Source organism: Rattus norvegicus, chromosome 8, assembly GCF_036323735.1.
Source record: "Rattus norvegicus strain BN/NHsdMcwi chromosome 8, GRCr8, whole genome shotgun sequence".
Taxonomy (NCBI): Eukaryota; Metazoa; Chordata; class Mammalia; order Rodentia; family Muridae; genus Rattus; species Rattus norvegicus.
The window spans coordinates 53,290,257-53,358,085 of record NC_086026.1 but is presented as its reverse complement, the minus strand read 5'-3'; the positions used below and the strand labels follow the sequence as shown (position 1 = coordinate 53,358,085).

The 67,829-nt window shown below is 50.4% G+C and overlaps 5 protein-coding genes across 17 annotated transcripts in view; 1 reads left to right on the top strand and 4 right to left on the bottom strand.

Moving 5' to 3' along the window:
* Positions 1 to 4,499: 4,499 nt before the first annotated feature.
* Rnf26 (ring finger protein 26) lies at positions 4,500 to 6,698 on the top strand. The gene has a single exon (NM_001113748.1). It carries the CDS (start codon positions 4,500 to 4,502, stop codon positions 5,772 to 5,774), a length of 1,275 nt encoding a protein of 424 aa, NP_001107220.1. The 3' UTR covers positions 5,775 to 6,698.
* Positions 6,699 to 8,173: 1,475 nt separating this feature from the next.
* On the bottom strand, positions 8,174 to 10,332 carry C1qtnf5 (C1q and TNF related 5). 3 transcript variants are annotated; one of them, NM_001012123.1, is made up of 3 exons: positions 9,866 to 10,044; positions 9,355 to 9,620; positions 8,174 to 9,063 (listed from the first exon to the last, which is right to left on the bottom strand). In NM_001012123.1, the coding sequence occupies exons 2-3, from the start codon at positions 9,566 to 9,568 to the stop codon at positions 8,546 to 8,548; spliced, it is 732 nt and encodes a 243-aa protein (NP_001012123.1). In that variant the 5' UTR covers positions 9,569 to 9,620; positions 9,866 to 10,044; the 3' UTR covers positions 8,174 to 8,545. The 3 variants fall into 3 exon arrangements, with proteins under 3 accessions (NP_001012123.1, XP_038937349.1, XP_017451111.1); XM_039081421.2 differs by having other exon boundaries at positions 8,175 to 9,063; positions 9,950 to 10,332; XM_017595622.3 differs by having other exon boundaries at positions 8,175 to 9,063; positions 9,844 to 10,241.
* Positions 10,333 to 10,389: 57 nt separating this feature from the next.
* Positions 10,390 to 15,603, bottom strand: Mfrp (membrane frizzled-related protein). Of its 3 annotated transcripts, none has more exons than NM_001108137.2 (13): positions 15,349 to 15,552; positions 15,161 to 15,263; positions 14,937 to 15,050; positions 14,661 to 14,834; positions 14,318 to 14,531; positions 13,973 to 14,103; positions 13,738 to 13,863; positions 13,535 to 13,611; positions 12,525 to 12,673; positions 11,936 to 12,084; positions 11,720 to 11,848; positions 11,072 to 11,199; positions 10,390 to 10,987 (listed from the first exon to the last, which is right to left on the bottom strand). In NM_001108137.2, the coding sequence occupies exons 1-13, from the start codon at positions 15,400 to 15,402 to the stop codon at positions 10,763 to 10,765; spliced, it is 1,773 nt and encodes a 590-aa protein (NP_001101607.1). In that variant the 5' UTR covers positions 15,403 to 15,552; the 3' UTR covers positions 10,390 to 10,762. The 3 variants fall into 3 exon arrangements, with proteins under 3 accessions (NP_001101607.1, XP_006242995.1, XP_038937347.1); XM_006242933.5 differs by having other exon boundaries at positions 10,392 to 10,987; positions 11,954 to 12,084; positions 15,349 to 15,603; XM_039081419.2 differs by having other exon boundaries at positions 10,392 to 10,987; positions 12,008 to 12,084; positions 15,349 to 15,603.
* A 5,682-nt stretch (positions 15,604 to 21,285) lies between these two features.
* Positions 21,286 to 49,822, bottom strand: Usp2 (ubiquitin specific peptidase 2). Of its 8 annotated transcripts, none has more exons than XM_039080702.2 (13): positions 49,581 to 49,821; positions 40,568 to 41,421; positions 27,768 to 27,818; positions 26,825 to 26,948; positions 25,839 to 25,950; positions 25,630 to 25,740; positions 24,993 to 25,057; positions 24,713 to 24,816; positions 24,550 to 24,630; positions 24,366 to 24,444; positions 24,065 to 24,172; positions 23,607 to 23,727; positions 21,286 to 23,101 (listed from the first exon to the last, which is right to left on the bottom strand). In XM_039080702.2, exons 2-13 carry the CDS (start codon positions 41,378 to 41,380, stop codon positions 23,014 to 23,016), a joined length of 1,857 nt encoding a protein of 618 aa, XP_038936630.1. In that variant the 5' UTR covers positions 41,381 to 41,421; positions 49,581 to 49,821; the 3' UTR covers positions 21,286 to 23,013. The 8 variants fall into 8 exon arrangements, with proteins under 8 accessions (XP_038936630.1, XP_038936631.1, XP_038936632.1 ...); XM_039080703.2 differs by lacking the exon at positions 49,581 to 49,821 and adding an exon at positions 48,587 to 49,208; XM_039080704.2 differs by lacking the exon at positions 49,581 to 49,821 and adding an exon at positions 44,098 to 47,698.
* Positions 49,823 to 66,544: 16,722 nt separating this feature from the next.
* Thy1 (Thy-1 cell surface antigen) overlaps positions 66,545 to 67,829 on the bottom strand; it is a 5,146-nt gene continuing 3,861 nt past the window's right edge. Inside the window, exon 4 of one of the 2 annotated variants that reach the window (XM_017595476.2) lies at positions 66,545 to 67,736. In XM_017595476.2, coding sequence (XP_017450965.1) covers positions 67,624 to 67,736 — 113 coding nt within the window. In that variant the 3' untranslated portion in view covers positions 66,545 to 67,623. The remainder of the gene's footprint in view (positions 67,737 to 67,829) is intronic. The other variant, NM_012673.2, reaches the window with a different exon arrangement.

The following is a 67,829-nucleotide window of genomic DNA, read 5'->3' as shown; positions in this document are numbered from 1 at the left end:
GTGCGTCCGCTTCTTTGGCTCAGGAGGGTGGCCCTTGCTCACGGCAGCTCCTCAGTGGGCTGAGAGCAGCTGTGAAGAAGCAGGTGGCCTTGCTCGATCTCCTCCATAGATTCTTTTACAGAGATATCCTAGTGTGTGTGACCTCTAAAGCATGCGTGCCCGGGGAGAGGACAGGAATGAAGAGCAAGCCTTCAGTTAACCGCTTTCTCTAATGTGAGACACCAGGCTAGCCTCAAATCCATGCTTGTCTTTCTGCCTCAGCTTCCTGAACATGCTTGCTTATGAGCCAACATGCTTGCTTAGAATCTACCTTTGCATACAGTTTCCCCGACCCAGATTGAATTCAGGGCCTTTTACACATCAGGCAAGTACTTGACCACTGAGCTACCCTAGCCCAATTCTAAAATAATTTTGGCTTTTACCCTGTAAGTAATTTCCTTGTATATACACTCATATACACTTTTTTTTTCTATTCTTTTTTTTTTCTTCTTTTTTTTTTTTTTTCCGGAGCTGGGGACCGAACCCAGGGCCTTGCGCTTGCTAGGCAAGCGCTCTACCACTGAGCCAAATCCCCAACCCCCACTCTTTTTTTTAAAAGCATTTTTTTAAAGATTTATTCATTTATTATATATAAGTACACTGTAGCTGTCTTCAGACACACCAGAAGAGGGCATTGGATCTCTTTACAGACGGTTGTGAGCCACCATGTGGTTGCTGGGAATTGAACTCAGGACCTCTGGAAGAGCAGTCAGAGCTCTTAACCTCTGAGCCATCTCTCCAGCCCCTCTTCTGACTGGAAAACTGGCTGCTTTGTTTTGTCATTGTTTTCTATTTTTTTTTAAAGATTTATTCATTTATTATATATAAGTACACTGTAGCTGTCTTCAGACACACCAGAAGAGGGCATCGAATCTCTTTACAGATGGTTGTGAGCCACCATGTGGTTGCTGGGAATTGAACTCAGGACCTCTGGAAGAGCAGTCAGGTGCTCTTAACCGCTGAGCCATCTCTCCAGCCCCATTGTTTTCTAAATTACATTTATTTATCTATTTGGGGTGGTGGTGCTGTGTGTGTGTTTGCACACGCGCATGCATGTGTATGCAGTCACAGAAGACAGACTGCAACTTTTGGGAGAGCCAGGACCCATACTCCCACAGAAAGCTTTGTGGCTCCCAGGGATTGAAGTCACTAGGTTAGGCAGCAGGCCCCTTTTACAGGTGAGCCAAGTTGTTGATCCTAGCTGGCTCTTTAATTGCAACCAATGTAGGTGTGGCAGGTGTGATTTTGGGTATAGGGAACGGAGTCCTGGCTGTGGGTAATTCGGCCAATCCTAGAGAAAGTTTAAATTGCTCCAGGATCCACACCTGACTAATTGCAGGCTGAAGACACAGGTTCAAAAACAAAACAAGGGGCTGGGGATTTAGCTCAGTGGTAGAGCACTTGCCTAGCAAGCGCAAGGCCCTGGGTTCGGTCCCCAGCTCCGGAAAAAAAATAAAAAATAAAACGAGCGAGTCCTTCAGGGATGGTTCAGGCACTTCCTGTGTGTGCAGTAAGAATACCGGAGTTTGAGTCTCCAGCAACAGGAACTGACTGGCCAGAGAACATAGTCAGAATAAGGTGGGAAGTGATGAAAACACCTGACATCCTCCTCTGGTCTCTAACATGTGCGCACTCAGGTCAGCATGTATCTGGGGAAGCCCGTCTCTCTTCTGCTGGGAATTGGGTGCAGGTCACCAGGCTCTCACACAGCAAGTGCTTTTACCTGTATAAGCAACGGCACAGAAAAACTACTGACCTAGATTGCTCCGTGGGCGGAAAGAAAGATTTTATTTGAAACCAGACTGTGAAGCCCACCTCTAGATGTGTTTGGGGGATGGGGAGACAGGCAGGGACAGGAGTAAAATGACTGAAAAGCAAGCAGACTTTACGTGACAGTGAGGTGGATATGGGGGTCTGGGCTGTCATGATTGAACTGGAACTAGCTGCCCTTGGCAGAGGTAGTTGACCTTTGGGAAGGTTAAGAGAACTTCCGGGTGAGCAGAAACTGCTTTGAGAAATCTGCGTTTCTAATAAACAGTAACCTTTAGGGTTGTTTACCGGGTATCAACCCTTCTGCTTACCTAGCCCTGTATCTGTCAACAGCTCTGCTACTCTGGACCGGACAACCTGCTCAGCCATCTCGCTGGTTCTTTTCTTTTCTTGAGACAGAGTCTCTATGGAGCGTTGGTCCTGGAACTTGATACATGGTCCTGGAACTTGATACATAGACCAGGAACTTGATACATGATTCAGACTAACCTCCAATTCACAGATCTGCCTGCCTCTGCCTCCTAGGTGCTGTCCTTAAAGGTATAGCTGTTATTTACTTACTTATATTTTGAAAGACAGGGTTTACAGTAAGCAAAACTGTCTTTTCTTTCTTTTTTTTTTCTTTCTTTTTTTTTTTGGAGTTGGGGACCGAACCCAGGGCCTTGCGCTTGCTAGGCAAGCGCTCTACCACTGAGCTAAATCCCCAACCCCCAAAACTGTCTTTTCTTAAACGGACTAAATATCTAGGAAGCTGACCCTTCTGTCTGTACCTCCCAAGTGCCCCACAAAGCCTCATTTATGTACTGCTGAGGACTGTACTTCAGGTGATGCGGGGCAAGCGGCACGTCCTTCGTGGAGGAAACACAGGGCTTATGCACATTATGAGTTGGCAACAGAGATTTTGAATTCCAAACAAGCAGGAAATTGAAAAAACAAACAGCGCTGACCAGGGGAAGGATAAGTGTCCTGTTTACTTTCTGTTGCTGTGATAAAACACTTTGACCAAAAGCAACTTGGGGAGGAAAAGGTTTGTTTACATTACTGTCAGGCTAGCTAGCGGGTACAATTATTGGTTCACTCTCTGCAAGCTTTCTTCTTACACAGTCCAGGACCCCTCCCTTCGCCTAGGGAATGTTGCTTCCCATGGTTGGCTGGGTCCGCCTATATCAATTAACAAAAGAATCCCTCACAGACAAGTTTACGGTCCAAACCCACCTGAGCAATTCTGTAAACTGAAGTTTCTCTCATGATTCTAGGCTGTGCCAATTTGACAATTAAGGCTAACAGAGACGATAGTCACGAGAGAGATGGGTAAGTAGAAAATACCAGTCTCTTGATGTATGGGGCACAGATGGCCTACAAGCTGATGGGGTCAAGGTAGAAATCAGAGCGCCTTCATTCTGTGGCTCCTTTTCTCAGTGACAAGGGATCCCCCCTAACAATCTTTTTCTCTTTGTGAATAGCTTGAGACAGATGATAATCTTAAAAAGGGTTGTATTTCCAAAGCATGGTACATGCTTAATAAGTGTTAAAAATAAATGATGAGGGCTGGAGAGATGGCTCAGCGGTTAAGAGCACCCGACTGCTCTTCCAGAGGTCCTGAGTTCAATTCCCAGCAACCACATGGTGGCTCACAACCATCTGTAAAGAGATTCGATGCCCTCTTCTGGTGTGTCTGAAGACAGCTACAGTGTACTTATATATAATAAATGAATAAATAAATCTTTAAAAAAAATGATGAATGAGATGAGGCAGCAGGTCCCAGGGGGACGTGGAGAAGGTACTAAACCAGAGTCCAGCCCAGACCTCGAAGAACGCATACTCCAAGACCGGGAGCAGGGTGGAGTTGGGGCTTCGGGGCGATACCACTTAAAGACAGTCTCATTAAATTGTGGCTCTGGCTCTTTAAGGGGCGGGGCGGGGCGGGGCGGGGTGAGGAAATTATACCGACACGCTAACGGACCTATCACCACCTCAAAGAGGAGGAGCTTTATAAATATATTTCTATTCCTCTCATTGGAAATTATGTCTTTGGGCGCTGTTCAAAAACACCAATGGTTTGTCGACTTTTCTGCCATTGCCCCTCACTGATTGGCCATGGGCTATAGTCCCGCCCCCTGCTTGCCCCGTCCCTTAGCACACAAGATGGCGGCGCCCAGTGGAGTCGAGACCGCGCTTGGGGTTTGCTGAGGCTGACTTTCTGTCCTGCTTTCCCTTTGGGTGCCAGTCGCCACGAGCAGGAGGACAGGGGCCGGGCGGGGACAGGGGCACTTGCGTGGCTGGACCGCGAGCCCGCGCCCAGCCTGCGTCGCCCCCACCCGGCCCCGGCCCGGCCCTTCCCGATCCCGTCCTATCCTTCCCGGTCTTCTCCCGGTCAGACCCGTTGCCCGGCCTTGAATACCGCTCCAGGCTTCTAAAGCTGAGGTACTTCCTCCAGTCCGGGCTCCCTATCATTTTAGAGATGTTTTGCTTCTTCGCTCCCGAACAGCCCGCCTTCCAAACCGGGATTCCTTTCCCTCTTGTAAAAGTCTTCTCTCCAACCCACTTCTGTAGACCTTGGTTCTCCCTTGGTTAGACGTTCACATCCCTTCCAAATTAACTCCGAACTCTCCGCAGTATTGGCAACCTTGACACCATCTTCTCTGAGGAGCCAGCCTTTCTTTTTTTGTCCTGAACTCCACAGCCCTATCATGGAGGCTGTCTACCTGGTGGTGAATGGGGTGGGCCTGATGCTGGACTTGCTGACCTTGGTGTTGGATCTCAACTTCTTGCTCGTGTCCTCCCTCCTGGCTACCTTGGCCTGGCTTTTGGCCTTCATCTACAATCTGCCACATACAGTACTGACGAGTCTTCTGCACTTGGGTCGAGGATTCCTGCTCTATTTGGTGGCCTTAGTTGAAGCAGTGGTCCGATTTACCTTCGGGGGATTGCAGGCCTTGTGTACTCTTCTCTGCAGCTGCTACTCGGGCTTGGAGAGCTTAAAGCTGCTGGGGCACCTGGCTTCTCATGGAGCTCTGAAGAGCCGGGAATTACTGAACAGGGGTATCCTGAACATGATCTCTAACGGTCATGGTTTGCTACGCCAGGCCTGTGACATCTGTGCCATTGCCATGAGCTTGGTGGCCTATGTGGTCAATAGTCTGGTCAATATTTGCCTCATTGGCACTCAGAACTTCTTCTCCCTGGTGCTGGCCCTGTGGGATGCCGTGACAGGGCCTCTTTGGAGGATGACAGACGTGGTGGCTGGTTTCCTTGCTCACATTTCCAGCAGCGCTGTGGCCATGGCCATTCTCCTGTGGACCCCTTGCCAACTAGTCCTGGAGCTGTTGGCCTCGGCCGTCCGCGTCCTGGCCAGCTGTGTGCTTTTCCACCTCACCGGTTTGGTGTTGCTGGCTTGTGTGCTGGTGGTGATTCTGATTGCGTTGCACCCAGAACAAACCCTGAGGTTGGCCACCCGAGCTCTCAATCAGCTTCACGCCCGCCCATCCTACCACCGGCTTCGAGAGGATGTTGTACGGCTGTCTCGCCTTCCACTAGGTCTAGAGGCTTGGCGCAGAGTCTGGAGCCGAAGCCTACAGCTGGCCAGCTGGCCAAATCGGGGAGGAGCACCGGGAGCCCCCCAAGGTGGCCCCAGGAGGGTGTTCTCAGCCAGGATCCAGCCCCAGGATCCTCTACCTGAAGCAGATGAGGAGGTCATCAGAACAGCAGCTGCTAGAGGCCGGGAGAGACTCAATGAGGAGGAACCTACAGCTGGTCAAGACCCATGGAAGTTGCTGAAGGAGCAAGAAGAGCGGAAGAAGTGTGTCATTTGCCAGGACCAAAGCAAGACGGTGCTGCTTCTGCCCTGCCGGCACCTGTGCCTGTGCCAGGCTTGCACCGAGATCCTCATGCGCCACCCCGTTTACCACCGCAACTGCCCGCTCTGCCGCCGCAGCATCCTGCAGACCCTCAATGTCTACCTCTGAAGACTCCCTCCCTGCCTGCCCGTCCTTTGTGCTCCACACACCAGGACAGCATCAACATTTTGCCTCCGGGTTCTGGCCTGAGTCCTCTTTGCCCTGAAGGTGTCTCTGCCAAGCCTCAAGCCATATATCCAGGACCTGTAGCTGGAATACTCCGGAAGACTCCAGTCTGGGTGGGACAGAGTAACACTTTCTCTAAATGCTGTGTGGGGCCCTGAGATGCTGAGGGTGGTGAGTATGTCACTATGCAAGGGCCCTGAGACTCTGTGGTGGGCTCTTCTGCACCTGCCCACCCAGATGCCTGCCTCTAGGGCTGTCTTTCTCTGCTTCTGGCTTTTTTTTGTTGGGAGTTTTTGGTCCTATTCCCCCAAGGCCACGCCACATCAGTGTCATTTGAGGATTTTGGCAACTCATGGACCTTGGAGTGATCTTGATTTTCTCTCTCTCTCTCTCTCTCTCTCTCTCTCTCTCTCTCTCTCTCTTTCTTTCTTTTGTTTATTCTTGGTTTGGAATGATCTTGGGCCTTTATGTTCAGCCAGAACCTCTGCCCTGGTGGGTGTGGTACTAGAAACCCGCAGGTGTCCTTAGAGCCACTTCTGCCTGTCATTGTCTTTTAAAGACTCCCAACTTGACTAGAACCTGGGGTCAAGAGTTTATCCCTGGGTACAGGGGTGCAGCTACACCTGGCTTTGGGACCATTTACCCTCAGGCACCCCAGCTCTATGGGGAGCCTCAGAAAGAACAACCAGATGTCTACTCATTCCCTACTTGGCATAGAACATAGCATTCCTCCAGGGCTCTCTCCAACAGTGGAGAGGGCATTCTGCACTTTTCACTAGGGTCCGAACAAGGGGCTAGGCCTCAGGGGTCATAGCTCCAGTAAGTCGGAACGCCCAGTTTCTATGAATAAAGTTCTGTTGACAGCTCTAAGTGTGGTCCTTGCAAGTGCCGGCAGGTGGTCAGCTGGTCTTTGACACTGGCTGGAGTAAGAAGTGAGCATCTGGATTTTGAGCTCTAGGGGTGGGGATGAGGGGAGAGTGTGACAGGCGAGAGCAAAGCAAGCATGGCTGCTTAATGCTTACCCTTCTGATGTGCCCTGCACTCCGTGGTTCTGAATCACCTTCTCTGTACCGTACGTACCACATTAAGTCCCTTTGAGCAGAATGTGAACTTGTCCTGTTCTTCCTTTGTTCCTACTGTGCTGATCTTTCCAGGGGACATAGTGGAGTCTGCTGCCTGGAGGCCAGTCTGTGTCCTCCAGTTCCTGGAGGGGCTGGTACTTGTCTGGTTTTTGTTTGTTTTTTTGAGACAGGGTTTGTCTGTGTAGCCCTGGCTGTCCTATAACTCACCAAGCTGGCCTTGAACTCAGAGATCACCAGCTTCTGCCACCCAAGTGCTGGGAGTAAAGGCATGTGCCACCATGCATCTTGGTACAGGGCCTGGTACTGTGATGGGCTGGAGTATAGGTGTGAGTTAGAGCCTAGAGCCTATGGGCCTATCTGGAAGACACGGGAAGCCTAGAACCCTCTGATACAGTTGCCCTCCCACTGCCAGCAGGAAATTAGGGCATCATCCCCATAATTTAATGTCACCTCTAGAAGCGCTGTGTCTGAGACCGTTTTCTGGATGAGGGAGAAGATGCTGGTCCTGAAGGAAGTCTCTCCACTCTGCATTGAGAAGTTGAGCAATTAGGATTGGCAAACCTGGGTGTGTTATCAGTCCCAGCCTGTTAAACTGAGTGTCACCAGAGCTGCGCCCTCAGGGGGCCTGTGGTCAGCCTCAGACTTAATGGCTTGGCCCACCCAGGCTGTGCCTAGCACAGCAGAGACCAGTTCTCCACCTCAGAACTGGAGGCCCTTGGCAGGGCTTGCCTTCCCCAAGGAGTTGAGTAGGGCGAAGCCTGGCTCCTTCCAGTCTCTGTTTAATGTGGAGGATAAACATTTTATTAGGGAAGATAAACTTCCTGAGCCGGGGCCAAGGACCTCCTTTTCTTTTACTCCCATCTGGAATTCTTTCTGCAGACCTTTAATATCCTTTCCCCTGACCACCTTGGAAGCCCAGACCTTGAACCATTGTTGCAGTCCAGAGCTTGGGCACCCCCTTGTGGCCATCTCAGGAACTACAGACCTCTAGATGGGGTGACAGCGATGGCTTTCTAGGTATCCAAGAAAGCAGGTGTCTCTCACTATCTGGCATGCAGCCATGATTGACAGTCCCTGGCTCTTTGTTACACAACAGTGGCTGTGAGTGGCCATAGCCCTAAATCAGAAGTTACCCCCTAGTCAGGCTGGGGTTCACCATCTACACATGTAGGTGGAGCCAATTACTCTACATCTGCTTGCTTGTCTCTCTGTATCATGGCCCCATCCCACCCAGGAACCCTCAGAAGAAAGAAACCAGTGGGAGGATTGTAGGTTTATTAAGTGACCTCTGAGAAAAAGGCCTGCCTTGGGAGCAGGAGAGATGGAGTCAAAGACCTAGAGGGGCACAGGACTAGGAAGGGAGCATCCCATCTTGGAGTCCTGAGCCAGGATTCCACAGCTGCCAGCCTGCTGCATTCTAAAGTCCTGGGCAGAAACCCAGCAACTGCTCCACGCTGTCTGTCCTGACCTCAGACAGCCTCTGACTATTCATTGCCAGGAGGGGGACCAGAGGTGGCTCCCTCTCTTCTTAGTCATTCACAATAGTCCAGGGGGCCAGCCCTCCTGGTATGCGCGCTGGTCAGTGTCACACCCTCCACTAGGAGCAAGTGCCAGCTCCGGGTTCACTGTATTTTAAGCGAAGACTGGGGAGCTGTGCCAGTCAGAATAGACGAGAAATCCAGAGAAGGTACTGTCTGTTTTGATGCTGGCATAGATGCCAATGTAATCACCCACACCCACCTGAACCCATACCTGGTCCTCAGGTTCTAGCCTCACCATCGCACCCCCTGAGAGCGAGGCTGGCTTTGGCCACCCCCCAAAAAACTGGAAGAAAGAAGCTATGGATTGGCCATTTTTGACAAGATCAAACTGTAGGCTGGCCCGGTAGACAGTGGCATGGACAGCAAAGTAGTAGACACCAGGCACTTGGCAGGTGAACTTGCCGGTAGTGGCATCGTAATGTCCCTGCTCATTGAGCAGCACACGGTCGAAGGGTAGGGGTGTGTCGGCTGGCGGAGGTACCCGGCTCTCTGATCGCTTGGCACTGAAGGCTGATCGTGGGGGCACCGAGCACTCCCCCGCAGGCCCGATAGCCCCCACAGGTCCTGCCTCTCCACGCGGCCCGGGCTCCCCACGTGGCCCAGGTAGTCCTGCAGGGGATGGAGAGGGGAAGGGGAGAAGTCAGAAGCCTCCCAGCCTCCCAGGCTGTTACCTCCTGCGGGGAGCAGATCTGAAGTGCTGAGTAGAGGGATCAGGGTTTCTGATTCCCTGGGGCTGACTCACCCCCTCCACCCGCAGCCCACCTCGCCCCGCTCCTGCTGACTGGAATGGAGGGAGAGTAGCGCCCCCTGGCGGGACCCTTGACCCCCAAAGGATCCATCAGAGCAGGGGCTGTGTTCACCAGGATGCACCCATGCACTGCAACGAAAATGAGTTCTTACCCGGTCTCCCGCCCTCGCCTTTCTCTCCCGGAGCTCCGGGTGCACCGTCGCGGCCATCACGGCCGTCACGGCCAGGCAGGCCTTGGCTGCCGTGGTGGCCTGGTGTGCCTGGGAGGCCGGGCTGCCCGGGACACAGGCTGGGGATCTTGTTGTCGTCCAGAGGAGGAGAGCCTGATGCCAGACCCAGAAGCAGCAGGGCAAGAAGTGGCCTCATGGTGATGACCCAGGAGGCCCAGACGCCAGGATCCTCTCTTGTAGTCTGTAGGCTGGGCAGGACCAGAGTTGGAACCCAGAATCTTAGGACCAACCTCGCGCCCCACCCAGGTGGAACCCAGTAGTTCCCCGCCCTACAAGCATGCCTTTGGGGTTGAGCACTGCGATGGGATGAAGATGAAGGTGCCCCAAACCAAGAACTGGGAAAGGAGAGACAAGCCCTCCTCCGTCCCCTAGCTGAAGCCCAGGCTTTCTACAGTCCCCTCCCCCACTTACCCTCTTCCTCTGCCAAACTCACCCCTTCCCGGCTCCCCAGCTCTCCCAGCTGCTCGCTTTGAATGGCTTCCTCAGACCCTCCTGCTGGCCCTGCTCCCACTCCTACCCCAACCAGGCAGCCCCTGCCCTCGCTGACAGACTCCTAGCTTCGGGTTGCTTCTTGCTCCACAGCACTCCTCCCAGACTCCTAGAGGAAACCAGTTGTTCAGAGGCCAAGAACTCCGGAGCTGGGAAATAGCAGGGAAATAACTCGTGGTGTCGCCCGGCGGCCGGCCAAAGTTGTGGGGATGTAGGGGGTGTGGAGAAAGGAGGAGGAGAGAGTTGAGCCAGCATTACAGAGAGGCTGAACTGTAAGTCAGACACTTGGGGCTCCAGTTCCCAGGGGCCTGAGGGGGAGGGAGGAATGGGATAATGATGGAGTCCAAGGTCAAAACTCTTGTGTGGGGGTAGGGCAGGGGTGGAGAACTGGATTAGTAGTGGGCCCAGGGTAAAGGATTCCAAAAACAGCCAGTTGGACCCCCAGGCCTAAGGTCCCAGCACACCAGCCATCACTCAAAACAGTTTTATTGACTACATGAAAAAGCTTGAAGGTCAGCTGATGGTGAACTTAAATGAAAAGGGGGGAGGCAGAAGACAGGGAATCAGGGTCAGAGACTTGGATAGGAAGTCTGCTAGGCCGTCCAATGGTACCAGGGCTGTCTTGGCAAATAAGAGCTCGAGGACGGTAGGGGAAAGATGATGGGACAGTCCCGTTAGTCCTGGGCAGGATCAGAGTAATAACTGTTCTTTTTCCTCTTTGAGAAGCTCCAGAGAGGATGGGCAGAGTCCCATGTCCAGGCCACCCTTGTTTTCTGCCTGCCTTGCCCACCCATCTTGGGAGAGGAGGATGGGCAGACAGAGGGTGGGGGCTGGCTTGGGGTCAGGGCTGGGAGCAAGCTTCCAGGCTAGCCGGCACAGGCAGCCTGTTGCAGTTGAAAGGCCAGGGGATGCCCAGTAATGCCAGGCTAGACTGGCACTGTTGTTCTGCCTCCTGGCAGACAGAACGACAAGGGGGTAGGATAGTGCCCAGTGAGGTGCATCGAGGTTCAAGCAGCCCACAGAGGAACCTCCGGAAAGTCTGGTAGCAGGGTAGACTTGTCAGGCTCTGTTGGAGGAAAGACGGCCATCAGGTGTCCCGTTCTCCATGCGCCCACCCTTCCTAAGGTCTCCCTCCTCTCTGTCCCAGCACCTTGTAGCCTCTGAGGATATCTGTCACCTCCATCTGTGTGGCCAGGCCCACCCAGATGTTAGGGAAGGCTGTGGTATTGTAGCTTAGTCCAAGGCACATCTCCACCTGGACAGGTTCACAGGTCAGGTCTGTAGGGGAGAGGGCTGAGTCACTGTGCTGGATATGACACTGCCTGGCCATTGTTTCCACACTCATAATAAGCACTTCTGAGTCTCTCAAGAGGCAACCACACAATGGTTTCACACACTCCAAGGAGCTGCTTTCCAGAGGCTGTTTGCCAGCCTGTGCATCATGTAGGCCCCTCTGATCTTAGGGAATGTGGAGCACCCAACTGGGGACCACTTGGGACCACTCCTGTCATGTAGTCTGTGAAGTAGGCTGTGGAGAGGGACTCTGAGTGCCACAGGATACATCTCAAAGCTCCTACCATTGACTCCTACATTCCTGCGTCCCTCTCAGATGACACCAGTGTACAATGCTACCACCAGCTGAGAGTCCTATCAAGACTCCTTGAAGTGGTCACAGGATGAAGAGAGAGGGGCCCAGCTATGAACTATCAAGGAGGAAGGAAGGGGAGTTGAAGAAAGTGTGGTAGGGAACCCTGCCTGTTCTGACTGGCGGGACTTGCTCAGAAGTAAGGCTCCTTACCCAGTTGTGGGGACAAGTGGCTGTTGCAGTTGTCATTGCTGTCATTTGCACAGTCTTTCCATAAGTCACAAATCCGTTGCAGTTCTCTACGTACTCTGCTCTGGCAGAACTCTCTGGGTCCACAAAGGTCTGTGGGCACAGGGGCATGACTATACCTACCGCCCTCCAGGGTACCCTTTAATGTTCCTCGGAGGACCCTCTGTTGCTCACACCCACCTGCCCAGGGGCACCCACTCTCTGTCGTATTGATGGCCTGGTAGGTTGCTAAAAAGCCCCCACTGCTGATACCAAGATCAGTCTTGAAGATTACAGTCAGCTGGTGCTGCGAGGAGACGAGGTGGGATGGTGGCTCTGCTCCACAGAACCTGCCCAGAGCAGAAAAAAAAAAAATCCTGGGCACAGGCCACTGGCCAGCCCTTGGGGCTCTGGGCTGGGCTCTTGGCTATGCCAGGGGCCATAGGGCCCAAGATGGCTGAGTCATGGAGCTTAGGGCCTGGGGACTCATGCTATATGTTACAAGAAGTATGAGACGACATCTTAAACTTAAGCCACTTTGAGAAGGGGAGAGTCGGGGAAGATACGGAAGGCAAAGGCCCTTCAAGTGGGAAGAGTGGACTAGGTGACTGCAGAAGTGAATGGGCTTGCGTTGAGGAAGTGTATGCTGTCTCAGGATGCCAGGAAAGAGATCTCTTGTCTATAGAGCGACTGAAGGCAGTGAAGCTGGGGACTCCCTTGAGCCTCGCACATGGAGCCCGGCCTGCCAGGTTGGCGATGGGTTGCCCACCACTCTTGCCCTGGTTAGTACCTGCCCAGGGAGCTGAATGTTCCTGAGTTGCTGGCCTCATACACCTCCACGTAGTCAAACTTGCATTCAGTTTGTTCTTCCAGGCTGAAGTTGTGGAACTCTAGTCTTATCCTGTATCCCACGGGCACTTTGATATACCAGGTACAAAGCTGGAGGACATACGTGACATAAGTCATGGGAACAGTCCCCTGCCGCAGCCTGGACATGTAGGGGCTGCTTTGCCCAGAGCAGACTAGGCAAGGTGTAAGTGGCTGTTGCCTACCTCACTCCCATCACTGGTGCCTCTTAAAATAGGAAATGCCCATGAGGCATGGTGCCGTACACCTGTATCCCAGAGCTGGAAGGCGAGTTCAAGGCCAGCCCAAGCTATGTGTCAAGTCCCGCAGCAGCCTCCTGAGCTACATATAGAGACTGTCTTAAGAAGCCAAGGACCAGCCAGGGGTATAGCTCAGTGGTAAAGAATTTCTGTGACCCTGGCATTGATTCTCACCGTGGAAACAAAACAAAACAAAACAAAAAAACAAACAAAAAAACCCAACCCAGCAGATGTGGGGTAGGGGTGCCGGCCCAGGGTCCCGCCGCACACCTTTTAGTTCCAGGCAGAAGCGGGTGGATCTCTGTGAGTTCCAGGCTAGCCATGGCTACACAGTGAGATCCTGTCTCAAGACAAACAAAAACCCAGGCCTGGCATAGTGGCTCATACTTAAGAATCCAAGTACCCAGGAGGCTGGGGCAGGATTCTCACCAGTGACAAGAACAGCAAGGGCTGTAGGGTATGACATTGTCTATCCGTAAATAAATGCCTTTTCAAATCGTCTGGTCTCAGAAATAGATGTGCTTACCCCACCTGGAAATGCCTGGTATACAGTCGGTACTTAACAATGTCTCCTTCTGGCCTGCATCAACTTGTTTTATCAAGTGCATTTCCAGGCCCACTGTTCCCAGGCACACTGACCTAGCCACTCTGGTGTCTCATGAGTACTACACCATCCTGAGGGCACCGTACTTACCTGTTGGTGAGGGTAGTGCTGTGGGTAGTTTGGGGTAGAGAACACCCCAGAGAGCTCAGTCAGGTTCCCTCCACACCCTGTAGAGAAGTCAAGTGGCTCATGAGTGGCGGGGAAGAAAGCTCTGGGCCAGTGCAGGGATCCCAACCTGAACCTGGGACAGAAGCCTGAAGATGTGCCTGCCCTGTCCCTCGCTGAGCCCGTACCCAACGTCTTGGCACTGCAGTTGGCCTCATCACTGCCATCGATGCAGTCCTTAATGCCGTCACACACAGAGTCTTGCTTCAGGCAGAGGAGCAGGTCACAGTGGAACTCGTAGTGGGTACAGCTCCCTGGAGACAGGCAAGAACCATCTGCAGTCAGAATTCCCAGAGTTCCCATCCCTTTTGCTGGGAGGAGCTGCAGGAGAGGTGGCTAGGGATATGGAGGGAAGCCACTTACAATGTCCAGGGGCCACTGCTTGGTACCAGGCCTGGAAACCAGACCCTTCTACATCGTTATCAGAGACGAAGGACACACGGAGGTGACTGGTGTTGGTGTTAACTGTGGCAGGAGGTGTTTTACCACACATTCTGTAAGAAAGCCAGGTAGGAATGATGCAGGCTCCGAACTCAGGTAAGAAACAGATCAGAGAAAGGGAAGTGAGTTTCCAGAGGCCACACAGCAAGGTGCTGGCAGGGGAAGAGTCCGTTCTGTTAATTTTTCTTCTAGTCCAGATTTTTGTTTCATTTCCCAGCTTCTGTACCCTTCAGACATGTGGGATTCCCTGGAAGCAGAGGGACCCACCTGAGCAGAGGGCCTGTAGGCGCTGGGCTAATTTCCAAGCGATCAAAAAGACAGGCGAGCATGCTTTCTGTGCTGAGCACTTGAATCTTGAGCTGTATTGTCTGGCCTGTGGCTACCTGGATATGCCAGACGCAGTGGCTGTGGGGTGGGTAAAGGTCTGGGTAGTTGGGACTGCTGAAGAAACCACTGGGACCAGGAAGGAGGCCTCCACAGGCTGCAGGGGATGGAATGAGAGTTCAGAGGTCAATAGGGGAGAGGCCTTCCCCTACCTGCAAGGTTCCCCTTCTAGGCTTTCCTCCCCAATACCATCTCGGGGCTTCTCTAGAGTTCTCTTGGGACTTACTGGTTTGGTGTGTAGGGCTCATGGCTGCCTCTTGCCGCCCTGTGATTGCTGGGGTGGTGGTGGTGGTGGTGGTGGTGTTAGGGGTGGTGCTGGGAATGACACCCGTGGGGGTGAGGCCTCCTCGGGTGGGCAGTGGGTTCTTGGTAGTCCTGGGGAGAGATGTAGCCTGCAACTCTGGAGGCAGGCATAGAGGAGTGTCATTTAGAGGAGTGGGTTCCTGGGGGGCTGGCAGAATAACTCATGGGCTCTCCATGGAAAGCCCGTCCATTTACTTACGAGCCAGGATGACAGCCACCAGCAGCCCCAGCAGTAGTAGCAGCAGGCCGCTGAGCAGCAGGATACAGAGCCCGGAGAAGTGGCAGTCTGGTTGTAGCCCCCGGAGACGCTGGACTGCAAAGAGGACACAGTGGGCTTTTGAGAGGCACCACTGTGTGGGGTATCCCTCACTCCACCTTAGTTCCTGGGTTCCCTCTTATGTTCAAGCAACCCCTGATGGTTACCATGCCAGGGACCTTGGAGGCTGCTGCTGACATTTTTCTGTAATGCTGGTGGAGGGCAAGAAGGCCCGGCTTCCAGGTCGAAAGCAGGATTGCAGAACTCTGTCTGGAATGGAGGGCAGAACCTTAGGGGCTGGGACGTGTGGGTTCACTTAGGGACATCTGGGAGGTGGGTTCCATGTAGACCTTACCTTGCTCAGCTCAGCTGCCTCTGGACAGAGGGTGACATCGGCATATTCCTTCATGGCTCAAGGCTCTGCATGGCTTTCTGGAGTTCCAGTGATAGCCTAAGACCCCCGAGGGTCCACTCCCCGGTCACAAGCCACCAATCAAAGAAGCGAACTTTGCTCTTGAGGGACCAGGCTGTCAGGAGACACTGGTTCTCTGGCTGCCTTTGGCAGAATGGCCAGGGCCCCAGGCTACTATGGTCCCATGTGGGGGAGGGAGCTGATGCGAGAAGGAATTCACAAAAGGCACGGAATGGTCCTTAATCCAACTCAGCTGAGGATGCTGAGGTCAAGACCCTGGCACTGACTACCAATCCTTAAAGGCACAGGCGGTGGCTGCAAACACCAGCAGAGAAAACCGGGTGTTCTGTGGAATGTGGCTAAGGGGGTGATCACCATGGCCTCCTTTTCACTCAAAGTATGGAGGGAGTTCCTGGGGGAGCTGAGCTTGGTGAATATGACTGAGGTGCAGGCATTGGAGCCTCAGGTAAACAGACAGAGGGAGCAAGTACTGGGGTAGAGGCAGGCTGCTTTCTAAGGGTCACAAAGTGAGCAGCCCACTACTCCCCATCCGAGTGGCAAAGTTATTAGCTTTTTCTTTTCTTTCTTTATTCTCCTCCTCTTCTTTTTTTGGTGAGATGGTTTCATATTGTCCAGGTTAGCTTCAAACTCTTTATGTAGGCAAGATGACCTTGAACACTTTTTTGTTTGTCATTATATATACATACATATGTATACCATATACACACACACATATATACATATATATATACACACACATATATATACATATATATACACATATATGATTATATATCAAGACAAAGTCTATCACTTGAACTCAGAGCTTGCTTGATTTTGCTTGTCTAGTCAACTGGCCTACTCCAGGTATCACAGATGGAGCTGCTGTCTGACTGGCAAACACAGTGTTTCTGTGATTGCCGGACATCTGAATAGCAAGTGCTTTTTACCCGCTAAGCCATTTTCTCGATAGGTTCTGGAGCTTCTGAGCCTCCTGTCTGTAGTCCCCAGTGCTGTGTGAGCACCATGGAGGGGGGAGGGATGGGAGGGGGGATTGGACCCTTCCGTGTGGTGTGTGTGCGTGCTAGGTTAGCACAGCTACTGATGGATCTACAGCCCCAAGTCTATCTTTTGCTGTTTTTGTTGGCTAGCCTCAACCTTGGAGCCATCCTCTCACCTCAGCCTCCCTGGGAGTCGGGAGTGAGTCTTCACATGTGGTTGAGAAAGGCCTCTGCTACAGTCATCATCTCTGTTGGAACTGGCATGGGATCGAGGGCTTGGTTCCCACGTCTGGATCCCCAAGCCTGCAGGAGGGAGGACAGGTGGGAGAGGACTCCCTGTCATTGTGGCCAGGTCAGGTATGGCTCCCTCCATGCTGCATGTCCCAGGCTGGCACGGCTGTTCCAGGAATAAAGGCAAGGAACCACCAACCTGTCTTGTTTATCACAGTGCTGGGCAGGGCTGAGAGTCTGCAAACAACTTCCTATTCCCAGCTACTACCTGTAGAATGTCTATAATGCGTTAGGCCCTGGGCAAGAGGTCTTACACATTGTTTACTCTCCTTTCACACAAAAATCAATGAAGTAGCCATTTTACAAAAGGAGGTATTAAAGCTCTGAGATGTTAAGTAACTTCCCCAAAGTCACACAGCCGAAAAACAAAGAGAAGAATTAAACAGCACGTTTCTGCCCTCAGGAAAGAGCCTTTCCCCAAGTTCTCCATCTGCCCTCTCAGAGGCCTGGCTGCTTCTTCCTGGACTCTAAACACCAACCCAGCAGCCCTGGTCTTTAGAGAAGGCCAGCTTTGGTAGCTGCAGGGGCAAGTGTCTTAAAGAGGCTGTGGTCCCTTGGACCATTTAAACCCACAGGAAGAGTTTGCAATAGCTAAACACTGTGGTGCACAACTTTAATCCCAGCACTTGAGAGGCAGAGGAGGGAGATCTCTGTGAGTTTGAGGCAAGCCTGGTCTACAGAGTGAGTTCTAGGATAGCCAGGGCTACATAGAGAAGTCCTGTCTCAAAAATGAGGAAAGAAAAAAGAGGAGAGAGAGAGAGAGAGAGAGAGAGAGAGAGAGAGAGAGAGAGAGAGAGAAGAGGAGAAGAAGAAAGAAGAGGAGAAGAAGAGAAGAGAGGAGAGAAGAGGGAAGAGAGAGGGGAGAGGAGGGCGGGAGAGAGAGACTGAATTAGAACCTGTGGACTGCCCTGCACTGGTCTGTGGTGATTTGGGGAGTGGCTGAGCCCCTTGGTGTGATTATTTGCTGGAGTCTGCAGGTATCAGGCCTGGCTGGGTGATGAAGTATGCTGATGGAGCTAGTCACCCTCATCTTGGCATAGGACTTAGCAAGAGTAGTTTCAAAGTGGGGCTCAGAGGCTCCTTAGCCTCCCCCCACCCCCAACTCGGATTGGATAGAGTTTACTACAGTTATGACTTGGTGGGGAATGGGACAGAACAGTGGAAGCCCTCTGTGCACAGGACCCGTCATTCGTCTAGAGGACTGTGACCGACCCCAGAGCCATCAGGGATGAGCTACGTCTCAAGTTACCATGTCTTCGAATTCACCAGTGTTAGGCTCAATCAAGTCCCACTTCAGTAAGATAAGAGTCTTCTGGCAGCCAGGGGACTTGAACTTGGCTGCACGGATGGGCTCAGTGACTTTGTTTCTTATCCTACTGGAGTAGGTTTCTTGTTCTATTGGTGTAGATGGGCTAGATGACCTGGCCACAGTCTGGGACTTCTATAAAACTTCCATGGACCTGTCTGGAGCTGAGGTGGGAGGCCATGAAGACCACTAGAAAACCATCTCTGAGGTCCTGCGGGCAAGCTGTGCAGTCTTCCAAGAGCGGTGCCATCTCTGTAGCCTTTGCCTCCTCTTTCTTCGCAACTTTTTTTTTTTTTGAGACATGATCTTGGGGCTGGGGATTTAGCTCAGTGGTAGAGCGCTTACCTAGGAAGCGCAAGGCCCTGGGTTCGGTCCCCAGCTCCGAAAAAAAAAAAAAAGAGAGACATGATCTTTTCTTTTTTCTTCTTTTTAAAAAGATTTATTTCATGTATGTGAGTACACTGTCGCTGTCTTCAGACACACCAGAAGAGGGCATCAGATCCCATTACAGACAGTTGTGAGCCGCTATGTGGTTGCTGGGAATTGAACTCAGGACCTCTGGAAGAGCAGTCAGTGCTCTTAACTGCTGAGCCATCTCCCCAGCCCCAAAACACGATCTTTTATTTATCTATATGTGTGCATGACCTGTATCATGTGTGTGTCCATGCCTATGGAGGCCGGAGGGAGCCTCTCCTTCAGTCTCGTGGGTTCCAGGGATTGAATTTAAGTTGCTAGGCTTGGTGGTAAGGGCCTTGACTTCCTAAGCTATCTTGCCAACCCAGTTCCAATAAAAGATTGCATTATTCTCTAAGAATGCATAATTAGGTAGTAACATTATCTAATAAAAGATGTTATGTGTCTCTGTGTATGAGTGGACATGCAGGTGTTAGTGTGGAAGTCACAGGTCAACTTCTGGGAACCAGATCTTTCTGCTGTGAGGACTGACCTCAAGTCCACTTGTACAGTGTGCGCTTTTAGGTGTCCATTGTGGACCTAGCCATAAGTTCTTCCTTGTCAGGTATTTGGTCACTGTGGGCCACACTTTTTTCTAAACAGCCTCATGATGAGTTGGAATCACTGTTAGCTCAGAGATGATGCTGGGCTCAGAGAGGTCTGGGGCTACGGTTGCTGGCCACTTCCCCCTGCCCTCTGCAGCTGACAGAGTTGTATCCACGAGTGTTGAAGGGTGGGGACTCTTGGAAACATCCAGCTCAAACAGACCTATCAGGGCTCAGCTATCGAGTGCTGGCTTTGCTGCTGGTTATGTGTATATGTTACATGGCTGCTCAGTTTGCTTCCTTTTTTTTTTTTTTTTCCCTTCGGAGCTGGGAACCAAACCCAGGGCCGGGCCTTGCGCTTCCTAGGCAAGCGCTCTACCACTGAGCTAAATCCCCAACCCCTCAGTTTGCTTCCTAATGGAGTAGGAGAATTCTGCCAGAGTCCTGCCAAATGCTGTCACCAATTCAACCAACATCACTTCCGATGGAGCCAGAACTAGGTGAGATCCCCTGCTTTGGCCACAGCCAGGTGGTGCAGCCTTTGACAGGTCTTGAACTCTCACTGTCAAAACAACAGTAGTAGGGATGAGGCAGCCTCTAAAAACCCAAGTATAAACATTCAAGACATATGGATTGGGCTGAGCATTGATCAGTTAAAAGTTAATTCTGGGGATGGAGAGATGGCTAGTACTGTACCAAATCCCCAACCCAAGGTCTGTCCCTGCATTAAAAAAAAAATTATATGCATTGGTGTTCTGCCTGCCTGTCTCTCGTGTGAGGGTGTCAGATCTTGGAGTTAAGAGCTGTGAACTGCCATGTGGGTGCTGGGAATTGAACTCATGACCTCCGGAAGAGCAGTCAGTGCTCTTAACCGCTAAGCCATCTCTCCAGCCACTACATCTCTTTGTTACGGCTTTGGAAGGGAATTTGCTACAAAACACGTGACTTGAATTTCATCCTTGAAAATGGTGGGAGAAGAATTGACTTTCAAAAGTTCCCTACACGTCATGGTGTCCACATGCTGTCCTTCTAGAAAAATGTAAAAAAAAAAAAAAAAAAAAAACAAACAAACCCCAACAAAACAAACTATAAACCGGGTGAAGGAACCATGGGTGTGTAAGTCCCAATTCAAATCAAATGTGTGTTTGGAGGACATGAACAGGGACAGCACTTCGGTTCTACCAGGCCTTGGTGGAAGGTTCTTGTTCAAGGTCAACTGCAAAGGCAGCACCTTCTCTCAGTGAGGGCCTGCAGGAACACCAGCTAAGAACAGGCGAAATAATCCAAGTTGCTAGGAGGCGAGTCAGATCTCAAAGAAGTGCCTGCGACAGACCTGCTTGTGTTTGGGGTTTGGTGCACTGCTAGGGGCTGTTGCCATGGGGATGAGATGGAGCCACAGGCTCAGGAGGGAAAGGAAAGCCGCTAGCCAGGGCAAGGGCTTGACTTGCGTCTGTTCTCTGGAGAACAGAGTGCACAGGGCGGCACCTACCACCACTGAAAAGACAAGGCATCTCCAGCTTGGAAGTGAGCCAGTTCTACTTAGGAGAGAACATTGTTTATGCTGTCGCTGGCTGCCAGAAGCCACAAGCTTTGAGATATCTCATCCTTGGTCCTGCCATTCCTAGGGTGGGGAGGGAGAGTCCAAGTCCCTCGGAGAGAAGTCACAAGGTTTGTTTAAATCTTTCTTCTTATGTACAAGTGTGATTTGCTCCAGCCTAGCATACCAGAGGCCCTGGGTTCAATCCCAAGTACCAACTAAAACGGAATGGAGGCACATGGGCCTAAACTGGAATCCCAGCCTCTGCATAAGCTGGAGACTCGACTCACTTAGCCAGCTGGAGGGCCACCTGAACTATGTGAGATCTCGTCTAGAATAAAGGTTACCTTACTCCCCCACTCTCATGAAATTTCCAGCTTAGAAAGCTGTCTTCATGAGGTGGGCCACCCAGGCCCCAAGCGACAGCAGGTATCTGTGCCACAACAAGGATGGCTAGACAAGACTTTGCTGTTTCAGTGTCCACAGCACTGGAGCCAGCTACGCAGAAAAACCCTGCCGGTCTGAGCTACCACCAGACCTGTTTCCCCAGGTGTTGACTGTGCTCTTGGCAGGTTAATGTCTGTGGAAGACGCTGCTGAGGTCTTCGAAAGTGTGATGTGTGAACAAGTGGGTAATAAGCTTCTAGGACTCAGAATTTAGGGCAGAACTGTGAACTGTGTGGCCCTCACTTTGCTGGGAGCACTTCCTGAATTCAAGGCCCTCCCAAATCAAGACCATCACACCAGCTTCCTTCTCAAAGCTACTATTTATTCTGTACAAGGCTCCACTGTAACTAGACATTCTACTCTTGCTTACATAGTAAACAAGTGTACACCAGCCCTTGGGCTCACGTCACAGGTCTTCCCTAGAGAAGGGGATCAGGCCAGGCAAACTCGGGGTGTCTTTTCTAGGGTGCCTTGACCTGGGACACTCAAGCACTCCAGGTTCTGAGGGCATAAGCCAGGCCCACCAGTGGGTGTGCAAAATGCACTGTGCAAAATGCCGTAGTGCTGAGTAGCCTGACTCTTGGGACAGCATGGAGTTTTTTTTTTTTTTTTTTTGTCTAATGTCAGGGCGAAATCAAGCCCACGGCAAAGAATTATGAGACATCCCCAGGCACCAGGCTCACACTCCCAGGGCAGGACCAAAGACTGATGCCTAGAGCGGGTAAGGGGTGTCGTGGGTGTCCCTGAGAAGCTCAGTCCAGAGGGCCTTTGTCTAAGAGACTCTGAGAAAGGGATGGGTGGCAGGAAGCTTGGGGAATAAGGGTATTAAGAAGAGAATAAATTAAAGGGGGGGCTTGAGGGACAAGGGGCCTGTGCTGTCCTTCAAACAGCTGGGAGCAGACCAGGGGTGGGAAAGAGGGTGGCGGGAAGAGCTTGATACACTATCTTAAGAAACACCGTTTACCCACTTCCCTCTTAACCACTGCAGTGCACAACGAGCCAGGGCACAGGGCAGGAGCCCACATGCCCCAGTGGCTTTCAACATGGCATGGGTATAAAGGGAAGCAGCTGAGGGATATCTCAGGAAGGGGAAGTTATCCCCTGGTCCCCAAATGCTATAAGGCACAATTCTTGGAGGCAACTAGATTCCATCCAAAATATTAAAGGAAAAAAAAAAACAACTTCAAAACAGAAAACTTTAGATCCCAGGTCTACTGTGACTTCGCTTGGGCCTGGTCAACACTCACCTAGCACCACAGGGGGCTAGCATTAGGAAAGTTGTATTTGGAGAAGAAACAAACAAAAACAGAAAACCTAACAAAAACAGAAACAGGGAGCCAGCCCCACGTCCCAGCTGTGACGAGAGGTGCGAAGGACCACATCTCCAGTCGGAACACGTTCCGTTAGTTAATTAAAAAAAAAAAAAAGACTTGGGTTTTTGAAAACCCAAACCAGCTTTCTTCAAAGATGTCACCCTCATTTGTACCCCTGGGCTTAGCAGCGTTAAGAGGGCTCTTGGCTCATGGATGTTCCTCTCTGGACTGACTGGTGAGCAGGTCCAGGCAGGGCGGCCTCCGGGCAGGCTCCTCCCTAGCTCCATCCAGCAGCGACGCTCCCAGCAGGCTCCAGATGGCGCTGTCCTCCCAGAAGGAGTGGCACTGGGGGCAGCAGGTGAACTGAGGATCCTCGCCCCACAGACCGCGGCCGTTTTTTATTACACACAGGTAAAACCACAAGCTTAAAAATGCAAACAAGAGGAGCCGACCAGGGAGCTGAGGGACGCGGCTGACTCCATCCATCTCTGCACCAGTCGTCGTCCCCGACAGGCTCCTCACTCCAGACCCTGCCCAGGCCGCATCCACGTCTGCTCCGCAGCTTTATTTTACTTTATTTCTCTCACGTGTCAGGATTTTGTTGTGTTTTTGTTTTTTTTTTTTTTTTTGTGGTGTTTTTTTTTCTGAATTTTTAAAAAAAAACTTAGGACGTGGGGCCACCACAGGGAAGAGGGAAGGGTTGTAGCTCCTCAATGCTACATACGGGAGGGTGGACTGGCCAGTTCATAGAAGAGCAAATAGGCGTCGCTGGTGCGCACTTGGCTGGAGGACATGGGTGTGACACTGTGGAAAGATCAGGGAAAAGTCAGAGCCTGTCAGGGAAGGCAGGGGACACAGTAGAGTACTCAGTTTGAAGAGATGTCCCTAACGTCTCTAGGCCAAGTTAACCTCTGCCTCTGTCCTCTGAGGAAGGGTTTTATTATTTTTAACATGTGTCTGTGCTGTGTGTGTCTGGTGGCCAATGGCAGTGAACCCCTGTTCTCTGCAACAGCAGTGGGAGCTCGTAACTGCTGAGCCATCTGCTCAGTGCCAAACCCTTTTTGGAAACGGGGTCTCCCATAATCAACGCTGACTTCCAACTTTCTAAGTAGCTGAGGATGACCTTGAAATCCTGACCTCCTCAGTATCTGGTTACAGTCATGTGCCATCATACCTATTTCTGACAGTCTGGGAAAGGGCAGCACACACACGTGTATGGTGGAGCTCTTGGCCCCGGCTTTTCCGTCCATTCAAGATGGAAGCCCTGTGAGGTGGGCTGTCCAGGAGCCCTGCCAGAATCCCATCTCACCTGGAGTCATTGAAAGTGTGCCATTCGCCCGTAACCGGACTTCGGCAGTAGGCTGTATAGTGACCTCCCATGGTGGTTCCGGAGTGATTGGACACAGCATACAGGTTGTAAACAGCATGGTCTGAGGCGGTAACACAGGTGTTAGGCATTCCTGCCCCAACATCCCTTCCCTTCCGCCCTTTTATTTCCCAATCTTTCCCCTGCCTTAAAACCATAGCTTCTACTAAGAGAGAAAAAAATTGGTTTATTTCCTCAGAGCGTATGTGTGTGTGTAGTGTGTAGGTCACAGGGACACCTTGACAGAGTCAATTCTCTCTCTGTGTGGGTTTTGGATCCATCTCAGGCCATCAGTACTTTACCTGCTCACATCCTCAATCTCTTGACCTTTTCCTAACTCTCTTGCTTCCTGCCCCTTTTCCTCCCGCCTTCCTTCTTCCGTCCTGCCCAAGTATACTCACTGGTGTTTTCTGAAGCAAATTCTCTCAAGTCCAGGTCTCTTAGTGGGAAATTCACAAATGTTGTGAGCTTGCTGGTTCGTATCCTGGATTCTGAGAACCGCTTCAGGTCTGTGATTGCTCTGAGTCAAGGACAGGAAGCATGAAGAGACTCCTTGGAGAAGCAGCTCTTCTCAGGAAGCAGGATCGCAAACAAAGAAGTCTATCGAGTTTTTTTTTTCCTTATGCTGCTTCCCTCCCCTTTTGGTCCCTTGTCATCAGTCACCCCAAAAAGTCAGCTCCCCACCCTGGGGGTTAAGGATACGGAGCACCAAGATCTTTGGGAACCTCTGGACAGAGAACTTCTTTATACATCGTTTTCTGGCCCGGCAGCGGCAGCATGTCTGAAAGACAAGACAAACAAGGATAGAAAGAGCTTAAAGCCTGAGGCGGTGAGACTTGTGGCCCTTCCCCACAAGGGGTACTTCTGTCACTGTGGAGTGACTTACTGGTTTCTCATCCCCATCCAACACATCCTCTTTGGTGAAGAGCCTCATACAATCCATTAACGTCACTTCAGGATAGCCTCTCTGCAAGGAAAAGATCCAGGTTAGTGGTCACAGCCTCACTCAGCCTGGAGAGAGGCTGGCGCAGGGCTACAGCTGAGCGTACCTTTGCAATGGGCAACGAGAGGTCCCAGAAGGGATCGAACACTGTAGAGCAGTAGCCGCAGTCGGTGCACGTCAGGGAGCTCTTTAGCTGCCCAACGAAGAGATCTGGGGAGAGGAAGCCAGGGCATGCTGAACATGTGAATGCCTGTCTTTCCCCACCCACTCTGGCCTTAGGTTTGAGAGCCACTGGCAGAAGCAGGGTCCCCTGGGATAAATGATCCCCACAGCTTCTCAAGCAAAAGCGGGTGAAGAAGCAGATGTTTTCTGTTCAGTATACTTACCCCCAATCCGACTGTCTTCCCTTTCTAGATACTTCCTCCACATCTGTCGCCCTTTCTCTTCATCACTGGGAACCACAGACAGGAAGACAGCTAGGTCAGAACTCAAGCCCTGGGAGGCTTACGGGGCTACCATCTAGCATCTTCGTATATTTACATGTATGACTTCTGTGGTGCTGGGCATGGAATCCCTGGCCTTGCTCCTGTTCACACAACCCTCCCAAGCTGCAAATCCTGAGTCGAGGTTCACCTGAGCCAGGATTAACCCAGGCTGCTCTCAAGTTCATCATCCTTCCTACCTCAGGCTATCTATCTATCTATCTATCTATCTATCTATCTATCTATCTATCTATCTATCTATCTATCTATCTATCTATCTATCCAACACATGTACAATGCCCAAATAAAAAGTCTGGGCTTAAAAACAAAGCAGGGGGTTGGGGATTTAGCTCAGTGGTAGAGCGCTTGCCTAGCAAGCACAAGGCCCTGGGTTTGGTCTTCAGCTCCGGAAAAAAAAAACAAAAAAACAAAAACCAACAACAAAGCAAATCTGATTCTCCCCAAATCAGTACTTGAAGAGAAGTAGGTACAAATGCCAAGTTCACAGAGACGTCATAGCGGCAGCGCCTCTCTTACTTACGGGAGATGATCAAGGCTCTCAGGGCTGGGCTTAGGCCTTGCTGCCACCCGGTTCACCTCGTTGTGGAGGCCATCCAGAAGGAAACGGAGGAATTCCTGAGCATCCTGCTGACTGAACCCAAACAGAGTGAATGAGTGGGTGAGCAGCACCCACCGGACCCCGCTTGTGCTACCACACACCTTGGGAGGACATGCATGTCAGGCCCTTACTTATAGCCAACGAAGCGTGGTGCATATCTCTGGATCTGGGTCTTGAACTCAGATGGGCTCACCACATCATTGGGGGATGACGTCCATATGGTCTGGATTAGTTTTGCAAACTCTGTTGGAAGGAGCCATTAAAGAGGGTGGAGAACAGGTGAGAGAGGTCCTCTGTGTGGCACTGGCTGTCCTGTACTAGTTCTGTAGACCGTGTTGGCCTGGAATTCAGAGATCTGCCTGCCTCTGCTTTCCGAGTCCTGGGGTTAAAGTTGTGCATCACAACTACCCAGCTGAGATGTTTTCTTTTTTTAAAAAGTTATTTTAAATTGTGTTTGTGTGCATGTGCATGTGTAGGTGTATGTATATGCTTATGAGTGCCCAAAGGGGCCACAGGCGGGAGCTGGCTCTGGAAACCAAACTCTGGTCCTCTGTGAGCACACAGGCACTTTGGCAGTACATGCCTGTGATCTAGTTAAGGTAGGAACATCAGGCCAGCTTTGGCTACATGAGACTGTGTCTCAAAACCAACAAAACAGGTTGGGGATTTAGCTCAGTGGTAGAGCGCTTGCCTAGCAACCGCAAGGCCCTGGGTTCAGTCCCCAGCTCCAAAAAAAAAAAAAAAAAAAGTTAAAAAAAACCCCAACAAAACAGAAAAACAAAACCAAGACAACCAACTGAACCAAGCATCCCAAAGATCACCAACCAATGAACAAGTAAGAGGGAACACGGAAACGAGTCAGACATGATGTTGTACACCTTGATCCCAACGCCTGGGAGGCCAAAGCAGGAGAACCGCAGCTGTGGCTCCAACCATGCTTACACAGGAAGGCTGTGCTTCAACCACAGATTCTGACACTTGAGCCCCAACCAATAGGCAAAGAAAGAGAAATGGAGGGGTGGGGGTGGGGTGTCTACCACACAACATCAGTCCAGCCTGGTGGACCAGGAAGAGCTGAGAAGGGCAGCAGGATCCACGCCCATACGGGGCTCCTCACCTTCCATGAGAGCTGTGTGTGCACTGCTGGTATGGCCGAGGTCCCGCATGTACAGCCTCTGGAGGCAGTAATCTCTCAACTCGCGGGTGTTGCTCAGACACTGAAGAATTGAGTTCATGAAGCACTAAGAGAGATCATCCGGCAATAAGTGCGCGTGCACGGGTCTGGGTTTTTCCTAAGCTGTGTATTCCCAACTAATGGCACTATTGGGATGTGGTGGCAACTTGGAAGAGATGGGGCCCAGTGGGAGGCTTTCAGGTATCGGGGGCTTGCCCTGAAGAAGCCTGAAGGACCCCACTCTCTTCCTTTCCCTTGTATCCTGGCCACAAAATGGTTTTGCTTTGCTATACATGTGCTGTCTGCCTTGTCACAAGCCCAACCATACAAACTCAGTCTTCTTTAGGTGTGCTTCTCTCGTGTATCTATCGTAGGGGAAGCTGACTAACAACACTGTGATGGGGTACAGACCCTCACACAGCACCTCTATTACCTGCATCTAAAGGTTCTCTGTTTCTTCTACCCAAAAATGAACTCACTCACAGCTCCGGGTTCCTCCTTCCTGAGTGAAGGCAGGGCAGAGTGAGGCAAGGCCCCAGTATGTGGCAAGGCCATGTAATTGGCTATTTCCTATTAAGGTGTACAAAGGGGTGTGGGCACACACACTGGTCAGCAGTGGGGAGGGAGTGATGGGAACCAGGAGGAAGGTCCAGGAGAGCAGCAAGCTCGCAGTGACAAGGGCAACTTCCTTTTAGCTGTGCTTCCTGCTGGGGGCGGGTGAGACAGAGTCCTGCTATTCACTGAAACACCAGCCAGGAAGGGCAGGTGCTGACTGCCCTCTAGGATAGGAAGCTACCTTGTGGAGTCAGGGAGGCCTCTACTAGATTATCCCAGTCAGGAGAGGAGGGGAGGGCTTCAGGAAAGAGCTGAGTTGGGAAGAACTTACCGTGTTCCCAAGGTTTCGAAGACCAGCCAGACCCTGGGCACTCTTTGAATTCTGTAAGCAAAAAACAAGTCACATGAAGGTGAGGGTACAGCCCTGGGTCTGTACAGTTCTCACCCAGACTTTTCTTTCAGCCTCGGTCTGGGCCTTGGAGAAAAAAAGCATGGAGGAGTGCCTATTTTCAACACACAAACTTTTCTTCGGGGCTTTGCGGTTTTTATGTATTTCCCCATCTTTTTGTTGTTTTGAGAGAGGGTCTCACTAGGTAGCCTAGTGAACGTGTGGCAATCCTCCTGCCTCTGCCTCCTGAGTGCTGGGGTTACAGGTATGAGCTACTACACCTGGTTTCTTTATATTTTCTACTACACTGGAGACTAAAGATTAGAACTAGAGGCTAGGGGCTCATAATTTCAGGAATACAGTCAAGTCCTTGTTGAAAGAAAGTCCAGGTCAGACATGGTGATGAAGGTCTGCAATCCCAGCACCTGGGAAGCAGAGTCAGGACAATTAGGAATTCAAAGCCAGCCTCAGCTACATCATACATAGTGAACCCAAAGGCTAGCCTCAGCTATATGAAAAAAACAGGGGTTGGGGATTTAGCTCAGTGGTAGAGCGCTTGCCTAGGAAGCGCAAGGCCCTGGGTTCGGTCCCCAGCTCCGGAAAAAAAAGAACCAAAAAAAAAAAAAAAAAAAAGAAAGAAAGAAAAAAACAAAGAGGTTTCATAGCTCAAATCCAGGTACTATTTCAAATGACCTACATTTATACCAGATGTTCAATATATAAAGGAACCACCATGATTTGCACTTTAAGAAGTTTAAATGACAAATCACTGAGTTTCCATCTTCAGCTGGGGAAAACTCAAGCTGCCTGCCACTCTCACTTGCCAGAGACAGGTGGAATTCTTTGCAGCTGAACTCAGCCTCTAAGGGCTGAGCCCAGGCGGGAGGGAGGATCCTCCCTGCCTGTCTCAGGTTTCAACATCCCGGACTAGCCACTGGCACCAAGCTGAGGAAGCACCTGGCTGAAGGTGCCACTCTTGTCTCTACTGTGGAGGCTGGTGAGGGGGTTGGAGAGAGAACAGGTGTGAGACTGCAGGCACTCAGTGTTATTTGTCAAGGTCTCTTAGGTAATCCTGGGCACACCTCCTGAGAATCAGAAAACCTTCAGGCTCAAAGGGTTAAAGAAGCAGTAGCTGAGTTTGTGGTGAGTCTGCCACCCCCTCTTGGAAAGGGGGCCTCGGAACAGGCAACTCTGGAGCAACACTGGCTGGGGCATGCGTGGGGCCGGCTCAACCCTGATCAGAACAGGAGCCTGAAATAACTCAGCTAAAATTACTCATGCCATGTGCTGACAGCCTATGAGGCTGTCAGCGGCTCAAAGCTCAGGAGACTGTCAGCTTGAAGGGAGGTGGGGAGAAGCAGGCCGAGGGAGGGCTTTTCTCAAGCAGAGCCAGGCCCCTCCCACAAGTAATAGGATCCCTCTCTTGGTCAGTTGTCAGCTCAGACTCTAGCAGGTAGAGAAAAGGTACCCAGAAGAGACATACTTTAAACCTTTCGCTGGAGGGAAAGCCCGGGGCAGCATACAGGGTGTAACATCCTCCACTGCCCTGGCCTGCAGTGCTAACCTGACTTGGCCCCCAAATAAACTGTGAGTCCCACCACTGGGTGTCCTAGTTCGGCAGTAGACGGCTTGGCTAGCATTTGTAAGGTCTTGGGTCTGACCCCTGGCAATGGCAAAACAGCAAAATGCTGACACCTGTGATGGGCCCTATAAGTGGGCTACCACAGAGATAGTCCCTGGGGTCAAAGACCTTATCAGAGATTTGGATGAAATGTTAAAAGTCTCCCTTTTCCCCAGAGCCCAGCAAGAAAGCACCACAGCAATCTTCTTCATGTTGCCCGCTTGGAGGCACCCATCGAGGTGTGCCCACACACGATGCCCACTCACACCTGGTTTCGGTAGCTCTTTACTAATCCTTACCCCCTGTGCCCGAGACGACATCGGTCTAAACAGGCTGTAGAGACAGAAAGCATCCTACCACCGGTGAGCATGTCCACATCCACCAAGGCGGGCTCTCAACTCAGGTACTTATCCCAGCACTAGTGAGGGTGGGGAAAGGGAGGGGTCACCAGTCCACAGAGGCACTCCTGCTTCCAGGTGGGAAGTGTATTCACCCTCCATGGTTAGTACTCTAGTCCCAACGCTTCTATTGGCTTGAGGGCAGAAAGGTGAGCCCCCCCCCCCCAAACACCATTAGGACCCTCTGCTTTGTGTGTGTGTGTGTGTGTGTGTGTGTGTGTGTGTGTGTGTGTGTGAGGAGTCATGTTCTTATCTTAAATTTCCTCAGCTCCAAAACACTTGGCAATTTCTTCCTTCCTTTCTTAGACATGGGGTCTCACCATACATCCCTGGCTAGCCTCAAAGTCACTATGTAGACCAGATGCCCTACCTCCCAAGGGATGAGATTATAGGCATTCAGCACCATGCCCGACCCTACTTCTCACCACCTTAGTTAGTGCTCTATGTAGGAGGTGGGGGTTTGCGGGGCTTGGGGGTGGGAGTGAGTGGGGGGAGCCGGGCTGCTTTAAAGGCCAGGCCAAATCTTCACCATGAATAGGAAATCAGGAGCTCCAGGGAAAGTCAGCACTTTCCATTCCAGAGAACAAAATGTCCCAGGAGTGACCTTTCTCACAGGGCAAACAATCCTACCTCTGGGCTGGCAGGGAAAGAGAGGCTAGGATTGAAAAGGTGGGCCAGGAACCCTGCACAGCCAGCCGCTCGCTCACAATGCCAGCTGTTTGGCTGGGACTCACGGGCAGAGGTGAGAAAGTTTGGACCTGGCGCTGCCTTACACCTAGCCATCAGCAAACCTAGCTTTGACTCAGTAGCAAGCACTGTTCTAGAGAGCAGATGCCACCTCCATAGCACTCCTCTGCCAGGGCAGGAGCGGGGGCTCAAGCAGCCTGCCACTGGATAATGTGGGTGGGCATCTGTGCATGGGCCTGTAAGAAAGGTGGGCTGAGATTGTGACTTCACACTGGAGACCCCAGCTGAGAGGCATTCTTGCTTTATCTGCATGGTAAGGGTCAGCCATGTGTCCTGGCGGCAAGCAAGGAGCCCGGTGTAGCCCTGGCACGGGGCAGGGCACGCACTGCCAACATGGGAGCTGGTGCCTGTTACATAAGACCTGTCAAGCTCAGGCCCCTTCTCTTTCCCAAAGGGACAGTGCCCAGCCTTAGCTCCAGAGCTACTCAGGGAGCCGCTTCAATCAAGGAATCCACTGCCCACTCTACACAGCTGAAGAGGACCAGGAAGAGAAGGGCTCATTCTCTCACCTGTCTACAACCTCTGCCCTTCACAGGGTCAAAGTGCTCTGGCAACTGACCCCTGGGAAACAACCCATTTGGGAACAGAGAAAGGGAGGCACCCTTTGATCCACCTTCCTTGTAGTTTGGTCTTGAGTCACCGCCCCACCCCCGCGCGCGCAACCCCCTCCCAAGTCCAGTGTGTTGCCCATTCCCTCTAGTCACACACCAGCCCTAGTCAAGGTTACTCTAGCCTGCACCTGTCTTGATATAGGTGACTGGGATTAAGAGGCCAAGAGCCACCAGGTGCCCGGGTCATCCAAGGAAGCGGGTGAGGAGGCCTTAGGGGCTTGGATATCAACAGGGGAGGGGTCTGCAACAAGCCTGCGATCTCTAGGGAAGGGGGCATCCCTTGCCCGGAGACTCTTGGAAAAGAGGGGAAAAAGCTGGCAAGGAACATCCCGAGGCTCAGAGACTCATGTTAGACTGGGGTTGATCCCGGGAGCAAGCAGGACCCCAGACCTTCAGCATGGGAGGTCCTAGAAAAGGGCCCGCGTACCTTGGCTTTGTTGAGCAGAAGCCCCACGAAGGTGGAGAGCAGCAGGGACGGGGACAGAGGGGAGCGCGGCCGCAGCTCCTTGGCGAGAGCGGGAAAGGGGGCGGCGGGGGGCTCTTCGGGCAGGGTCACGGTGTAGGAGGTACGCATGCTGCGGAGCGGGCGGTGGGCTATGCCCCAAACCCAACGCTGCTGGTCAAGGGGTTACGGGGAGTCCCCGCGCCTTGCTACAACCGTGACACCGAAGCCGGCGGAGATCCCACAGGACCCCGTCGGCGACGTGGGGCAGTAACCGCTACTGAGGGGCCCAGCGCGCGCTCCTCCGCCTCAACCTCCCCACCGCGCGCAGCCAACCGACCGGGCCCGGCGCTCGCGCTCCGGCGGACTGGCTGACCCGCCGAGCTTCCAGCTTTGCGACGTCAGCGCGGGGGAGGGGCGGGGCCGGACCGGGACCACGCCCCGCCCCGCCTTCGCCCCGCCCCGGGAGCCGGCACGCGGACGCCGGCGAGGTCTTTGGGCCCGCCCAAAGCCGATGACCCTGGGGCCACAGAGACGCGGGAACCCTACTGGGGCAAAGTGAGGACGTGGTTTTACTGGCCGGCCCGGGGATTGAACTCCACAATCTTTGGGGTTATTGGGAGACTCCCCACTTAAGAACAAGCGTCAGTCAGCCTGGGGTGCCTCTGCCAGGGCAGCAGGCAATTGTGAACTTGGAGTTGTGGACCCTTTTGAGACCCTAGGGGCAGCTAATTATTTTTCAGGGCAAAATGCACAAGCTCACACACTTTCATCTAGTATGCGGGGAACCCCTGACTTCGTGACGGTCTGCAGGGGTCGAGGAGCCCTGGCTAGAAAAGATTTCTAACCGCTGCCGGGGCTAAGTTCCACTCTACCTCTAGACCTGGCCTAACCCATTATCAAGAGAGGCGGTGCTCATTTTATCAGGTACAATAGGTCACTGACCCTTTTGGCTCCAGAAAAGAACCATTTCTGGGTCCTCCTAACCAATTACCCAAATCCATCTCGTCTAGAATCTTAAATTTAACTTTTTATAAAGAGGATGGGAGGAAGACACTCGTCTTGTACATTGGGGGTGGTCTTGTGTGTGTTTGGTCTCTGGCCCCTACGTGGGCAATGATTAAAGGCAGGGGGTCTAGGGAGGGGGGTTTGTTTTTGATGCTCCGCCCCCTCACCTAACAGGGAAGCGCAGGAATCTGCGGAGAGAAAGTATCTTGTTTGGAGCTTGCAGGCTATTTTTAGCCAGTATTTTTAGCGTTTAAAAATACTCGGAGAGGCAGCAGTGTGCGCTGTTACTCATCTGTGGGCTGCTTCTGTTCCTCCTGGCATGCTCATCCCCTCATGCACACGCGTACCGCACACACGACCACAGCCACATGGGCATTGCGTCCGAGATACATGTGTGGGTTGTACCCTAGGCCGCCCACAAAATAGGCATTTGGTGCAAATAGGTGAGAGTACGGATAGTCTCTCACCATTACGTCCTCAGCAGTGGTGGCAGGAGGAGGAGGGAGCAGGAGCCACTGGGCAATGAGTGCTGTCGCGGTTGGAGGCATGATCTTCAGACTTTGACCCAACCTGGACCCTGGACACACTGCAACAGCTCTTTTCTCCAAGCTTCCGTGTTTGCAGCAACACCCTTTTCCAGGGGGCAGGTCCCACACTCGGTGCATCAATGCTTGCTCGCATTTGATCACAGCACTGCTGTGAGATAACCGGAACATCTTGCACGTGGTCCAGGAGGCTGTGAAGCTGTCTATCCATATAGCCTCTTTCCATTATCACTCCCTTTGTGTTTCTCTGATCCCTGCCACCAGCTACCTTGCTCCTGTTCTGCTCTTAAGAAATAGGACTAGAGCTGGACAGACAGCACAGTAGACAAACATGCTTGCCTCCAAGACTGACTACCTGAGTTTGATCCCCACAACTCACATGGTTAAAGAAGAGACCCTGTTCGCACAAGTTGTCCTCTGACCTCTACATTTGCAAAGTAAAATAAATGCAATAATTTTATTTTAAGACAGGGTCTAACTATGTATCCCTGACTGGTCAGGAGCTTGCTATGTAGCTTCATGAAGATTCCCCTGCTTTTGCCCCCTAAATGCTGGGATTTAACAACAGAAGTAGGTTGCTGCTGGTGGTGGCAGCACATAGGCACACAAGCCTTTAATCCAGCACTCAGGAGGCAGAGGCAGATGGATCTCTGAATACAAGGGCAGCCTGGTCTAAAGATAGAGTTTCAGGACAGCCGAGCTACACAGAGAAATTCTGTCTTGACCAACCAACCAACCAACCAACTGGAAACAAAAACAAAAGAGAAAGAAAGAAAACAGACCTACCTGAGCATATTACCCTAGCATTCAGAAGGCTGAGGCAGTAGGATTGCTAGTTTGAGGCGAGCCTGGACTGCACAGTAAGACCCTGTCTTAACTCTTTTTCTCTAGCAGCTGGTGCTCATACCCCTGTAAATGACCTCTTATCCATGTTCCTGTAAGTGGCTCTAAGGAAACGCAGAGTCCCCAAAAGGGGGTGGGGGTAGAAGAAGGATTGCTTGGAAAAGGAAGGGAAGCAGCAGAAGTGAAAGCCAGATGAAAGAGGGTGGTGGGGAGACCTGGGGGGGTATCATCAAAAAACATTAGATGCATGTGTGAGGATGTCATAATGAACCCATTATTGTATATACTTTCACATGCTAACAGAAAACATGTGAGGGCTGTTGAGGTGGCTCATCTGGCACTAACGATCTGAGTTTGAACCCTGGGTTGCAACAGGTTGAAGGAGAGGAATGAATCTGGCAAGTTATTTGCCATGTGCTGAGGCAAGGGTGTGCCCGCACGCAATGAGTAAATGAATATAATAAGACATGCATGCTAGATGCAGTCCAGTTGGTAGAGTGTTTACCTAGCATGCACAAAGCCCTAGATTCATTCCCTAGCATTGCGTAGACTTACATATATGTAATCCTGTGAGATAAGAAGCTCAAGGTCATCCTTCACACACACACACACACACACACACACACACACACACACACACACACACACACACGCGCGCGCGCGCGCGCGCAGTCCCTTGAAAGACCAAGCACTGGGATATGGGCTTTATATAGGCTATAGGCTGGTTAGTTTCCATAAGTACCCCCATGAAACTTTAACTGTTACTTCCCATTTATAGGTGAAGGACTTTATGTGCCAGTGGGGTCAGTGTTCTGTCAGGACCTCAAAACTAATAAATGACTATCTAGGGCAGACCCAGACTTGTCTTATAGCCAAACTCACACTTTTAAAACAGGTACTAAGAAATTCTAGGATGTTCCTCCTTTTTTTTTGTCTACTTTTAAATTCTATTCAAAACTCGGGTTTTGACAGATGTGGCGCACACCTATAACCCTAGCGTTTGAGTGGCAGGGGTAGGAGGACTGTAAATTTGAAGCCAGGCTGGATTATGAAATAAGACCCGGTCTTAAAAGACACATAGACCTGAGCAGATGGAAGCCCCCGGGGGGCTCGATCCCTTGGACCATAAAAGCCAGACCGAATCAACTTCTGCTCATGATGGGGGAGGGGGCACAGTTCAGTGGAAGAGTTAAGCCTTGAACTTGATCCCCGGAGCTACAACAAACAAAACAACTCTACCCTTCTATAAAGCCTTCCCTAATTAACTCCACCCAGTTCCAAACACCCATTACTTCATCCCCTCAATTTGCACGCTGTTAATTTATCCCAATATATGTATCTTTGTTTTATAGCTGTAAAACTTGCAAACGGTCTGGGATGCTGTGTGGCTTGCCTTGGTTCCTCCAGCACCCTGACTCTCCTCCAGGGCAGGGCTGGAGGTTCCTTAAGGAGGGCTTAGTGAAGAGGGCCAGACCAAGCTCTGCTGGGAATCCTGCAAGCTGCAGTTGTCCTCAAGGGGAAGGGGTGTGTCTGGTCTTACATGCCAAGCAAGTGTAGTGTACTGTGGGTGGGGGTTGCTGGCCAAGAGATGCTCACCTATTGGAGCATGACCTCTGCTCCCACGACTTAGACTTAATTACATGTGCACTCCCATCTTGGTGCTGTGCCAGCATGCTCTCCCTCTTTCCTGGGATGCAGGAGGTTGCCGGGGAGGTGTGGGTGTTTCTGGTAGCGGGGAGGGACAGATGGGGAAAGCTGCTGCATGGGTGTATTTTGAGAAATCTAGGGTGAGTGCAACAGATTCGCACAGCGTCCAGTCTTGTCCAGCAGGTCCTACTGCTGCTAAACGAAGCCAGGGAAGACCCATGGCTTATTCCTCAACTAGGCAAACTCCTGTGAGACCTGCTCTCTTCACAGCCATATCCTAAAGTAGGCTCCATAAAAAGGAGTCTGACCCCCTTGGGGTCTGAATCTGGCTAAGGTTCCATGACTTAAGTCTGAAATATACAGAGCCATATGGGTTAGGTTGAATCCTGCAGCCCAAAGCCACTATTTCTCTGAGCTATTTCCTGCCTCTGGTGTAGGGCAGGTCACTTTCTCTACCTCAGTGGGGGCTCGAACTACAAGATCAGGGACTGAAACTATTCTCCTGTTCTCAGATCCCAGTAGGCAGCTTTGTCCAGGGTTTGGTGATACTGCTTGGGTTCAGGAAGATGTCTCAGGGCCAGTGGTCCAGATCCTAGCAAGTGTCTATCTCCTGGCTTAATTGAGACCTGAAAAGGCAGGGGCTCTGAGTTTGGGGAAAGCTTTCGTGGGCTTCTAGCCCACGGTATCCTTTGCAGAGGAGAGTCGGTTTACCCTTCCCCCATCAGCGGTAGGAAACTATTTCCTTGTAGGAATTAGACCCCCACAGGTCAAATGTTCTGTGCTCTTTCAAGCCCCAGGAAATCTGGCCTGAACCAGCCTTATTCTAGAAGCCCACACACTTCCTTCTATTGCTTATAGCTCTGTCTCGGGTGCTAGTTTTATGTATCCATTGAGGTAAGAGGGGACGAGGGACCACGTGTGCAGCGCCGAGCTCTGAACATGATGTTTGTTTCTGAGGCTGATGGTCAGTGGAGCGGGTCCCCCAGGGGCAGGGAACATTTTGCTAGGCTTGGATTAACTTGTGTTGCTTTGCCCCACCCCAGCACTATATTAACTTAAAGTGACATCCTGGAGTGTGTGTGTGTGTGTGTGTGTGTGTGTGTGTGTGTGTCGGGGGGGTGGCTGAAGGGAAGAGAGGATAGATGGAGGGTTCTGGAAATCAATTGAAAAGTGGAGCTGGAAAGTCATGACAAGGACAGCTGCCAGGTCCCTCCCTGCCCAGGCGAGTCTTCGAGTGATGGAGAAATTAGCACTACGGTGATTCTGATAATCATGCCCAAATCCTCTGCTCTTCCTCCTTGATAACTAGGTCTTGTTCTGGTCATGGGGACTCACTTTATGTTTCTTCTGAGTGCCTTTTGCACAGGCTGAAACCCTCAGGAAGTTTGGTTTCCTTGGAGTGGTTGAGCCTGGCTGGGGTAGGCCAGGTAAGGATGGGCCCCAGGGTGTCAGGTTGTCAATATGGACAAGTAAGACAGGAGAGGTGCAGTCCAGTGAGGCTGAGTCAACAGAATGAGAAGGCAGGGAACAGGAGAGGAACGTCCGCTTTTTGTCCTGGAGTTCTTGGGCCCTCTCTGCCATCCTCCACTTGTTCAAGTCCAGAGTCCCACCCGAGAGGAGGATCACAGGACTCTGGCTTATATAATCTCCCTGTCACTGAACAGCTGGGACCCAAGGCTTCAGAACATGAGTCAGCAACCCCATCGGCAGACGGGACCCAGAGACTCACATTCCATCACTTCTAGAAACAGTTCCCCACCCCGAGCAGAGAGGAAGGGCGCATAAGATCCTGTGTGTCAGAGAGAACAGCCTCAGCCAGACCTGGTGCCTCAGTCCCTGCCTCCGTGTGGAAGAGGCAGGTTCCTAGCCTGCTGACTATGCTCGGAAGGGCCCTGGGCCAACCCGTGGCTCTTCTTGGGGAGAGGAGGCGAGGCCTGGGAGGGGCAAGTGCAAGGCCTGAGGCCAGAAGGCAGTGTGCCAGGGCTGGCCGGGGAGCAGCTGGGGGGGTGGATCACAGGAGGATTAGGAAGGATTGTAGGGTTAAAACACGGGCCTGGCAGTGCTCAGTGGGAACAGCTTGTCCTTCCATAGGCCCCAGGAACAGAAGAGGTGGGGCGGATGGGGGGGGGGCTGACTGGGTTGGTGCTCTCTGGCTCTAGGCTCTCTGTGGGCTGAGCCACCTGCAATGCTCAGTGGGACAGTGACAATCCTTGGTGGTGGCTGGCTCACCACCCTGCATTTTCAGTGACAGTGGAGTCTCAGGGGGAGACCCTCAGAGACCCGGGGCTGGGTTGCATCCTCACTCACTGGCATGTTGGTGGTGCCTCCATTACTCATGCTCAGTGGAGCCTGTGAAGCGAGCTCCAAGCTCAGGTTGGCCGTTACTGTTTTATTGGCTGGAGATGACTCCACCTCCGTGGCTTGGTTTGGGCCTCGTGGCAACGCTGTGAGGTGGGCAGGGCAGGTGCCATCGTTCGCGTTTATAGAGGAGGAAATCCGTCTGAGCTGATAGGTATCCAAAGTTAAAGGGTCAGACCGTGCCTCTCAGAGGTCACGGGCAGCCTCTCTCAGCCCCAGATGACCTCTCCCTTCCCTACCGCTGGAGGAGGCACAAGCACCCAGGCCTGCCTCCTACTGTAGTCATATAAACATGGATTTCCTGAAGTGAACTGAAGGCAGGACTGGCTTGCACTTCTCTTGTGTCCTAAAGCCAGGAGCAAAGATGGCGGACCTTTATTGAGCACCTACTATGCGTCAGGCTCTTTCACAGTAATTTATGACGCAGAAACTATGAGCTCCTTTCATTTTACAGAAGAGCAAACAGACTTAGGAGTGAAGGAAACCTCCAGAGAAAGCCACACTCCTCAGTGCATGAGTGGTACAGAGAGTGCAGAGCTAGAAAACAGAGCACCGAGAGAAGAAGCCACGCTGTTTTTTTTTTTGAAAGAAGCCATCCTGGGAGAACAGAGCTTACTGAGAAGCTTGTGACGGGGCAGGTTTCAAGGCACCAAAAAAGTTGCTCTCACTTCCTTAGGATACAATCAGCCCCAGGAAGTGAGCATCAAGAGGGCTGAGGTGAGGTGACGGTCTTAGGGTGGTGAGACCACAGAGCTCGCTCCTGATTGGTGGTATTGTACTGAGCAGAGCTCAGGATGAAATCCTAGCTTGGCTTTAGGGCACTCTTGACCACCTAACAGTGCTGTGCCTTGCTAGGTGGGAGGGATGCGGGTTCCGGTGACTGAGTTTGCTTGAGGTTCTTTCTGAAAACAACTCTTTTTGGCCCTGGGCTGGGGTAGGGCCAGGTGTCCAAGGAGAAAGGATGGGAAAGGGGACAGCAGGCTCCAGGAAGAGTCGTAAATAGTAGGCTTTGAGGAAGATGACAGATAAGAGCAGATCCAGTGGGAGTCTGGAGTGTATGTTGCCTTTGGCCCAGAAGGCTTCAGCCTTGGCTTAGACAACCTGAAAGGCTTCTAACAGGGCCAATTTTAAGGCACTGTCCTGGGAGCATTGGCTTCAGAGGGCCGAACTCTTAAGCCCATAGATGATTCGCCTGCGGACCCCACACACAAGCATGCCTATATGAGGAGAGTTCCTTTCTTCTGAGCAAAGGAAGAAGTCAGCAGAGGCTCCCTCCACCAAGAGGAGCCTTTCCCTTGCCCATCACCTCCGTGAACAACACTGGACATGTTCTGAATGGACTCTACAGCGTCCCAGGCTTGTAGCCAACCCTGACGGCTAGAGTCTGAATGTCCTGTGAGACATAGTTTTTGTATCTTCCATGGTACTTCCCAGGTGGCCCAGCAAAGCCAAAACACTTTAAGTAATACAATCAAAGCTGTCCCAAGGCCCTTCGTCATGACACACTTTAGCCTATGACCCAGCTATAGTCCCTAGTCCCGAACAAGCTCTCTAAAGCACTATCTCTTGCTGTGGCATACATAGCTCTCCATTACAAAGGACATATGCTCTATAAGGAGGGGTACATAAAGAAACAGACAACACAGCACTCTTACCACATGCTTGCCTACCCATGCGTTCTGCTGCCCATCAATCCACCACCCCCACCCCCATCTATTCACCCATCCATCCATCCATCCATCCATGCAATCAGCAGGTCAGCTGAGCTCCGAGTTGCCAGAGGCACACGGGAGGGAGGTAGAGATACGATCATTTTAAATCTCGGAGAGCTCGCCACCTATTGGACACACCAATAACTACAGGAGAGGAGGAAAGTAGTCACTGCCCGAAGGGAGGCGTGTTCAGGGATTAGATGTGAGGGAGACCATGCCAGCCCTTGGTTAATCTCCAGCAGAGCCTCTCCCCTTATTCCAGTCCAGGCAGGCTGGAGCACCGAGGTATTAGATCATCCCTATCTCTAGACAAAAGACTCTACGCTATTTTCTCCAAAGATACAACCCTACTATCCGGATACCCTGACTCAAAGCCTGCTGGCATCAGGGGAAGAGCCTTGCTACTACTAATATCTCATGCCTGGACAGGAAGAGAATCATCCAGAGCAGGAATGGGGGTGGGAGGATGTCTCTCTTCACACAGGAAACATGCTGATCACTTCTACTATGACATCCAGCCCTGGCTGGACCAGAGCCCACAGAGCACAGAATGAGAAGAACAAAGTAGAGGGGTGCCTGGACATTCTAGAGCATCTTTGGACCATTCCCAAGTGTGTAGGTCTTTGAAGCATGGGACAGCCCTTCCCCATGGCTCTGTGTCATGGGGCCACCAAGTCATGCTTGATCATCATGGAGGACCTCCACTGCTTGTCCACCACCAATCATCAGTCAGATTGGGAGTTCTGTTCCTAACCTGGCTCTTTTTAACTGTCTTCCCAGCCCCTCACCGGATCCCCAAGAGTAAACTCACCATGGTGTCTCGCCCTGGAGAAGTGGAGCGGCTGGGCCCAGAAGCCTGGCCCTTGTTCTTCTCCCACAGTGTGTAGCGGCCACTTGGTCGGTAGGTGGGACTGAGGACTTCGGGGACTCGGGAGGGAGGGGCCTGTGTGAGCACCTGTGGTGCACTGCCCTTGCGGCCATAGTTCTCCAGATAGTCTGTTAGGTACTCAGAACGGCTGGCTGCTTGGTAGAGGCCCTGCAGGGCACAGAGCTCCTTACGTGTGCGGGCCAGCATGGGGCTGCGACCCAGGTTTCCGGGGTCTATCCTAAAGCCATCTGAGGCCCGGTAGCCATCTGAAGTCCTGTAGCTATCTGAGGTCCGGAGGCTGGAGAAATCCCGGGCCAGGTCTGATTGGCTGTTCGATTTCTTCTGGCCCAGGGTCACGCCCTGGTCTCTGGCATTCATGGGCAGGTAGCTGAGGGAGTTGCTGGTCACTCCATAAGGAAATCCACTGCCTCCGTTGAGTCCACTGCCTGAGGGCCTTTCATTGCCACGGGTCTGGCTCTCAGACCGCTTACTACCCCCAGTGATGTCAGATCTCAGCAGGGGGCGGCCCCTGTCACAGTCCAGGATGGAGGAGGGGCCGTAGGTGCGGGGCCGTGGGAGGAAGCTGGTGGGGGAGACCGGCTTGAAACCAAGTTTTTCCTTCTCCAGGAAGGAGGCGGCCAGGTTGGCCCCATAGGAAGAAGGGGTGTAGGTGCCATAGCCCGATTTGGCATAAGGGGCATCTGTGTAGCGGGACGATTCTGTATAGCGCTTCAGGGTGGAGGAGAGCTGGGACATCCTTCAGGGTGGTACTCAGTGGGTACTGGGAGCCTCATGGGCTGAAAGACAAGGAAAGCAGCTGTCAAAGAGCCCTGCAAGGTAGCAGGCCCACTCTGTGATTGTTTTTTTTATGCCAGGTGGGCCAGGACCTTAGGCTCAACAGGGGCCACTTGGGGCCTGTCTGTAACAGGCTGGCCAGCTTCAGAGAAACAAGCATGCAAAAAGGTCTGTCCATGGGCTTGGTGTACCTATCCGTGTACCCACAAGAAAAAAAAATTAGCCAAAGGCCCAGCCTCTCCTGTTTCCCAGCCCTCTGTGTCAGAGTCTCCAGCTGAATCCCATGTGGGTCTTTTCGTAAGTCTTGGCAGGAACTTTAGAGTTGGCAAGGGCTGGGGGGTAGGGGAGAGGAATCCCACCACCCTCAGTGCATAGACTGGGGGACAGTGAGCATTTCTGAGTTATAAATGCTCCCCTACCTTTGGCAAGCAATACTACCTTCAGGTATAAAAGACTCCCCCTTCCCCGCGGAGATGTCTGGAAGACTGAAGAAAAAGACGTCTCAGGAAAGAAAGGAAGTGGAGGTGGGAGGTGGGAGGGATTGTCTGGCAGAGGGGGCTGGACCTTGGACTCCAGTCCTTCCTTGTATTATTCTTGGACACAGGTACCTGCTGCTCTTTCACAAAGGGGACCACACCAGGGATAGGTAGAACCTATCTATTCTCTTCTGGGGTTTGGCCTTGTCTGTTTCGGGACTAATGTAGGTGACAAACTGATCCTGGAGTTACTTGACTTGTGTGAGTGGCGCCCCCTAGAGTCAAGATCCCGTACTGCAGACATTCCCAGACTTCAGGTTTTTGTAGATTAATCACGGAAAGTGTGGAGGTTGAACAGCTCTAGAGGCCGTGTATTTTTAAACCCATTGTACAGATACGAGCAGTGATGCTTGCTTGCCCAAGTTCACATGCTACAGAGAGTCAGGATTGGAACCCAGGACATGGCCCAGCAGCCTTTCCCATCAGCCCTGCTTTTACCTCATCTGGAGACTCCTAGAACCCCTCCACCATGTGGCAAGAGGGGAGAAGGTGCTTTGGAGAAAGAGGCTTGGAGGACCAGACTCCTTTCTTCAGGGACCCTTAAATAGAGGGCAGGCCTCAGGGTGGTGTTGGGGGAAGCGAACACACACGCACACACCCGACACACATATGAAAGTCAGAGGATAACTGGTAGGAGTCAGCTTCTCTTTCCACCATGCATGTTGTTTGGGGGTTTGTCTGTTGGTTGTCAGGTTTGGTGGCAAGGGCCTTTACTTGCTGAGCTATCTCACTGGCCCCAGGGCTGGTTTTGACTCCCCCTGTGTCAGACTCGTGGAGCAAAGTTACACTAGTTGTCAAACCTCTTCAAGCCCCGACTTCCTCCCGTGTAAAAGAGCATAATAACGATCAGGATTCCTATCTTGCAGGGTTGCTGTGAGGACCGAGAGATAATAACACGGGAAAGCACTTAACAATGACTGGCTATTATCTTCTCCCCAGCTAGCCCAGCTCCTCCCTTTGTAAGCTATAATAATGGCAGGGCTGGCCATCCCCTGGCCTGGCCGGCTCAACCTCAGCCCAGGCGCCAGGCTCCCCCTGCCACCCCCAGTGAGTTAAGTGGGTAGTGGGTAGACATCTAGCCATTCAGCAGACACTGGCTCAAGCAGCCCACAGCTTGTCCAGGCCAGCAGCCACACTCACTAGGGCAGGGAGGAGTTGGTGCCAAGCCCCAAATGCCGAGAGCTTGGCAGAAGGTTGTAGAAACTCAAGCCACTGAAGGCTGGGGATAGAGGCAGAGGTGGAAGGTGAGGAGGTGGCCGCGGAACAGAGTTCCTTAACTGTGCCAGAGACCTCTGGTAATTTTCAGTCCTGGTTGTCACCAGAAAGACTGTCCATCTGACTGTCTTCCTTGCCTGGCTCAGGGGACCCCAACACCCTGTGCATGGACACTTTCTTGTCCACTACACTCCCTCCTCCCATGGAACTTCCAGTCTGCTCTGGGAGATGGTAACTGGGTGAGAGTCTGAAGGACTGATAAGGGGAAATCACTGGGGTGTATGTGGGGGGCGGGACAGAGGCCTAGGGGTGGGGGCAGGGGACCTGTCCAGTTCTGTTCCATGTTGGAGAACTCCATCAATAATGCAAAGTCAAAGAGACTCCAGGCTTTGGGAGCTGGGCTCTGGGACACCCCACAGCCAATCAGATTGGCCCCCACCCTCCCTGTATGAGCTCATGGCTCCGCCCCACAGCTCTCCCTCCCTTCTCCCAGACTGAGGCTCCAAGCGAATTGGTATGCTGTGGGCACTGCCTCAAGCCTGTGACCTCTCTTAGCCCGGAGTATGACGCACAAGTGCTCAGGCCAAACAAGATACAGCCACAGGGACAGACAGCGCTGGCATTTTTAAGACCTGAACCTGAAGCCCCATCTTCTAGCTCATAGAACCCTGGGGAGAGCTCCCCAATCCCAGCTCTCTTGTCTGCTCCAATCTGGCAGGCAACCACCAGTTGCTCTATCACAGTCCCCTGGAAACTGTCAGTTCTAATGCCTACCTCACAGCTCCCAGGGTAGGAGAGGGTTTCTTTCTGGAGCCAGAACCTTGCACACATCTCTCCCCTCTACTAAGCAATACTTTTGTTGGACAAAAGTTCCAGCACCTCACAGGTGAGAAGACAGTTTACTACATTAGTATTTCTTGGCTTTACCTGGTCCTGCTGTCCCTGGAGGCTACTGAATGCACCATGGGCGGGAGCTTCAGTTGGGGAATCTGCCTATGGCCTTGCTGCGCAAGACGGGCAGCACTCTCATGGCTTTGAGTCTCCCTGTTGCCACAGGAACGCCTGGGACTGAATGGCTCTTTCATGGGGCAGTGGGAGGCCAGCCTATTGGCTGGGATTCCCCACACTCCTCCCTGTCCAGTGTGGGGCCCCTGCTGCCTGGCTTCTCTCATTGTTTTTCCAGAACTGGCAAGTTCAGGCATGTGGCTGCTGGCTGCACCTCCCCAGGGGCCTGCCACCTTGGACAACGGTGGCGGTGGTGGTGGTAGTTCCTACTCTTGCCTTTTTTTTTTTTTTTTTTAACAGAGATTTTGATGTCTCCCTTCTCTCTGAGAGTCTCCATCGCTTTGCAAAGTTTCCCCACAGAAACTGGCATGGTGGCATCATTTTGCACAGATGCACTTGGCTTCCTCTTGGGACAACGGAGCCATGCAGCTAAGGCTCCCAGCCAACTGGTCCCACACACCTACAGACCAGGCATAGAACTCACTGAGGACCTTGAATGCAGCTTTTGACTTTGTCTGCCAGATAGCCTCATCCTGTATGTACTTGGTCCTCCCTAGCCTTCCTGGCAGTGTCCTTAAGTGTAGAGGTCCTGAAAATCTCAAGGCAGACGAAAGCTTGAACTTTTTTAGATGCATACATTCTCAGGTTTAAGAAACATAATTGCAAAGGCTATATTGTTTGCGTTAAATGAAAACGAAAAAAAATTCGTATTTTTAAATGTACAAGAAATTTAAATAGTGCCTTGTTTTGCTTTTGTTTTTGTTTTTTTGGACGAGTCTAGGCTGACCTCAAAGTCTCTGTCTTGTCTCATATCCCAAGAGCTGGGATTGTTAAGTATGAGCCCCTAAGAGTGAAACTTAAGTAAAGTTTTATTGTCCATATTTCAGATCTTTTTTTTTTTTTTTTGGGTTCTTTTTTTCGGAGCTGGGGACCGAACCCAGGGCCTTGCGCTTCCTAGGTAAGCGCTCTACCACTGAGCTAAATCCCCAGCCCCCGATATTTCAGATCTTAACATTTAAAGATGCACCGACTAGGGCTCTAGCACACTAACTCAGTTCCCCCGGCAGCTTTAAGCGGTCATGCTATCAATGCGTCTATTTGTGGGTAAGGAAACAGTTCTTTTTTTTTTTTTTTTTTTTTTTTTCCGGAGCTGGGGACTGAACCCAGGGCCTTGTGCTTGCTAGGCAAGCGCTCTACCACTGAGCCAAATCCCCAACCCGAATCAGTTCTTTCTGCAAGTCATGTGGACCCTCTCCCGCTGTCAGGCTGCTGCAGTTGTCTCTGCTGGGTGGGAACTGAGCTCTGTTCACTGCAGCTACCCTGAAGCCATCCATCCCCTGTCCTGAAAGCAGGGCCATGGGCCTGTGAAGTCAAAGGAGGACCCCTCCAGGATGCCCACGCCTATTTATCCCGCTAGGAGAGAAGGCTGCTTGCGGGAGCAGCCCCTGGATTTTCCACTGTAAGTGAATGAAAATGAAGCCTGGTGTAACCTGAGCTGCAGCACAATACTGATCGAGGGAGAGATGGTGATCGAGGCCTCTATTTCATCCTCTCTGCCAAGCCCTGTGTGTCCCCTGGTACTGGCATCTACCCCAGCACAGGCTTCTGGGCCCCAGCTTGGTGGCAGACATATCCCTGAGCCTCCTTCCCACGGCTGCAGTTTAGCCCACTCCCCAAAGTACCCACACTAGGTGAGTCAGGGGTTGAAACGAACCCTGTTCCCTTGAGGCAACCAACCACCTGGCATCAAGTCACTGTCATCAGTCACTGTCATTTCCTGTAGCTCACGTGAAGGGCTCCCTAACCTGCCCAGCTGGAGGAGGGACTTAAGCCTCAAGAATCCCAGACACTCCTGGCCCTGGAGGCAGAGGACTGGTGATACACCACCTCTTAGCAGATTCATGCCCCTTTCTGTCCCGATGGGCTCATCTTTCTGAGGCATAGGCCTAGCCACATCTGTGGCTTTGTCACTGCCCTCACTTACGTCCTCTACCCTACAAGACACTTCATGGACACACCTAAAACACCACTAAGTCCCTTTCTTCCTACCCAGATGTTCAGGGCAGGTCAGCAGGGAGACCCAGTCAGTCTCACTAGGTGCTCGGGAACCTCCGCAGTAGTGACCTCAGAGCTTCCCAAAGCTGCCTGCTAATTGTATCAGAATGTGCTGACTGAGGACTAAGAGGGGGATAGACACCCTGTCACACCTATGACCCTTCCTCCTTGCTGCTTGGATCCCTTGCTAGACTCTCTGGCCACAAGTGTCCACCCTGACAGAGTGGAGAAAATGGCAAGAGCTGTACATTTACATTATACCATCGGCTCCTCTCAGGCCTCTTGAGCCCTGAGCCTGACCCTCTGACCTGTTGCTAGCACTGCTCTCTATCAGATGCTTGCAGCAACCCACCTACTTTTATCACAGAATCCTCTCGCTTTGGGGAGGGGAGGTCCTGTAAAGGAATTTGTGCAGGTCTCCATTTCTCTTGCACTTTGGAGGTGCCCAGAACTTGGGGAGGGGATGGGAGTTGAAGAGGTAAAGTGAAGAGATCAGAGATGAGAGAGATCAGGACAAGTATCCTGGCTTGTGGAGAGGTGGGTGGGCCTAGGGGGGGATCACACAGGGTGTTTTTCGATTTGGGGTTGGGATGGATAGATATCTCTACAAGTCCAAGAAAAGGCAAAGAAACAGGCTTCCTAGAAGCAGAAGGTATCTTGTGATTTTCTTCTTCACCCCCTTTGCTCAAGTACCCCTCCTAGTGCTCCCTGCCCTGGAGAGAGTCTCACCCCCCCACCTTTAGGGCTTCAGTTGTCCTCTGTCCCCATATCTTGAGGAGCATTTGGGTTTGGTTACAACGCTCACCAAGTCCAGCGGGCAGCCTCTCAAATGCTCTCCCGAACTCAATGAGGCTTTACTTAGCCATACTTGAAGCTCTGACACCAAAGAGAGGGCTACTGACCTGTGTCCGGGGGCACTGGATGGGATCTGGGGGCTTCTTTCCTCGCAGGGAAAAGACGGCTGTTGTAGAGTCTAGAAGCTGGAGTCTGACTGGGGCTGGGTAATCCGGAGCTCAGGTTACGCTAGCTAGATATATATAGTATCTTATCTGACCTCGCCGAGATGGCAACTCACTTGCATTCCAGGCCCCAGGAGAATTAAAGGGGCAGTGACAAGCCCACCTTCCACCCAATGCCTAGTGACTGGGTGGAAGCAGAGAATGAGCCAGAATCCTGGGAATACTTGGAAATAACAGGAAGGATCAGGGGTCAGAGCAGAGGGCTGGGGATGAGTCTGAGTCCCAGACATGGAGAAGGTGGATTCTCTAGTGCTGTCCGTCACAAGTTGAGCGAACACGAAGAGGCCAAACTGCTAACCCAGCTGCTGGTGTTTTAAGATAGGGAGGACCGGGGTTGGGGATTTAGCTCAGTGGTAGAGCGCTTGCCTAGCAAGCTCAAGGCCCTGGGTTCGGTCCCCAGCTCTGAAAAAAAAAAAAAAAAAAAAAAAAAAAAAGAAAAGGAAAAAAAAGATAGGGAGGACCTAGCTCCTCTCTGGACACGGGCAGAGAAGAGTGGCTGGGACCAGCCCTTGGTTTTCAGTCCACTACTGTTTTTACAGTGGACTTCTAGGTCTAGGCCTGAATTCTTATTCTTTCCCTTCATGGATCTAAGATAACTTCTGAGGATACTTAAGTCTCTGAATCTTAGCTATGTAGTTTGTAAAACTGAATCATAGAGCTAGTATGGTGGCGCATGCCTTTTATCCCCAGCACTTGGGAGACAGAAGCAGGCAGATCTCTGAGTTCAAGGACAGCCTGGTCTACAAAGCAGACAGCCAGGGCAACACAATGAAACTCTGTCTCAAAACCAAACCAAACCAAACCAAACCAAACCAAACCAAAGGAAACCAAAAAAACCCAACCAAACAAATGCACACAAAGGAGAAACTCAAAGGAACAAATAAACAAAAACCATGAATAATAAGGTGTGATTACATCTCACAAGGATAAGGATAAAACAATAGTTTTAAGCTTCCTCAAACAGAGCCAGGGTTCAATAACGCCAGGCTTATTGGCCATGTCCATTCATCTATTCATTACTAATGGCAGTTGTAGCAGACAACCCTTAATAGAAGATAAAGGCTTTGGGCTACCCCCCGGGATTGCGACACCAGACACCAGCCCTGTGGTTTTCTGAACTAGTCCACATCTCCCAAATGGAAAAGTCAGACAGATTTTGCCACTTTCCCAAGGCGACAGGCCACACTCCTTTCCCCTTTGTTCAGAAAAAAAAATTATATATATATATATATATATATATATATATATATATATATATATATATATATATAAATCAAGTGTGGCTTCTCTGGGCTGCCAGGAGAATGCTTGGCTCCAGAGGGGCAGTTCCAGTCTACCTGTTGGAGGGCTCAGGCTTCCGGGGTATCAAGGGCAGGCTGGCCAGGGTCATGACAGGAGGGCCTCTCTGGCCTCGGTGCACCTGTCTGCTCCCAAGATGATTTCTTCTGTTTCTTGATGGCTCTCCCTGGAGACTGGAAGGCCCCGGGGCTGGTGCCTCCACCCTGTCTCAGCACACGGTACTGACTCAGACTGGGTCCTGGTGATGCACTTTAGAGGACGCCCTCATTCCAATCCTCATTCCAGAGCAGCATGCATCTACAGCATCAAAGAGTAGGGGACACCCCCACCCCAGCTCTTCCACCAGTTCTCCATGCCTCTTGTTTTGTGGTTGGGAAGCCCTACTAGGATCTTCAACTCTATTCTCAAAAGCTCTGGAGTTAAGAGCTAGGAGCTCTCTCTCCTCAGAAGAGCTAGAAGCAGTTGACCAGGACTCCTCTTGGTAAGTTGCATTTCAGAGAATATTGCATGGCTGTTTTTGCTTTGGGATTGGTGAGAATTTCAAAGTTGCCTCTTTCTGATTTGGGATTGGTGGAAAAATTTTCCCTTCCGCTTAACTGCTGGCTTCCCCCTAACCCCCTTCCCCCGCCTTGGAAAACTGACCAAGAGACAGCCCCAGGAGGTTTAACAACAGGGAGGGTGGTAGCTGCCCACACACGTGGGGAGAGGGGATGTCAGGGTCCAGACGTCATTCTCAGGCCACACAACACACAGGGCGGGGAGACCTGTACCCGCGGTTACAGTGTTTCCTCAGAACACACTGATCAGCACACAGATGGCTCTTCCTGGCACTCGGAGCTGTCAGCTGGCAGCCCCTCTCACACACTGGCACCCTCGGCTGGAGTTACCCCCTCCGCACAGCTGGCCCTCGTCCTACATTCCTCATGTCCAGACTGCCCAAGATGTCTTTGATACCCTACTTTCCGAGTCTCAAAGCTGGTACTGACCCTGGCTTTTCCCTTCCCCGACCTGCGACAGGTGGCACGTACCTGCCTCTTCTCGGAGGATGGACGAGTCGAACCGGGCACAAGCATGGAGCTGCGGATGAGTCCTGGCTGGTACTGGCGCGGCGCAGCGAGCAGTGGCTGACGCAGAGGGCTCCCTGGCCTCGCTCGGTGCCTGCCCGCCTCTCCCCCACCTCCGCCGGGGGCCCAGAAAGGACCTCCCCGGGAAATCGGCGCCACCCAGCGGGCAGCAGCCTCATCGCGCCCGGGCTGGCCAAGCCACACCCCGCGTTTGCGTCACTGATATACGTCACGGCTATTGGCTTGTTCCTATTGTTGCATCAGTAGAGCCCCGCCCGGCGTGGATCTCCAAGACAACCGGGTATATACAGAGAACCACGTGGAGCAAAAGCACGCCTGTTTGGAGCCGGTGGCGCAAGGAAAGAAGTGGACTGGAATCTGATAGGTCCTGGCGCTGGAAATACTGAGACAGAGGGTCGCATCACGGGAAAAGGCAGCATATCAGTTTTCAGATTTTAGGGAAGGCTTAATGTTCCTCCACGTTTTCCTACCGGGCTGGGAATATTCTATTCCATAGACTCTTATTCTGCCTACCTTTTAATTTTATTTATTTATATTTAAGAATGCATTTATTTAAACGAACAGCCAAGTATATCTCTTAGCAATATTTAGAGAGCCCCATCAATCAGGTAAAGAAGATTATGTCCGTTCAACATGATAATATTACTATTCGAATGATCCATTCATGGGCTACTTATTAAGTATGTTACTAGACGTGTGATAAGTACTTTGCATATATTAGTTTTCTCATTTAAACTTCTTAATTGTCCTGTAAAAGAACCACTATTATAGTCATCTATTGCACAATGTAGCTGAGGCCTAGAGAGACCATGCTCAGGTAGTAAAAGTCAAGCGTCTTTTACATTTCTACCAATGCAGGTCATTTAGGTGACTACTGGGAGGCTCTTATCCCAAGAAAGGATAGAATTTTATCTAAGCCGTCAGGTTTAGAATAAAAAAGAAGGGGCAATTTGTGTTTTCATTTTAAGCAAATGACTTTATTTTTAATGAACTAATTATTGTGTGCAATGGTGCTTTGCTTGCATATATGCCTGCGTGAGGATGTTAGATGACCTGGAATTGAAGTTTCAAACAGTAGCGAGCTGCCATTTAGATGCTGGGAGTTGAACCTCAGTCCTTTAGGAAGAGCTGACAGTGCTCTTAACTGCAGAGGCATCTCTCCAGCCTGCAAACCTGACTTCTTCTTCTTTTTTTTTTTCTTTTTTTTTTTCTGGAGCTGGGGACCGAACCCAGGGCCTTGCGCTTCCTAGGCAAGCGCTCTACCACTGAGCTAAATCCCCAACCCCATCAGTCACTCTTTTAACAAAATAATTTATTTTTATTTTATGTGCATTGATATTTTGCCTGCATGTATGTCTGTGTGAAGGTGTCAGATGTTGGAGCTGCAGACAGTTGTGCAGACAGTTGTGAGCTGCCATGTGGTTGCTGGGAACCGAACCCAGGTCCTCTGGAAGAGCAGCCAGTGAGTGCCATCTCTTTAGCCTCTCTTCTTTATTTCCCCAAGACAAGGTTTTTCTATGTAGTCCAGGCTATCCTTGAACTCCCAGAGATCCACCTGCCTCTGCACCCACTCACATGGTCTGAGCTCCAAAAGTGCATGTGCACTCAAACACATAAACAAAAACCATAAAAACAAAATAAAACAAAGATGCAATGCTAACCCTGCTAGGTTTCCTTTAAAAAAAAAAAAAAAAAAGGCCGAGGCATATCTTGATATATTTCCTCCCCTCTTGATTATTTTTTAAAATTTTATTTAAAAAATTTTTTAAAAGGTTTAGTTTTATGTATATGAGTACTCTATCTACATATAGATTCCAGAAGAGGGTATCAGGTCCCACTACAGATGAGGTTGTTGGGAATTGAACTCAGAACTTCTGGAAAAGTAGCCAGTGCCCTTAACCACTGAGCCATCTCTCCAGCCTGCTCCCACTTGATTCTTTTTTTTTTTTTCTTTCCGAATTGATTCTTTTTTCTTTTTTCTTTTCTTTTCTTTTCTTTTCTTTTCTTTTCCAGAGCTGGGGACCAAACCCAGGGCCTTGCGCTTGCTAGGCAAGCGCTCTACCACTGAGCTAAATCCCCAACCCCTTCCCAATTGATTCTTATACCCCACCCTTCCTCCTCACTGATGAGGAAAACTGCCCAACCAAGTAGGCGGGTGTCAAGATAAGTCCCAAGACTTCAGTTTTGCCTGGATCATTAATTCTAAGCCCTTAGCTCCTCCCCCGCATTTCTCCACCAATATCACTATGTGTCCCCACTTTCTCCCCCAAACCCCTCTTCCTTCCCAGGTTACTTTTGGTCCTGGTGTTTCATCACAACAATATCAATCCTAACTAGGACACCCAGAAAAAAGATAAAACCATTAGAGTCATATAGGGGGCTTTATAGTCAGACCCTGCCTCCAGCCAGGCATGCACCTCCCTATGTCATGACCCTTAGATAAATCAGGGATATTCCAGCTTATATCCTAGTCCACTAATATGCTCCTCTTTTGGTCAGTTCTCCATTCACTGAGATGGGAGACCTGGATCTGAATTCTTAATGGAGAATGGATCCAAAGACAGCCAGAGCAGAACAAGGTTAGCTTGGAGACGTGAGTACTCGCTGGGTTTTTGGAAGCAGGAGAATTGATGAGAGGTGGCTGTAACCTGTGCTTTGACGTCAGCGTGAACAGGGTTTTGTGATGGGTTAGGTAGTAAAAGGGAAAGGCAGGAGTTAAGGAAGAGGGAAGCTGGAGGAAGGGAGCGGGTGGGGAGGAGCAGATAGATTAGGCCTGTCAAAGGACAGTTGATTATGGTACATAGAAAACCTAATTATTAGCAGAACATGAAAGCCTTGTTAGATACGACATTCGTCATTTGCAGTTAGGTGCGTCCTGAAGAGATGCAGTGTGGGTGTGCCTTTAAAAGCCAGGGTAGATAAGGACGCTAAAGAATGGAAAGCTCTTGCCTATGTAAGGGCAGATTGCTTGGGAGAGCTCTTGTGGTCTTTGCTCTATGATCCCAGGCAAAGACAGGTGGATGGCCTTGAGCTGCCCCACTGTTTAGGTACAATGGTTCTGCCTGGTCTAAAGCCCTCCGCCATGAAGCGATGTTGCTCAGGTGTGGGGGACGAACTAGAGACTTTTTTTTTTTTTTTGGTTCTTTTTTTTCGGAGCTGGGGACCGAACCCAGGGCCTTGCGCTTCCTAGGTAAGCGCTCTACCACTGAGCTAAATCCCCAGCCCCGAGACTTTTTTTTTTAAAGAATCAATTGGCTCCCTTTGGGGCGCTATCTTTTGGGCTGGCTCTGGATTTGGGTGCTCTTTTGGCTTGGAAGAGCTTCATGGAAGAAGCTCCTGGTCAGAGATAAGGATTCTCTTTCTGGCTCATAGGCTTCACAGAGAAGACAGCAGGCAGGACAGCGGTGAAACAGGATTCTAGGAAAGAGCGCTAAGGAGCCTTCTTGGGTTTGGAGGAGCTCAAGAGAAAGGTGGACTAGCTTGGTGGAATGACACAGAAAGATTTCTGAAGAGCTAGCAGTTTAGTGGTAGGATCAGGCCTGTAAATAGATACTTTGTATAGAGTTAAGAAAAGAAAGTTGCCTTGCTGAGTGAGCAGATTTTTTTTTTTTTTTTTTTAAATCCTGGGCTCCTGAGTCGCATGTCTTTATTGGGCACAAATATTAGTTAATTTAAAAAGACCAACGTTACATAGCCTGGTTTGTTATAGCACTTAAGGTGACTTTTAGGAATCCTGCTGAGTTATGGACAGAGCAGATGTTGAAGACTGGTATGATCTGGGTTGGGGGTTATAAATTTGAGAGCCCTCAGGTTATTTAAAACCATGATATGAAAAGAGATTGGCAAATGTAGACAGAGAAGGGTGTGAGGCCTGAAATCTGGGGTTCTCTTACATTAAGTAGCTTCAAAGATGCTTGGAACCACCCGAAAGACTGAAGAATGGCCGATGTGCTGGGAGAGAGTCCCAGGAGACAGCAGCAAGTAGGTTGGATGCTCAGGAAACTTACCAAGGAGAAGGGAGAGAGCAGATGTGTCAAATGTCAGTAGGTTAAGTGAGATGAGTTTCAGATTGATCTAGAGGGTTGATGAAATGCTGACTCAAGTTGGAGAAGCATTGATCTAGGCTTGCTTTCTTTCTTTCTTTCTTCTGTTCTTTCTTTCTCCTCCTCCTTTTCTTCCTCCTCCTCCTTTGTCCTCCTCTTTTTCTCCTTCTTCCTCCTCCCTCCCCCCCTCTCCCTCTCTTTCTTTCTGGCCAGAATATATTTGATGGACTTTGGTAGAGATCAGGTGAAAATCTGAGTTTGCATGAGCTCAAGAAAGAATGGGGAGAGAGGGATGGAAACATTCCCTCCCCTTCAAGGTGTGTGTGTGTGTGTGTGTGTGTGTGTGTGTGTGTGTGTGTGTGTGTGTTAGGTGAACAAGAATGAGGGCCCACTGTGCCACAGTGCATATGTAGAGATCAGAGGACAACTTTTGAGAATTCTTCCTTTCCACCTTCTTTTAAGGCAGAATCTCTCTGGTTTCTGCATACTCCTGACTAACTGGCCTACTTTTTGGCTCCCATCTTGCTGTTGAAACAATGGGAGCACAGAGTACAGTGGCCTTCACTTCTTACTTGGTTCCAGAGATGGGGACTCAGGGTGTCAGGTTTGTACCACAAGTGCTTTCACCCACTCTTTGTTTATCCACTCTTGGCTCCTCCTCCTTTACAAAATTAATTAATTAACTAACTAACTAAATTTGAGACAAAGTCTCAACTATATAGAGTGCCCAGAGCAGTATCCTGATTAGATGAGGAGATGGGGTTGTTTAGTAGCAGAGGGACTGGCCTGGCTTAGGGGAGTGAATGGGTCACTTAAAGTGAGGGGAGAGAGGCATAGAACCTGGGGCCAGGCATAGGAGGTGGATGGATGTGGGGATCCAGGATGGAGGCTACTAAGGCTGGCTGAGGGAAGGCTAGGGATTTGCTGAACTAAGAGAAGTTAGAAGAAAATAGTTAAGTCGGAAGTGGGAGGTGCAGACCTCAGGTTTCAGCCACTCAGGGTTGAGTTATTCAAGTTCTTCTTGAACTTGCTAGAGTCTTGCAAGTTCAAGGCCTTCCCAGGCTACAGAGTGAAGTCAAGAACAGACTGGATAACCTAGAAAGATACTGTGTTAAAAATATGAAGTACCTATAAAAAATGCCAGAGATGTATCTCAGTGGTAGAATGCTTGCTTGAGGCCCTGGGTTTAAACCCTAGTTTAAAAAAAGGAAAAAGGAAAACGTAGTTACCTACATCAGTGGTTATTCAACTTGAGCCAGAACCCTCTAGAGAGGCGGATAGAACCCTCTCTCTGACTCAGGAGGTCTAAAATGACTTTGAACATTTGCATTTTCTATGATTTTGTGGCCACTGTAGCATCTGCTGGCCTGGGGACAAATGTCTGAGAAAATTTGGGCTGCGGGGGTACAGGGAGCAGGCTATGAAAAGACCTTGTGAATGGCAGATATTATTGAAGTTATGACCCCAAGGTGTCCCTGTTCTTTGTGCTTCATTGTTATGTAGATTTGGAGTCCTATAGCTTTGCAAACACTTTTTTTTTTTTTTAGTGTATGAGTAAGATGTGTGTGTATGGGGCAAAGGTGCTATATTGGCACAACATGCATTTAGAGGTCGGTAGGCAGCTTCCTAGAGCTGGCTCTCTCCTACCAGGTGGGTGGAAGTTAAGGGCAGTGTACAGGAGTCATTCCTGCTAGTCTGCTTTTCTTATCACATTTTCGTGTGTGTGTGTGTGTGTGTGTGTGTGTGTGTGTGTGTGTGTGTGTAGGGGGAGGGGGCAGGTGCATATGTGTATAGATACATGTGTGTGGAAATCAGAAGGGAGCATCAAATGTCCTCCTCCTCCTCTCTCATCCTCTGCCTTATTCCTTTGAGATAGGATTACTCCCTGAACCCTGAACTTACATTTTTCTGCTAGGCTGATAGCCATCAAGCCCCAAGCTATCTCCCTGTCCCTGCACAGGGACGAGGTTACAAACTTTCTGAACACCATGCCTGGGTTGGTATATGGGTGCTGAGATCCTAATTGAGGTCTCATGGTGGTATAAGTGTTTGTAGCCACTGAGCCAGCTTTCCAGCCTCTTACCCTCACTGTGCACCCTTGAAAAGGGGGTGGCTGTTTGTTAGGGCCACCTTAAAAAGCAACCGTGGGGGCTGGGGATTTAGCTCAGTGGTAGAGCGCTTACCTAGGAAGCGCAAGGCCCTGGATTCGGTCCCCAGCTCTGGAAAAAAAAAAAAAGAACCAAAAAAAAAAAAAAAAAAAAAAAAAGCAACCGTGACTGAGGGGAGGGGCTTAAGGTGACAGATGTATATTCTCTGGAGTATAAAAGTCCCAGTCAAAGTGTGAGCATCAGCGTGCTGTCTCCAAAGCTTGAGAGGAGGGGTCTTCCTCACCCTTCCCAGCTTCTGATGGCCCCAGGTGACACTATTGTTCAGTCTCTCTGCCCATTTTCCCATGACTGGTTTTCCCATTTCTCTTTGTCTTGGTTCCTCTGATTTTATGAGGCTGGGGGGTGGGGGATAATCTAAATGATCTGGTTGCAGTTGTTGAGAACATGTATCCAAAGATGGCCACACTGAGAAAGAGTGAGGATCAAGACTTGAATGTATCTTTTCGGGGGACACAATTTAACCCACTTTGGACAGTGTAAATTCTGCCCTCTCTCTCTTTTTTTTTTTTCCTTTTCTTTTTTTTCAGAGCTGGGGACCGAACCCAGGGCCTTGCACTTGCTAGGCAAGCGCTCTACCACTGAGCGAAATCTCCAAACCCCTGCCCTCTCTTCTTTAAGACCCCCCTCTCCCCAGGCTGCGAACCTCTTGCCTCTGGGATGCTCTGCTAGGCCCGGCTGTTGCCTCCGGGACACTGGGTGTCTTATCCACAGCTAGCTCCTGGCCATTGTCTCCCACTGCACTCCTCTCCAACTTTCTTGCTGATATTAGCCTCCCTGTCAGCCTGTGGGCTTCTTGACCCCCACTGTCTCACCGTGCGTCATCTGCCCACCCACAGGCTTCTTCATATCCGTGCCCAGTTTAGTCGCTGACATCTTGCTATATACGTTTCTTGCCAGCTTCCTTGATTCTCCTGCCCCCTCCTGTGTTGCTCGTGTCTAGAGGCACCTGACCCTTGCTAAGCTGCCCTGCCCACCTCCTCAGTTCTCTTTCAGAAGAGTAAAAGGGACAGAAGACGATGAACTGATTAGGGCCACTCCAGGTTCAGGATCACACATCTCAGTGCTGTCCGGCATTTCTACCGTGTTTCCGGGCTTTGATGCCTTTCCACTGAATTAATTTTCTACTGCCGAATAACACACCCACACATAAAACAACACCATTCATTGCCGCTGGCTAAAGGTCAGAAGCCCTGGCTGGGGTTTTACAAGGCCGGGGTCTCATAAGGTCCAAATCAAGAATAGGACTGGGTTGGGCTCCTGCCAGGATGCTCAGGACAGACCCCCCCTCATACTTGGCCAGGTTGTTGGCAGAATTTAGCTCCTCAGATGCTGGTATGAGGTCCTTAGTTCCTCTTTGGGTCTTCCCTCTGTTCCTAGACACTGCCCATCTTCCTCTTGCTGGGACCAGATGTAGCCATGGCAACCCCTTGGTCCTTCCATTGTTTTTTCCCCCTTAGACCACTGGCCAGAGAAATTTCTCTGCCTTTTAAGCCCAGGTACGAGGTGACTGAAACTCATTCATGGGTTCTAAGGATTGGGGGTCTGTGCGACATCAGGAAGCTACCTTCAGAATTTTGCTACTGTTTCCGCTTTCTGATTACTGTGATTTTATCATTTCTTTTGTTTCTTCCCAACACAGTTGTGGCAGCATTGAGCTTTAACAAGTTACGGTAACATGGCAAGAAAAAAAAAAAGAGTTAAAACTTGGTCTCTTGAACTTCTGGGGACAGTGTTTAGACTCACTAGGTAGCCAAGGACCACCTTGAGTTTATTTGTTTATTTATTTAAGATTTATTTGTTTGTTCTATGTATATAATGAATACCCTATAGCTGTCTTCAGACACACCAGAAGAGGGCATCAGATCCCATTACAGATGGTTATAAGCTACTATGTGGATACTGGGAATTGAACTCAGGATTCTGGAAGAGCAGTCAGTTTTCTTAACCACTGAGCCATCTCTCCAGCCCCACCTTGAACTTCTGATTCTCTTGTCTCCCCATCACAGCTACTTGGATTATAGGATTATAAGTGCACTCCACAATACCCAGTTGGTGTGTGCCAGGACCGGACCCAGGCTTTGTGCTTGTCAAGTGAGCATGCTACCAACTAATCAGTGTCCCCAGCCCATCATGTAAGCTCTCTGCCACACTGCTGACTTTTCTTTTTCAAACTTCTCCATTTCCCTTCCACCTCTTCAAACTCCCACTCCTCAGCTTGACCATACCTTGTATTTGAGAAGCAGAGACCTCTTGCATGGAAAACCCCGTTGTAGTCCCTTTACTGTTGCTATAACTGAATCCCAGAGGCTGAGAAATTTATAAAGAAAATCTACTTATCTCAAAGTTCTAAGGCCAGAATGGTCCAAGAGTATGCTATTGGCATCTGCTTAGCATTTGCTCAGCATCTGGTGAGGACATTTTTTTTGTTGTTGTTGTTTTTAAAGAGAAGTTCTCATGTAGCTCTGACTGTCCTGGAACTCACTATGTAGACCAGGCTGGCCTCAAACTCATAGAGATCTGCCTGCCTCTACCTTCCGACTGCTGGGATTAAAGGCATGAGCCACCATTGCTTATCTAGGACTTTCTTGTATCACAATGGGGCAGAAGGCTCTAATGGCAGGAGAGGCAAATGTGCCACCCGAGTCTCTTTCCTCTGATTTAATTATTTTTATGATGTTAGGGATGGAATCAAGGGCTATTTTTGTACCACTGATCCACACCCAAGCTTCTTACATAAAGGCATTAATACCATCATAGGGACCCCATCCTCGTAGCCTTCTTTTTTTTTTTTTTTTGGTTCTTTTTTTCGGAGCTGGGGACCGAACCCAGGGCCTTGCGCTTCCTAGGTAAGCGCTCTACCACTGAGCTAAATCCCCAGCCCCCCTCGTAGCCTTCTTAACCTTAATTAAACACACAGAAGTCTGTCTTATTAGTTTTATTACAGTTTTAGCAGCTGGTCACATCCACAGTCAACAGCAGAGGAAGAGTGAACGTATGCATGCCTAGTGCTCAGCTGCCTTTCTGCTTTTTATCCAGGACCCCAAGCCTAGGGAATGGTGTTGCCCATAGTGGGTGTGTCTTTCCATCTCAATTAATATTATCAAGATAATCCTGCATGGACATGCTTACAGGCCGGCCTAATGTAGACAGTCCTTCACTGAGACTTCCTTCCTAGGTGATTCTAGATTATATCAAGCTGATAATTAAAACTAATCAGTACAAGTCTTGCTTCCAAATACCATTATTTTGTGAATTTGGAGATTAAGCTTCTAATATATGAACTTTAGAGGACACATTCAAATCATTATGTTATGGCAGGTACCTTGAACCTTCCCATTCACAAGCCTATGCTTGCGTGCCATCTTTTTTGTGGGTATGGCTGGGTCTCATGTAGCCCAGGCTGTCACCAAGCTAGCTCTGTCTACATGAGATCCTTGAACTCTTGGTCTTCCTGCCTCTGTATCCCAAGTGTTGGGATTGTATGTAGATCACACCCAGCCCACACCTATCTTCCTCATCTTTATTTGACAAGGTCTAGATATCTCCTCTATTGCCTTTCCTAAGACTCCATTTTCTTCATTTTTTTCTCTTCAGTCTTCCCTGTCTTTAGGATCTTCAGTAACCAGAACATCAAAGGACAGTCATGATATAGTACTTATTACTTTTCTTTCTTTTTTCTTTCTCTCTCTCTCTCTCTCTCTCTCTCTCTCTCTCTCTCTCTCTCTCTCTCTCTCTCTCTCTCTCTTTTGAGCCAGGGTTTCTCTGTGTAGCGCTGGCTGTCCTGGAACTAACTCTGTAGACCATGCTGGCTTCAAGCTCAGAGATCCATCTGCCTCTGCCTCTCAAGTGCTGGCACTAAAGACGTGTGTCACCACTACCACCTGGCAGTATTGCCTATTTTTAAAGCTTTGCATGGGGGGGCAGTAAGGGAGATGTATGGGGGGAATACCCATATGGGGGAGGGGGATGAGAGGGGGATGGGAGCTTATGGACAGGAAACCGGGAAGGGGAATAACATTTGAAATGTAAGTAAAGAAATATATCTAATAAAAAATTGAAAAAAAAAGAAAGTTAAACTCCATAAAAAAAAAATAAAGGTTTGCATGTGTTCCAGAGTGTGTACTTGGTTTCTACAGAGGTCAGAAGAGGGCAATAGACCCCTGGAGCTAGACTGACAGATGATTATGAGCCACCATGTGGGTTCCTCTGTAATAGCAACAAGTGTTCTTAATCACTTAGCCATCTCTCCAGCCCCATGACCGCCTGTCTTTAAAACACACCAAACCTCCGGACCCCACCTCTGACTCCACTCACAGCAACACTCCCTGAAAAACAAGAGAACAATCTCCGACTCACTTTTGCTCACCACTTCAGGAAGGCTGCTGCTACTACAGTTCCCAAGGTGACTCTTGCAAGATCATAAGGTTGTTGGAAGCTGGGCCTTTGGGCATCTCATGGCTCATGAGACCCAGATATCCAGGCGGCTCCCTGGAATGGCTGGCCGGTGATGGTGGCTGCTTAAGTTAGCTGCTAGTGGTGAGTGGAGTGCTACACATCTGTGTGACTGGGCTTCTCCATATGGAAGCTAGGTTCCAAGAGGGAGTGTTCCTGGAGCTGGCATTCCTGGAGAACCAGTTGCAGGTGTCTCATGCTCCAGCTTTGGAAGGCAGAGCGTATGACCGTAGGCACTGTAGGTGAGACACCAGGCCATGCTGCAACTGAAGCCTATACACAGGTGAGCTGATTTAGGAGCTGTCTTTGGAGAATTACCTCTCCAGCCACAAACAACCTGGTCCACATATTGCTTCATTACTATTAGTAGTATTGTTTTGAATCAAGGTCTCACTATGTAGCCCAGGCTGGCCTGAAGCAGAGATCCACCTGCCTCTGCTTCCCTAGGATTGGAATTAAAGATATGCACACTGGTATGCCTGCCCTTCCTTCCTTCTTCCTTCCTTCCTTCCCTCCTTCCCTTTCTTCTTTCCTTCCTTTCCTTCCTTCCTTCTTTCCTTTCTCTCCTTCCTTCCATGACAGGATCTTACTATGTAGCCCAGGCTGTCCTTGAACTTGGAACTCTGCTTTGGTCTTCCAAATGTTCCACCAAGCCTGGCCACAAGTCCTAGTTATGGACTCCATCTTTGTCTTTGGCCTCTCTCTTTTCTTCTTTCCAACTTATTCAGCTCAGGGTGACCTTGAACTCACGGCAGTCTTCCTGTCAGAGCTTGAAATGCTGGACTACAGGCATGAGCCAACACTTTTTTTTTTTTTAAGATTTATTTATTTATTATATATAAGTACACTGTAGCTGTCTTCAGATACACCAGAAGAGGGCATCGGATCTCTTTACAGATGGTTGTGAGCCACCATGTGGTTGCTGGGAATTGAACTCAGGACCTCTGGAAGAGCAGTCAGGTGCTCTTAACCGCTGAGCCATCTCTCCAGCCCGAGCCAACACTTCTAACTCTTACTTTAATCTTCATAGCACTTAATCTAGTTGGTCCTTTTTGAAAGGTGGGGTTTCATGTATCCCAAATAGGCCTCCTACTTGCTATGCAGTTGAAGATGACTCTAAACTGACTCACCTTTCTTCACCTCCCCAGCGCTGGGATTATAGCCATGTGTCACCATGCTCGATCGATTTACGTAATGCCGGGGATGAAACCCTGGGCTTTATGCATGCTAGGCAAGCAGTCTGGGGAACCACACCCACATCCAGTTTTCCTCTCCATACTTGCACAAGAATGTCCAATGATGTAACAAACAGCCCATATCTGGTTCTCTACCTCAACACTTCCTTGGCCTTTTCTATCTTAACAAATATGATGATGATGTTGAAGGTTGAGATTCCTTCTCACTTCCTCTCAACCCCTCCCCCACAAAAGTGGCCATCCATAGGCAAATCCTCAAATAGAACTGATGGGGCATGAATAGAATTCTTTAAACAACGGGGTTGGGGATTTGGCTCAGTGGTAGAGTGCTTGCCTAGCATGCGCAAGGCCCTGGGTTCGGTCCCCAGCTCCGAAAAAAAAAAAAAAAAGAATTCTTTAAACATATTACTTTTTATAGAGATGAGAGTTATTAGGTTTAAAGCACTCCATTTCTCCATCCTATGGTCTTATTCCCCTAAGTAGCCAACCTGAACGACTCAGTTCTCTCTGCTTGTTTTATATATAATCTTTATATCAGAATTTAGTAAGCCAGCTTTTAGAAAACAGTGGGGGTCACACCTGAGAGCTGAGTATCTGGTAGTTACTTGGTCCTCGAGGCTGGAGCCTTGACAGTCAGAGTAGTGCTAGAATAGCTCTTTCTCACTGTAGGGGGATGACAATTAGTAGTTACTGCGTCTGCAAGGCAGGGTGCCTCAGTGGTCCCGGTTTGGTATCAGACCTGGAAGTTTCCTGGAAAGCGGCTATTGCTCAATGAAAGCTTGGGAGCAATGGCTCCGCTCTCAAGGGTGGAATCAACATCGTCGTCGTTATCATCATCATCGTCGTCATCACTATCATCATCGCCATCATCGTCCTCATTGTTATCGTCATCATCAGTCATCATCATCGTCATCATCATCATGGTCATCATTGTTGTCATCATCGGCCTCTTCATCCTCTTCCTCTTCCTCCTCACCATCATCGTCAGTGCAGCAGCTGCAGGGCAAGTCAACTCAGAAGCAGGCAGGAGGCTTCCTTCTGCAATATGCCTTTTACCTGGGCTGCAACCAGAAGGTGCCACCCACACTCCCAGTGGATCTCCCCACATCAATTAAGGGGATCAGGACAGTTCTTCAGGTGCGGCTTCCCACTCAGATGACTAATTTGTGGCAAGTTGACATGAAAACCAACCATGATGCTCATGTATTTAAATTTTCTGGGATGTACAAACATTAAACACTTGATGTGTTATCTATTGCTTTCAGCTTGTTTATTTGTTATGTGTGTGAGTGTCTCTGGAGATGGGACCCAGGTTACCAGGCAGTGTGGCGAGCACCTTTTCCTACTGAGTTATCTTTTGGTCTCAGCTTTAAGTTCTTTTATAGGCTCACTTCCTGCCTAACCAAATACATTTCCTTTTTTTTTTTTCCAGAGTCTCACATAGCCCAGCCGGGCCTTGAAGTCATTACATAGCTAGGGATGACATTGAACTCCTGATTTTATCACTAAGATTATATTTAGCTCATTTATTTATTCCCTAAAAATTCCTAAAAAATTTATTATCTGTATTATCTATCTATCTATCTTTATCATCTTATCTATCATCTATCTATCTATCATCCTATCTATCTATCTATCTATCTATCTATCTATCAATCATCTATCTACTTATCTATCATCTATCTATCAATCATCTATCTACTTATCTATCATCTATCTATCATCTATCATCTTATCTATCTACCTACTTATCTATCTACCTATTATCTATCTATCATCTATCTATCATCTTATCTATCTACCTACTTATCTATCTACCTATCATCTATCTATCATCTATCTATCATCTATCTATCATCTTATCTATCTATCTACCTACTTATCTATCTACCTATCATCTATCTATCTATCTATCTACCTACCTATCGTGTGTGCTCACATCCACATGGAAGCCAGAAGAAGATGTTCAGTGTCTTTCTCTATTTCTCTATTTTCATTATATTTTTAGACAAGTTGTTTTTTTTTTAACCAAACCCGATTCTAGCCATTTCAGCGAGGCTGGCTACATACTAGGTATTGGGATTTGCTTTCTCTGCTCCCCAACACTGGGGTCATAGGCATGGGAGCTGTACTTGGCCTTTACATGGGTGCTGGGAATTTGAACTCAAGACCTCTTGCTTTCACAGCAAGCACTCCAACCTACTGATGATTTACCTCTCCTCCTCCTCCTCTCCCTCCTCCTCCTCCTCCGCCTCCCCCCTCCTCCTCCTTCTCTGCCTCCTCCTCCTTCCTCTTCTCTTTTTCCTTATTATTATTCTTGAGACAGGGTCTTACTCTATATCCCTGGCTGCCCTAGAACTCACTACGTAGACTAAGGTGGACTCAAACGCCCAGTGATCTGGAGTGCTGGGATTAAAGCTGTGCCCACTGTGCCTGCCGCTTATTCATGCTCCCGTCTTTGCCAGACAACCTTGCTGTGACTTTTGGTTAAGACCATATTTAGTGTTATCTTAGTCCATTCTCTCTGCTGTAACAAATACCATAGACAAGATGGCTTACAAACACGCTCCAGCCACTATGCTAGTGTGTGTGTGTGTATGTGTGTGTGTGTGTGTGTGAGTGTGTGAGTGTGATTGTGTTTGAGTGTGTGAGTGTATGTGTGTGTTTTCATGAAATCTCTGTAGCAATTTAAAGAATGAATATAATGGAAAAGAAAAGATTACTCTGACCCCAAGAAAGTGAAATTATAAAGACAGTACAAGGGAGGCTGCAGAGATGCTTTCTGTCCAAGGATGAGGAAAGATTTGGGGCCATATAGTCTCTTGAGAGCAAGAGTGGTGGGCCTTGGTGAGGAGAGCTGTACCATTGTTAGCCTGAGTACTCTTGCACTGAGCAAGAGGGGGCTAGAGATGCTCTAGCCCATGCTAGCACTCGGAAGGAGCTCGCCTGGTGTTCCATCAGGAGTGTGCGTGGAAAGATGTACCTGCCCCACATCGCAAAAGCTATAGGCTCAGGCAGGAGTTATATTTTGTGCCAAGGAGGCAGGAAGACGCATGTCACCGCTCCCCTGTTGGTCAGTGAAACTCCCCACATTTAATAGTAATCTCCTTGGCTTTCCCAAAGGAGCTCCGGATGTCAGGGAGATGGCTAGTGATGGCCTGTGCAGTCTGTCTCAGTGGTGATCCCATTCAGATGTAGGGTACACAGAGGGGTGGTAGTAAAATACATTTTAAACAAACTTTCTGAAAAACGTGTGTGTGTGTGTGTGTGTGTGTGTGTGTGTGTGTGTGTATTCACAGGCATGAATACAAGTGTGCCATGGTCCAAGCGAAGAGCTCAGGACAGCTTTTAGTGTTTGGTTCTCTCTTTCCACCAATGTGCGTGCTGGGGATTGAACTCAGGCCATCCGACTTGGTAGCAAGTGATTTGCCCACTGAGCCACCCCACCAGCCCAAGGCAGGGGCATTGGATGCTCTTGAGCAAGAATTCTAGGAGTTAAGGTAGGGAACAAAGTGGCTGAAGGTAGAGGTTAAGCACACTGAGCAAGTGGGGGTTGGGGTGGGGCTGGGACATATGGGCAGGGGCCCCAGGCCTTTCTAAGTGATACCTCACAGCCTTTCTAAGACTTGCTGACTTGGCCAGAGAGACTGATGGGTGTCATGGTCAGCTGCTGAAAGCCTTTAACATTCCTGTTGGCATTATGGTTGTCTTGGGTTGGTTTAGATTGAAAGGCCTGCCTGATGGCTTTTCCTCCCTTACCCTCTTCTGCCCTTCTGGTCCATGGTCCTCTGTGACTTCTTAGGTTCACGATCTACTCTAGGCCTCAGAATCTGCAACTCTGAAACAGCCTCAGAGGACAGCTGCAGCTCCCTAACAACCGAGAGTGTGGCCACAAAGATATACAGGGAAGAGTACCAAGTGCGGCAAAGGCCACGTGCGGAACATTACCCGGGTGTGGGTGTCTCACACTGATCTCTTACCTGAGGCTTTCTATCTAGCTTCTCACCGCTCGAAGGGTGGGGCTCCCCAAACTTGCCTGGTGTTGTCACCCCTTCTCCCCTGGAAAGGTTTTCTTACAGTTTTCTCTGGCATGACACTTGAATCTCCCAGTTAGTGCTGAGCAGGGAGCCTGGGTCTTGAGAGTGTCCCTTTCCCGGACAGCTCAGACTTGGCTGCACCTGCCAAATGGCTGGCAGCCTCACGACCTGAGGTGGGTGGCTTCTCTAGCCTTCTTCAGGCGTGGTCAGGCAGGAGGCCAGTGCAAAGGCAGAGAGACTGGGAGCGAGTGGTGTTAATTTAGATATGGGTATTTAAGAAAAGTGTTCAGAGAATTAGTCTATTCATGCTAAACACCAAGTGATTCAGTCTCCTCCCCTGCATTGTCTGTCAAAGAACAACTGGGCTGTCTCCACAGTTCCTTGCAAATGGAACCCAATTACAACCCAAACCCAGGATGGCCTTTGGTGTCTGTTCATATTTTTACCCATTACTTTTTGAGGAGGGATCCAGGGATGGGACCCCGTGTTTCCTACTCCAGCCCATTCTCAGGTTGTTGCTTTTGGATTGAAGGCCTGATGCCTGTCATCCTCCGTTGCTCCTCCCCCAATCCCGGACTGTCCCTGCTTCAGGTCTCCAGGGTGTATCCTTTCAGCAGACAGGTCTTAAGGCTGCATTTCTCTAGAACTAGGACTATGAAGAAAGGGTGAGTTACATACTTCAGCCCCAAATCCCTGGCGCTTCCAGAGCCAGGGTTGGCTGCATGGCTGGGCCCATGTGTTGGCGGGCGAACTCAACTGCTGTCGCAGATGAGTCAGCAGAGAGAACACATATCGATTTGGGCAAAGATTTCATGTCAGAGTCACTCTCAAGAGAAGCCCAGCTTAGGGAGCTAAAAAAAAAAAAAAAAAAAAGTGGGAGGCAGGAGGCAAGGGAATAGCGTGGGCTGGGGTACCCCAGAGTCCCGTTGGACCTTCTGCACACAGAAGCACTCAGTCAAACCATCCAGTTTGGGGACCTTGGAAGAGCGTAGGAGAGACAGACACTAGGACAGACTCCAGAGGCTTTGTTTTATTGTGCAGTTCTCTTCCTTGGTGAGGTGCCGTAAGCTGTGGTGGTATTACACATGGTGATGGGAGAGGTAGAGCTGCCCGTGGGGAAGAAGATGCTTGGAAAAACTATCTTCCAAAAAGTGTGCACACTAGACCTGCCCCTGAGACTAGGAGGTCCTGTAAGGGGCAGGTTGCAAGACTCTGGTTGTCTGGGGAATCAGGGACAGCAAGAGGGGCTGGCAGAGAGGGGCAAGGGAAAGAACAAAAAATCTCCATTAGCAAGTTGGGTCCAACTGGTTGGTTCTTGGACCCCCCTTTCCTGCACTGATTTAGATCCTGGAGTCAGAGTTCTGGCTCCTTGGAGGCAGAGAAGGGGGACTGGTCTGCTACCCTCACTGTAGGCAGTGTGGCCTTTGGAAACAGCAGGATCATGTTTTAGAGGGGGGGGGTGATCTGTCCCTGACCTCCTACCCCTTTCCCCAACATTCCCTGGCTGGACCTGCATCTTTATTGAGTGTGCCCTGGCCCTTCTTCGGTGATAGAAGGGGGCTGAGAATGACCTGGTACAATCTAAGTTCTCATCCTTATTGTTTGGTCCACAAAGGCTCAGCAGCGCTCTCCTATCTTGAGGCCCCTCCCCCTCCCTGCCTACTGGGCGATACTTTCAACAGAGTATCACTATACCAGGCACAGACACAGTCCAACTTCCCTCATCCATATCTCTTTCAGGCATCTGGCTTAGAAGGCAAAGAGGAACTCACCCGGGGGGGTGATATCCTGCCTCTTCACTGCCCATCATACACCCTGGTGTTCCATCGGGTCTCCAGGACAAACTAATCAGAAGCAGCCCCGGAATACAGAGTACAAAATGGCAGCTCGTGGTGTGCACTGAGGGTGAAGTGGCGGGGGTGAGGGTGGGGGTGATGGCATGCAGCACTGGGGTTCCCTAGGAGGGACAGGGTCCCCATTTCTCCCCGCGTTTTGAGATATTTGAAGGTCTTGGGGAGGGAGTCAGCTGACCGGGAGAAGCAAGACCTCTTCAGCAGACCTTGAGGTTTCCTGTTTCTCCTTGGGCCCAACCAGTCACAGAGAAATGAAGTCCGTGGCTTGGAGGAAGGAGAGGGAAAGCAGGAGCAGCAGCAGCCAGGAAGTGTTTTGAACCAGCAGGCTTATGCCACCACACTTGACCAGCTTGTCTGTGGAGAGAAGGGGTACCAACCGGGAGGCAGGGAGATCAGACTCAGGCTGGCAAAGACTGTTCAAGGGAGAGAGCTGGTGCTTTTTGATGT

Coding starts and splice junctions, on each gene's coding strand:
- Mfrp (NM_001108137.2), bottom strand. CDS start 15,402: ATGAAGGAATATGCCGATGTCACCCTCTGTCCAGAGGCAGCTGAGCTG. Junction 14,104..14,317: donor CCTACAGGCCCTCTGCTCAG/GTGGGTCCCTCT, acceptor GCTTTCTTACAG/AATGTGTGGTAAAACACCTC. Junction 11,849..11,935: donor GAGTGGGTGCCCCTGGGCAG/GTGGGTGTGAGC, acceptor CTGTGCCCACAG/ACCTTTGTGGACCCAGAGAG.
- Rnf26 (NM_001113748.1), top strand. CDS start 4,500: ATGGAGGCTGTCTACCTGGTGGTGAATGGGGTGGGCCTGATGCTGGAC.
- Usp2 (XM_039080702.2), bottom strand. CDS start 41,380: ATGTCCCAGCTCTCCTCCACCCTGAAGCGCTATACAGAATCGTCCCGC. Junction 26,949..27,767: donor TTCGAAACCTTGGGAACACG/GTAAGTTCTTCC, acceptor GATCTCTCTTAG/TGCTTCATGAACTCAATTCT. Junction 24,817..24,992: donor GGAAGACAGTCGGATTGGGG/GTAAGTATACTG, acceptor TCCTCTCCCCAG/ATCTCTTCGTTGGGCAGCTA.
- C1qtnf5 (XM_039081421.2), bottom strand. CDS start 10,176: ATGCTGGCTCAACTCTCTCCTCCTCCTTTCTCCACACCCCCTACATCC. Junction 9,621..9,949: donor GCAGGGGCTGCCTGGTTGGG/GTAGGAGTGGGA, acceptor GGTCCTGCCCAG/CCTACAGACTACAAGAGAGG. Junction 9,064..9,354: donor AGGCGAGGGCGGGAGACCGG/GTAAGAACTCAT, acceptor CATCCCCTGCAG/GACTACCTGGGCCACGTGGG.